Source organism: Diabrotica virgifera, chromosome 6 (assembly GCF_917563875.1).
Source record: "Diabrotica virgifera virgifera chromosome 6, PGI_DIABVI_V3a".
NCBI lineage: Eukaryota > Metazoa > Arthropoda > Insecta > Coleoptera > Chrysomelidae > Diabrotica > Diabrotica virgifera.
This window is the reverse complement of record NC_065448.1, coordinates 60,334,737-60,406,825: the sequence shown is the minus strand read 5'-3', so window position 1 is coordinate 60,406,825 and position 72,089 is coordinate 60,334,737. Positions and strand designations below refer to the sequence as shown.

Sequence of the window (72,089 nt, the reverse complement as noted above, 5' to 3'; positions counted from 1 at the left end):
GCTGAAAAGTGCGTTTCTAATGATTACAAAGGTAGATCGAAATTGCTATATTCGGCTGTTAATTTACACATTAGGATCCCATCTCTCATTAATATATTGTCGAGATACACGAGTTTCTCTACTCTGTTCAGAGTGGAATCTCCGACTTTTATACCGTCATCTTGTATATAATTTTCTTGACTAACTATCTTATAAACAAATAACTACAATAAACAATATGGATAGCAAAAGTTTCCATCTCTGAGAACTGGAATTTTTACTATTGCGAGTGGCTAATTTATCCATAGTTAATAGTAATAATATCATATGGCATTTTTTTCTGAGAGCATTTCGGACAGGTTTCGGCGCCACTGTATTTAACCCTGTTTGAAGCAGCTAGTATCGATGCCCAGGGGTACCGACGGCTTAAGGTACTAGTATACTTTAGAAGACCAAAATTAAGCATTTTTTCGAGATTGTTTTTCTCAGAACCTTTATTAAAAATGAACATAAAACTTTTTACATATTAATACCTAACTCTTAGATAATACAAAAAATATATCCTTTTTCATTTATGCACGTACACTAATATTGTAGAGAGCGCCAAATTCGAGGCCTCAAAAAAAAGTAGTTCCGATGGCGGACAGTTAATCTTAGGATTGGGATGTCTGAAACAAAAAATTTGTAGGACATTGGAAAAAGGAAGGTTTCTTACGTGACAATTTACCACCGTTAGTGAAAACTATTCAGCAAAAAAAAAGATTTTACGGAAACTTGAAAAATTTTTGTGTAAAAATCGTCCGTTTTTCTTCAGTTTTTCATGGTCAAAGATTTTTTATTTTTTGATTAATTTGTAGTAGATTGACTTGAGATTAACAGTCCGCCATCATTTTTCGAGGTCTCGACTTTTGCGCCCTCTACAATATTAGTGTACGTGCATAAATGAAAAAAGATATATTTTTTGTACTCTCTAAGAGTTGGATATTAACATGTAAAAACATTTATATTCATTATTAATAAGGGTTCTGAGAAAAAAATGATTATTCTTGGTCTTATAAAGTGTACTAGTACCTTAACGTACCCGCCGACGCACGGTGAACGTCTCGTATCATTTTTAGAAATGCAATTGTCGTTGTTGGTGCCGATATTCGAACTACACTCAAAATAACTCCAAAAAGTAATGGTAAGGGAGCTCAAGCGGGGATATTTGCAGTTACTCGAGCGCGTCAGGTTATCACATGGGGAGAAACCTTGTACCCTGTAAATGTAGCTCTACCATTATATTGGCTCTTAATACAGGGGAGTTCGTTAAGGGGGGTCCGAAGAAAAAAATCTATCCTTAGAAAAACTCGAAATCGTCAGATTAAAATCAGGTACAGTCGGAAAAATGAAAGAATACCCATGAACAAACATATAAAACACACTGTATATTCCTGTCACCGTGTCACAAACAAAATTGCCCAGCGCAAGTACATGTAATAATAATTATTACATGTACTTGCGCTGGCGAATTTTTTGTATGACACGGTGACAGGAAAATACAGCGAGTTTTATATGTTTGTTCATGGGTACTCTTTCATTAAAAAAAAAAAAAATCAAAGTTCAAAAATCATATAAGCAGGGCCTAAGGAAATGGGCGAGTCACAAAGTTTCACAAAAAAGCGAATTTTTCCCGAAATGAACGTCAAATCAAAAAGCTAAAAAATAAGTGTTCAATATTTTTCAAATGTCTGTCGAATTATACCAAACACGACCCCCTTGGAGGGGGGTAAACTTAAAATTTTAAATATGAACCCCGCGATATTTATGAACAAAAGAGATAATATTATGAGATACAATAGATACCAGGCTAATTCTTGAAGATTTAAGCTGAAGACTTCATCGCGTAGAATCAGAGAAAGTAACCATATTCATAGGTAGCAAAAATTTTTGTAGACAATCAAGCGAAGTCAAAAATATATAGTACTCATTCACTCGACCTGTACCACAAGGTGATATAGGGTTCCAGTATTCTGTAAGGAGTAGGTACCATAAATAAATCTATGGTGTATAATAAATTAAATTGTCAAACGTATGACGTATCATCACCAGTAGCTCGACAACCATTTTTGGGTCCTGGCTTGTTCGAGGATTTTCTGCCATTCTGTTCTGTTCCTTGCTTTGTTCTTCCAGTGGGTAACCTCAAGTGTTTTCAGTTCTTGTTCCACTTGTTCCATGTTCGGGTCCAGAGTTTGGGCCTTCCCTTTGAACTTCTCCCTACTGGTGTTTGCCTCATTATATGTTTTGGTGTTTCGGTCTCCAACATCCGTTCAAGATGGCCCGTCCAGCGCAGATGTCCGTATGGATGTTATGACGTCGGGTTCGTTGTATGCTGCGTATAGTTCAAAATTATATATCTTCTGCGCCATACGTTATTTTCTTTCACCCCCTTATATATGTGTCTAACGTAAGTGTTTTTCGTTCAAACGCACCTAATAAGGTCTCCTCGCTTTTCGACAGTGTCCATGTATCTGATCCATATATAAGGACTGGTTTTATCAGGGTTTTGTATATTTTGCATTTGGTTTTTCTCGTGAAGTTGTTAGATTTTAGATATTTAATTAGTCCATTATATATTTTATTAGCAATATGTATTCTTCTCTTAACTTCTTCGCTGACATTGTTATCTGCGGTAACTAGTGAACCTCGATATGTAAAAATGTTTACGCTTTCGATGTTATAGTCTCCTATTTTCAGATTCTGTAGGTTTCTTTGGCCTGTCGATTTGCTGGCCTTCATGCATTTCTTTTTTATTTCATTAATATTTATGCCACTGTTTTGTGCCGCTCTTTCTATCGCATTAAATGCTTCTATCATCTCTCTTTTGATTCTAGCTATGATATCAACATCATCTGCAAATGCCAATATTTGTACTTAAACTTTTTGTTATTATTGTTCCTCTGGTGTTTACTTTTGACTCTCTAATTATTTTTTCTAATGTGATATTAAATATAATACAGGATAGGGCATCTCCCTGTCGTTGTCCCTTTCAAACATGGATTGTATCTGTTACTGCGTTTTGAATTCGAATTTTGCTTTGTACTTTAAGTGTTTCTTTTACTATATCAATGAGTTGAGTTGGAATATTAAACTCTTTCAGGGCGTGGATCAGAAATTCTCGATGGATACTATCATAGGCACTCTCAAAATCAATGAAGAGATGATGTGTGTCTATATTAAATTCACTAGTCTTTTCCAAGATTTGCATCAAGACGAAGATCTGATCTACTGTGGACTTCTGCCTGCAGAAACCAAATTGATATCCCCCAACTATTTGTTCCACATATGGTCTCAATCGCTCATACAAAATATTTGACAGTATTTTATATGCCACAGTCAGTAGCGTTATTGCCCGGTAGTTTTTACATTCAAGCTGATCTCCCTTTTTATGTGGTGTAATAATTACTCCGGTATTCCAGTCTTGTGGCAGTTGTTTATTATTCCATATATGTTCACTATTAGTTGGCAGGACGTATGGCAGAAATATAACAGACATCATTCAGAAAAGAGAAAAAAATACTAACATTACATACGCCTACTGTTGCTCTTCTGTAATTTTATAGTCAACGGTAGAAATAAACAAAATCTTTAAATCCTTCTGTCCCTTTCATCTCTGTATTTTGGCATTAAATTACCTTCCTTATAAGGTAACATTTAAAACGTACTCTTATTTTTTTTTGTTATGTAAATAATATTATGTAAATAACAATAATACATAATATGTATTATGGTTAATTTCAAAATCGATTTTTAAGTATACTATTTTTAAAATAACTAGGAACTCGTAACAACATTTTATTTTATACAGATATAGCAATCACCTGTATATAAGTACGTCCCTGTTTTTTGTTTGTGTCCGGGACAAAAGGCATCTATTTATGAGCATGTGTTCTATAGAGCTTTAAAAGGTCTTAAAATTGATCGCAGTAGGCCTTAGAGTAATTCAGTTCCTGCTCTTGTTCCACTCTCACGGAAACAAGTGAAGGCGCTAAGAAAGATCCAGGGCCTACTACGTTGATTTACAGCTGCACTGTATCATCCCTACGACAGCCTAGAAATATATTTCTCCTGTTTCCTTTAAGTTAGTTGAATATGAGGAATTAAAACCGGAGATATTTATGTCCTGAGAATGCACAGAAAACTTGCAAATAAACAGTTAAAAGAATTATTGTCTGGTCAGTGGTTATTTTTTTTAATCAATTTATTGGCATTAAGTATAAGTACAGAGTGAGTTTTATGTATGGAAACCCTCAATTATCTCGGAAACGGCTTTCACGATTTTTATATGTTTTGGCGTCTAAGGGTTTTCTAATTCGGCCGATCTTACAGTGGTAATTAGATGGTTGTCAGATCTTCAGTGTTTCCTGAAATCTAATGAACTTTCTTATTTCAAATAGGATGCCCTGTATATTTTTACGTTTTGAGGTCCATAAGAAATACTAATTATTTTTCATGTTACATTCCCTATACCTAGATGCCATATTTTCGGAGTTATTGCTACTTTTATTTAAAAAGAAAAGTTTAAACATATTCTAAAAATCAATCTTTTCGGGCCGGGTAGACATTATTTATTTAGATTCCTTGGATCATTGCGAACAAAAAAGGTCTTTTGTAATTTTTCTCTAAAGGTTTCGAGTTATAAACAATTTAAAACTGAAAAAAAACGACAAATCACGATTTTCAATGTTCAAAAACACAAGTAAAAAATATACTTTTTAAAACCACGAAATACCTAAATTCAAGCACAAACCTTCTTCCATCAGCTCCACGTAAGAATTTTTGGCACATTTTATTCTAAATCATTGTTTTTTAATTGTTAATGAAGCGCATATGAGAGGACGGGCGATCGGGCTGCGTTAACAACTAAAAAACAATATTTTAGAATGAAATAAGCCCACACAACTTCGGCGGTATCTAATTGCCCCACGAACTACCTGGGCCCATTAATCCCAAGTACCTGCTGCCCCATCGCCGAGAAAGTTGAGGATTAAGTCTTAATGACCGGAAATTCCAAATTTGAATATAGTTGAAAGTAAGAATATAAATATTTTCAGTTATTCACTTCAGTTGCAACTATTACGGTATAGTGTCCGGTTTTGTCCGTTAGTCTTTAACTTTTAAATGGCGAATCCAACGACTATGTTTAGTCAAAGGGGAGAACTTTTATTAATAATTAATGAATATAAATATTCAAAGGCCTATGTCTCCAAAGATGGAAAATTAGATGGCGATGCATCAAAAAAGGATGTCAACAAAAAGTGTACACAAAGGAAGGTGATGAAAATTACGTTATTCTTGAAAAAAGCATCGGTGGAGCATAATCATGCTCGAGATATCCACGTTGACCGCCAAATTTTTAGTAATTCTACAAAGACACAGCTGTAAAAAATATATGTGAAAGACCTTTAAATATTGTCAACAAGGAATTGAGGAAGGAAAATTTCTAAGGCAATTTACCGCTGACGACAAAAGACATTTATTGCGTTTGAAGAAATATCTATGCTGCAAGACGAAAATCCACACCATCATCGCCCAAGTCACAGGAAGAATTTCTACAAGTGTTAGTGAACTTAAATTTAAAAACAAATACAGGTGAAAACTTTTTATTATCTACGAAAAATAATTTCGCAATTTTTAGTTGTTTCACAAATCTTTACGTTTTGTGTAATGTAGATTCTTTGTATGTAGATGGAACTTTTCAATACTGTTCTAAATATTTTTGTCAGATGTTTACTATACATGGCTACAAAAATGATTTTTATGTTCCTCTAGGATTTTGTTTGTTTGTAGGACTTTTTTCTGATGAACTTTTTATATTATGCCAGAAGATGACAGAGTTTTGCAATTTTGTAATTACCTAGTTGATAATTATTTAACGGAAGATTCAACATTTCCACCTTACATGTGGGCTTCAAATTCATGATCTCTTATATTTATTACAAACACATGTGAATCATTTCACTCGAAATTTAACGAATATTTTTATAAATCACATCTTGACAAATTTAAAACAGACATTTTGTTAAATTTTTAAGCAGAAGTATATGTGAAAATTAGAACTGCACATAGACTCGAAAAAAAAACTTGATAAAACGGCAAAAAGAAAAGTTGATTTTATTGAAAATGGGCTAATATTTCAAAGAAATAAGGAAAAAAATATCCTGTTGTTGACACAACCACCTCCGGGCTGAAACCAAATTTTTTGAGTAGTATGGACATATACAGGGTGTAACGAAAATACAGGTCATAAATTTAATCACATATTCTGGGACCAAAAATAGTTCGATTGAACCTAACTTACCTTAGTACAAATTTCCACATAAAAAAGTTACAGCCCTTTGAAATTACAAAATGAAAATCGATTTTTTCGAATATATCGAAAACTATTAGAGATTTTTTATTGAAAATGAACATGTGGCATTTTTATGGCATTAGGATCTTAAGAAAAATTTATAGTGAAATTTAGACACCCCATAAAAATTTTATGGGGGTTTTGTTCCTTTAAACCCCCCCAAACTTTTGTGTACGTTACAGTTTAATTATTATTGTAGTACCATTAGTTAAACACACTATTTTAAAAACTTTTTTGCCTCTTAGTACTTTTTCGAAAACTCAGTTTTTATCGAGATATTTTGAATAATTTTCAAATCCACCACATATTTGTATATGGTTAAGTACGATGATGGAGACTTGGTAATAATAGGAAAATTTATTTATGATTTACATGTTTAGGTATATTTTGAACCATATTAAAAAAGAAGCCACATCTCGATAAAAGGTGCCTTGTAGAAAAAATACAAACAAGCAAAAAAGTTTTAAAAACACTGTGTTTAACTAATGGTATCGCAGTAATAGTTTAATTTGAACGGACACAACCATTTGGGGGGTTTAAAGGAACAACACCCCCATAAAATCTTTATGTAAACATATTAAAAAAGTAGCCGCAACTCGATAAAAACTGCCTTATCGAAAAAATACCAAGGGCCAAAAAATTTTTAAAAATATTGAATTTAACTAATGGTTTCACAATAATAATTTAATTGGAACGTACACAAAAGTTTGGGGTGTTTAAGGGAACAAAACCCCCTTAAAATTTTTATGGGGTGCACAAATTTCACTATAATTTTTCTCTAAGATATTCCTGCCATAAGAATACCACATGTCTATTTTCAATAAAAAATCTCTAAGAGTTTTTGATATATTCGAAAAAATCGATTTTTATTTTGTAACTTCAAAGGGCTGTAACTTTTTTTATATGCATATTTGTACTAAGGTAAGTTAGGTTCGTTCGAACTATTTTTGGTCCCAGAATATGTGGTTTAATTTATGACCTGTATTTTTGTTACACCCTGATAATAATAACCTACTTATATGTTTCCTGCAGGCGATTTTGATGATATACGTAGTTATAAACAAATGAAGATCAAAAAACGGTAAATTTTCACTTTTTTCGTCTTTACCAAAAAGTTAAGCACTCTAAACAAATTTGAGAGTAAAAAACTTATAAATCGTATAAAAAACTTCAATATGGCGTTCGCTGAATATCTCTATCCTTATTGGTTGCTTAGAAAATTGCAAAATAAATCATAAATTTTGCAAAATCGATAAAATAGTTTAAAAATTATTTAGTTTGTTTATCCCATATTCATTTTTTCGCAACAGTATAAATCAGAAAATGATGAAGTTACAGTAATACTTTGTATAGTTTATAAAAGAAAAAAATTTACACTAGTAATTTAATTAAAAATAAATAACAAAAAATAATTCTAAATATTGCAAAATTATTTTGGAAGAACATGTGAATTAAAAATAGGGGGTTAACTTTGTCCCTAAATGTCCTAGGACAATTGTTTTCTTTCTAAATGTGTATAAAAATACACTCTTTTTAAATATGAAAATAGTTATTTCCACCTACCTCTACCGAAAGCATACTTTTCCGGACCTGATTGTAGGGAGCAAAGTTGTACTTTTCCTCCCTAGGGAGGAAAAGTAAAAGTGACGTCATGGTATTTCATTCATGAAATATAACTTGTTGACGCCCTGTAAAATATCTATTTTATATTACGTAAATATCTATACATTTTAACGTTTATTTAAAAACACTCTGTATTTTGCAGAATGGTAAAAAACAGTAAATTGTTATTCTGATTTAACATTGTTTACATTAATAATTTGACTTGTATTTGACAGTTGACAGTTATATTGTAGCTACTTGTTAGTTTTAGTTCTAATAAATTTTGTTGGTTAGTTACATAAATAAATTAAGTAAAAATGAAAAAATGACTTGTTATTTGAGGAAGGTGGAAAAACCATATGTATAATATGGGAGTAAAGTGCCTTTTCCTCCCTTGAATGATTACTGCCCTCCGCTACGCGTCGGGCAGTCAACTTCATTCTCGGGAGGAAAAGTAGCACTTTCCTCCCTTGTTATACAAATAGCTATTTCCACCTACCTCTACCGAAAGTATACTTTTCTGGACCTGATTGTAGGGAGCAAAGTTGTACTTTTCCTCCCTAGGGAGGAAAAGTAAAAGTGACGTCATGATATTTCATTTATGAAATATAACTTATTGACGCCCTGTACAATATCTATTTTCTGTTACGTAAGTATCTATACATTTTAACGTTTATTTAAAAACACTCTCTATTTTGCAGAATGGTAAAAAACAGTAAATTGTTATTCTGATTTAACAATGTTTACATTAACAATTTGAATTATATTTGACAGTTGACAGTTATATTGTACCTACTTGTTAGCTTTAGTTCTAATAAATTTTGTTGGTTAGTTACATAAATAAGTTAAGTAAAAATGAAAAATTACGTGTTATTTGAGGAAGGTGGAAAACCATATGTATAACATGGGAGTAAAGTGCCTTTTCCTCCCTTGAATGATTACTGCCCTCCGCTACGCGTCTGGCAGTAAACTTCATTCTCGGGAGAAAAAGTAGCACTTTCCTCCCTTATTATACAAATAGCTATTTTCCTAACAAGTGCAGAAAGTCATTCTTTTCCACACGCGACTGCAGTTTGCCGAACGACGCGAAGCGGGAGTTCGGCAAGCAATCGAGTGCGGAAAGACTTTCTGCAAGAGTTAGGAACAATATTTTTTCTAAGAGTCTTCAAAAATTACCAAATCTTAATCAATTAATTTAATTAATATGAAAATACATACACAAATTAATTCTTTGTTGTCAAAACCAAACTGTCAATATAATTAGTTAGCATGACGACGATCTTGGTTTCAATGACGATGATTCAAAATGACTGTTATTGTCTACCGATTTGACTTTCGAATATTATGTCAAAATAATTTTATTTCATTAAATTGTCGCGTTAATTTCATTAAAGCAGGAACACAATAAGATATATTTGAAATAAATTAGTAAATAATATCTAAATATTAGTTTATTGCATGTATTATAATTACTTTAAGGCCATATTAACATATCTAAATTAACACGCGTGCGGAAAAGTAAAAACCGCGTGCGGAAAATAACACGCGAGCGGAAAAGTAACACGCGTGCGGAGAAGTGAAACTTTCTAAACTAAAATGCGTGCGCGAAAGTAGACATTTTTGCACGCTCGTGGAAAAAATAATTTTTCTACGGGTAACGGTTAAAAAATTATTCTAATTGTTTATAAGTAAGCAAAAAATCGACATGTTTTTGCAAAATAATTTTACACTGTTTAAAATTACTTTTTGTCATTTTTTTTAATTAAGTTAACAGTATAAATGTTCTTCTTTTATAAACTGTGGGAAGTATTACTCTAACCTCATAATTTTTTACTAATAGTGTTGCAAATAATTGAGTTTGGGATAAACAAATTAAATAACTTTTAAACTGTTTTACCAACTGCTTTGAAATTTAGGGTATAATTTAAGCACCAGAAGTCTCAGTAATCCGTACAATAAAAAGGTTCTAAGTTAATTTTTACATAAGTTATGAATATTTACATAAACTCAAAATTTATGATTTATTTCGCAATTTTCTAAGCAACCAATAAGGATAGACATATTCACCGAACGCCATATTCAAGTTTTTTTATACGAGTTATGAGTTTATTACTCCCAAATTTGTTTAAAATGCTTAACTTTTTGGTAATAGACCAAAAAGGGAAAATTTACCATTTTTTGATCTTCATTTGTTTATAACTATGTATATCATCAAAATCGGCTGCAGGAAATATATAGGTTATTTTATTATTATAGATGTCCATACTACTCAAAAAATTTGGTTTCGGCCTGAAAGGGGATGTGTCACGAGAAAAATCTTATTTCTGTGGACTATAAATGAATAGTACGTTAATCAAAACATTACTAAATTAGACTTCATTAAGTCAGTTTGCAATTATTATGCAGCTAACTTTTAAAATCTAAAATATAGTGTTAACTCTTACTTATTTTAATCACTAATCAGACATTAGAATTAAGCATTGTTATTGTTTAACTGCAGTTTTTGTTAATGTAGATTTATAAATAAATTTTATTCGATTATATTATATTGTTATAGTTTCATTATTTAATCATTTAAAATTTTCGCTCATGCTTTAGGAATTGGATTCCTTTTTGAATACAATAAAGTAAAATAAAAATTATATATGTTCACAAAAATATTATCTAAGTACCTACGTAGCGTGGGGCAGTTCGTAGTCGCTTTTAATCATATGTACTATAAAGCTGAACCCATTAAAATGTAGGTAGCGTGGGGGAGTTCTAGTCGCCCCACAACTTATCGGTAGCTGATAAAATAAGGTTTGATCTTGAATTTAGGGACTTCGTAGTTTCAAAACTAGTATCTTTTATTTGTGTTTTTGAACCTTGAAAATCGTAATATTTAGATTTTTTTCAGCTTTAAAATGTTTATTACTCGGAAACGATTAGCTTTAGAGAAAAAATACAAGAGACCTTTTTTTGTTGCTAATGATCCAAAGAACCTAAAATAATGTCTACCCGGGCCGAAAAAATTGATTTTTATCATTTGTCAAAATTTTTATTTTTTGTCAAATGTAGCAATAACTCCGAAATTGTGACATTTGGGTATAGGGAATATAACATGAAAAATAATCAGTATTCCTTAAGGACTTAAACGCGCAAAAATATACAGGGTATTCCATTTGAAATAAGAAGGTTTACTAGATTTCCAGAAAAACGGAAGATCTGACAACAATGTAATTGCCACTATAATATCGGCCGCATTATAAAGCCTTTACCCACCAAAATTTATAAAATTCGTGCAAGTTGTTTCCGAGATAATTAAGTGTTTCCATACATAAAACTCGCCCTGTATATAGCCAGCTTAGTGCAGTCACTGAAGGTGGATATGAGCTATTACCTCTGATTTCCTTGAACCTCCATCGATTTGCATGAAAATTGTTGAGTGGTTAGAGGATAGCCACCCCTTCTCGAGGGTGAAAATTGTCTTATTCAAAATAATCCCATAATTCCATAGAGGGACGCATTCTAAGCAAAATTTGTTATGTAAAGTTATTAAAATAAATCAAAACTTTTTGAGTTATTAAAGATCAAAGATTTTAATTTTTCATGAGAAAAATGCATGTTTTTAACCGATTTTTCATAATTAACTCAAAAACTGTAAGTTTTTAGAAATGCGATTAGAATGGAATTTAATACGCATAAAAAAAGCGAAAAAAAATAAAAAAAAAATATTAAAGAAGATAAGTGGGGAAAAGAAGGTCTAGGGTGCAGCTGCACCCCGCACCGGCTCACGAGGGTTAAGACTTCACTTTATCTGCAGCAACGCGAAAAATGATGTTCTGAGGTTCTGAGGTTCTTTAACCAGGATGTTATTCTTCTTCTTCCTGGACCTCGCTTTCCAAATATTTTTTCTTGCAGGATGGCTTTTAGGAGCGACTAAAATTTAATGGCAATTTTCGACACCAGCCACAAAGGCCGGTTTTTATCTTACAGGAATATTCGACACCAAATAAATATAGTTGCGGCATAAGTAAAATACCATATTTAATAATTATTTAATGTACCTATTTGTTTATTTTATAAACATAATATACCTTTTACAGTCAATAAAGGTACATGTATACAATAATTTATTAGCTATTACAAGAATGATACGATATAGCTTTGATAAAATCTAACCTATGTATGTATTTGTTGGAATCGTAGTTTATCTATCATTTTGTCCAAAATTGACAATTTAACCTTAACGGTAGTATTTACTATTTATTTTGACATAATAAGTGTCCACTGAAAAATTTTCAATAAGCTAAATCAAAAGGATGCGTTAAGTAAAAAGAAAAATTAAACGTCGAATGTAAGGGTTCACATGCATTTGTGGTCCTCGTAATAGACCTGGATTAATATTAGAATATATCTGTGGTGGAAATAGGCTATCGATTAAGTAATTTTCCGGTAAATAATCTGCACATATCGTGGGTATACTGCAAAAACTGACCAAGTCAATTTTGATCGATTTTTAGTTTATGTGACCAAGTTACTCCAAAGAACTAACCGAATACCTGAAAAATGATCAAGGCAAAATTATAAGGTTTGATGCCATAACACACATAACATATAAATGTCTATGTCTGGGTATGCGTATCACCAGACTGGAAGAAATGAACATGTTGACTTGGTCACTTTTGCATGAAATATGATTCATATTTTATTCATGTCAACATTGAACTGCGACAATTGGATATTATGACTTGGTCACTTTTCTGTTTTAGTTTTATCTATACGTTGTATGTTTATTTGTTAAACGATCACGTGTTGGAAAATAGATATTAAGTTCATCTTTCATTTTATCGTATAAAACAGCAATTTAAATATTGTGCAGCATAATTTTTTAGAATCTGGGCATTCTTACATGGAAGTAGATTACATGCACAGTGACATAGAAAATGCTAAAAATCATGTTCTAGTATACACTATGCATGATTAGTTACCCAGTTTTAAACTGGCCGAAACAAAAAAAGTGATCCATATAAAGTAGAGGAATTTAAGGTATAATGATTTTCTTAATATAAATACTCTAGCTGCTAATGTATTATACCCTTAAAAATAGAACCATTGACGAAAACTGAAATCGTGTTAATTGGCTAAAAATTATATGTATGTGATATGAAGAAGACAAACCGCAATATATTTTATTTAAGTACAACTATAGTCATCCAGACCTTCTTATGTTCAATGTAATTGGACGTACTAAACGAGTTATAAATTTTATAAAAGAAATTTAACTACTATTTTACTCCAAAGATATTCCTATTTCTTAACTTAAAAAGCAGGATCTTCTAAAATTGTATAGACAGGAACAACTCCCTCTGAATTCCATGCTTGGGTATCAGTCAATACCATCAGAGAGTGGAAAGATGTTGCTCCAGAGCCATCAGTATTGTCCGATTCGGATTCAGATTAGCTCTACTTCTCCTATTCGGATTCAGATTAATTCTAGTAGAGAAACGTTTACATTTTTGATATCATTTTCCAATTTAAAAAATAACGTAAATGTTTTTATTTGAAACTTCAGCCTTACACTGTAAATAAATAAAATTAGAAGTATTTTCTTTGTGATTTATTATTGATAAATAATCATCTTTTTGTGACCATGATTTAAATTTGAGAAAATTTCTACATCAAAAAGTGACCAAGTCAATTTTTTTTTCGGAAAATAAAAAGGTTAATGCGATTTATAGAGCTGCTTAGAATCACTAACTTCAACCATTTAATACCTGGAAAGAAAAAATACATATCCTTTTAAAATGATTTAAAAAAAAAATTCAAATAAAATTACGGAATATTCAACATCAATTATCTCGAAAGCACGATATTTGACTTGGTCAGTTTTTGCAGTATGCCCACGATATATCAAGTGTTTAGGTTTACCTATATGACATGAAATCATAAACAAAGCATTCTTCAACTTCTTTAAGTTAAATCAAACGTATGTCTTAACTATTTTACAATTTCTGAATTTGTATTCTTATACATATTCTTGTACCAAATAAAATGATTTAATTTTTTAAACATCATTTTTTTACAAATGACAACGGCGTCCGCGAATTTTTACATTGGGTCACATTTTAGTACAGCACAATGAATGGCTTTTTCAAAGTCCACAAATATTTCCGTTGACTCTAATGATAATTGTTGTTGCAAACGTTTTAGACTTTGGTAAACACAAAATAAATTTTTGTATGTCATCGACAATTTGTCCAAGGAGCATAATGTCCATTTTCCAAGCCATGTATAGTAAATAATTGGAGAAAAAATTTGGTACTTTATGAAAATGTACTATCCCTATACAAACGAGACGTCAAACAGGAAATAAAATACAACTTATAATATTCGTGTAAAAGATGCAAGTGATAATAAATATTGGGAAAACCCAAGTAATTACCTAGCTACCTGCTTTACCGCGCGGTGTCGAAATTTCCTGTAATACAATTTGACCCTTCGATTACCCCAGGTACAAACACAAGTTGATGTCGAAACATTACAAAATACATTGTGACTATCAGGGCCTATTTTACCACTAGGCCCATGAGGCCCCTGCCTCGGGCCCACATTTTAATGGGGCCCCAAAAGATCACCAAAAGAATATTTTTATTAAAAAGAACAAATTAAATTTTCAAAATTATTTAATTTTACGAACAGGAAATGATATTACCCCATTCCACAAATATACGACCCTCTTGGATTATCGCGACAACGAATATTTTACTGTGCAAAATATGAAGAACGCAAGTAAATTGCAAATTATATTGTTGTTTGTTGGAGTAATTATTAGAGCAAAATACTTTCGTACTTCTTATGTTGCACACTAAAATATTCGTTGTCGCGATAATCCAAAACAGTCGTATATTCGTGGAATACACCATAACAAATTTGGTTAGAGCTATATTCATAAACCATTCTTATCATAAAACTGCAATAAGAGTAGGTGTATTGCCTTGTCAGCATTTTAAAAATAAGCAAAATTTAAACACCCCTCCGAAGGATTAACAAGAGGTGCGATTTACAAGAGGTATAGTCACGTATGTGTCATAATTATTAAAAATGCACTTTTAAATTTAATATGTATATTATAGTTTGATGTCTGATGCCGTTTTTTGCAAAGATAAAATTATATTGATTGCTTGTATTAGTTTTTAGTCATGTTCTTTTAAGTTAGCTCAACTAATCTATTCATTAATCAGTACCTAGTCGTTTTATTAAATTTCTTTGAACACTAATTTTTCTTAACTAAGTAATCGTTTCGTTATTATCATGAGTTACAAACATATAAGTGGCAGTGAAAAACGAAAAAAAAAACAAAAATCGAGAAAACAGGAACGGCTGACACAAAAAGATACAATATTATCATATTTTACAACCCACAACAATGTGCAAAATGGAAGTTCATCCTCCCATCCTGTTCTTCTTCTTCTACGGCACTACAGCTCAAATTGAGCCTTGGCCTCCTTTATTTTTCGCCTTTAGCCTTGTTGATCTGTCGCTGCTTCCCTCCATACATGAACTCCTAAAAATGCTTGTGCATCGCTGCTTACTGTGTCTTCCCAGCGCTTTATTTGCTTTTCAACCGGTCTCTTTTCCTGCATCCAAGCGTTCAGTGCTCTTTTTGGTAGCCTAATCTCTCCCGTTCTTATCACATGTCCGGCCCATTGCAATCTTTGTATCCTGATGAAGTTTGACAGGGGTGTTTCCTTATAAAGTTGATAAAGCCGGTTTTTGTATCGAATTCACAGGTCATAGTTTTCTCCTCAGTACCGTAAATAAGGGTTACTTTGGCCCTGGGGTCCTACTTTGGCCCAAATTAAAAATAAAATAAAACGTTTTCAAAGTATCTCGAGAGAGTAGATTTTAAGCCGATTTCGGTAGTTTCCAATGAAGTGCAGACCTGCGCAACTCGTAACGACCTTCAAAAGTTTCACCTATCGCCTCCTAGAACCAGCATGAGTGCTTTTGATGTTGTATGTGCAACAAGTGATTTTTTAATGTCCCAAACTTTTAGCTGCAAAAACCGTTTTACGCCTGTTACAATATTGGTAAGTACTTTTTTAACATCAGAATTTAATACTTAATGCAGTGGAATGGTTATAATTTGCATTATTCTAAGCTTTTTTATTTTAAAATTCAATAATAAAACCAGTTCAGATAACCTCAAAAATATGACCTTCTTTGACCCAACTTATATTTGGGCCAAAGTAGGTCTGACGTTTGTTTTATTTATTTTTTTTATTATTATTACCTACCTACTGCTTTAAATCAACATTCTCGGTGTTCTTCTATTGAATAAATTTATTTTTAGATTAAAGAAGATGCCCTATAACTACAAACGCCAACCAGGAAGCCGGAGTTATGCCGACTACAGTCAAGATCATCTCCAAACCTGTTTAGAAGCAATCAGATCTGGTGAAATGACACAAAGGCAAGCCGCAGATATTTTTAAAATACCACGAAGCACTATTAAAAACAAACTAAAAAATCTATTTTCGAGCTCACCGGGTCATGCCAAAGTTTTTACCCAGGAAGAAGAGTTAGCATTTGCTAGTCACATCGACAAAATGTGTGAATTCGGATTTCCAATTGATGAACTGGATTTGAGATATATTGTAAAAAGTTATGTCACAAGACAAGGAAAGACAATACAGTGTTTTTGCAATAATTTGCCTGGCCGTGACTGGACCAAATCTTTCTTAAAAAGACATCCTCAGCTGAAAGTCAGGTTTGCATCAAATATAAAAAGAAATCGTGCTCAAATTGATAGAAAAATAATCTCAGACTACTTCGATCACTTAAAAGAAGTAGTTGAGAATGTACCGCCTCAGAACATTTATAACTACGACGAAACATGCATGTCTGACGATCCAGGCCGAAAGAAAGTAATCTGTCGTAGGGGTTCAAAGTACCCAGAGCGTATCATGAATTCGACTAAGTCCAACATTAGCGTTATGTTTTGTGGTAATGCCAATGGTACCTCTGTGCCACCTTATATTATTTATAAAGCTGAACATTTGTGGACCACATGGTTGGAAGGTGGCCCCGAAGGAGCGCATTACAACAGAACAAAACAAGGTTGGATCGACGGAGCAACATTTGAAGATTGGTTTGCTACACATCTTCTTCCAATCTTAAAAAAACAAGAAGGTAAAAAAGTAGTTATCGGTGATAATCTTAGCTCACATGTAAGCTTAAACGTGGTCAGACTTTGCGAAGAGAACAATATCCAATTCGTATGCTTGCCTCCAAACTCCTCACACCTAACACAACCACTTGATGTAGCGTATTTTAGGCCTCTCAAAAGTAAGTGGCGACAGATTCTTACCGAATGGAAACAGTCTGATAGTGGCAAAACTGTTGCCACATTACCAAAAGATATTTTTCCAAGATTGTTGAAAAAATCTTTGGATGACTTAGAGCTTCATCAAAAGGAAAACTTAAAGTCTGGTTTTAAAAAGGCCGGAATACATCCCTTAGACAAAGAAGAAGTATTGAAGCGATTGCCTTCCAACATTGTGACACTTAATTTGGAATTGGTAGGACAAACATTTATCCACCATTTGGAACAGAAAAGGCAAGAAGTTGTTAAACCCCGATTAATAAAACGAAGGAAAATAGACGTTCCTGCTGGTAAAAGCATAACAGCTAACGATATTATTCAGTATCAAGAACACCAAATGAATCAAAGAGGTCAAAAGAAGAAAGAAAAGAAGATGGAAAACAAGAAGAAAAAAGAAGAAAAAGAAAGGAAAAAACTTGAAAAAAGGCGACAGACTGTTTTAGAAAAGAAACAAGAAGTTAAGAGACAAAAGAGAAAAATGAATAAAAACGACATGGAACTTTCGACTTCGGAAGAAGATAGTGACAATTACAGCGTCGTTTCATCCGGTCATAGTGACATAGTTCTTTCAACGGACGAAGAAGAGGAAATTAACACAATCAGTGGTCTCCAGGAAAATCACCCAAATGTCGATCCAGTTGCATCTACTTCTTGCAGTGACATAAAATCCCAGGAACAAAACGAAGAAGAAGAATTAAAGTCAAATCTGCAAACAGGAAACTTCGTTGTTGTTGAATGGAATAAGCTACAGTTCCCTGGGATAGCTGTTAATGTGTCAGAAGAAGGTGCTGTTGTTGAATGCATGGAACGTACCAACAAGTGTTGGAAGTGGCCAAAAGAAAAGGACTCTTTGTTTTACAAATGGAGCGCTATTAAGAAAAAAATCCAACCTCCAAAACTGTTAAAAAGAGGACTATTTTCCATCAGTAATTTGTAAAAAATATGAATTGTTTGCTAAAGCTTCATTTTTGTACCTTTTCTAAAAAAACATAATTCGAAATATATTTTTCTGTCATATAAATATACTGAATAAATAAACCCATGTCTTTCTTTGACCCTAACTATTTATATAATGCTTTAAAGTAGGTAATATCATATTGGGCCAAAGTAACCCTAACATAAGGATAACATTGGCCCAGGTAAAAAATTTTAAAAAGTCATATATTTTTTAAAAAACACTAAAATGCTTTATGCATGTTATTTAAGATAGTTTAATTATGTAAAACAGGTGAACACAGCTTAGTAGTAGAAAAATGCTAAGATTTATTGAAAGTTGATTTAAAAGGTTGTAATAAATGGGCCAAAGTAGCCCGAGTTTACGGTACTTTACTTTCGAATGTGTCGGGTTTGTTTTTGGATGTTTCTTTCAAGACCTATGCTTCACTGCCATAGCATGCTATTGGTCGAATTAAGGTTTTATAGATTCTTATCCTTGTATTTCGGTGTACACTTTAAACCGAAATATATGGGAGAGGGCAAAATAAGCTCTGTCTCCCTGTGTTATTCTTTTCCGTATTTCTCTATCTTCTAATCCATCGGCATATATTTCTACTCCCAGGTATGTAAATTTTCCAACCGTTTCAATGACATCCTCATGTATAATGTTTTGTGGGACTATATTTCTTCTCGTCTGTATCATTATTTTTGTTTTTTTCCGTGTTAATTTCCAGACCTAGCCTTTTCATTTGCGATTTTAACTCTGCGTATGTTTCTTATGCTCCTGTTGATGTTGTACTCATAATATTAATATCATCGGCATAAAGGGCCAGTTGAACGGTTCTGTTGGTCAGTAGGTTTCCTCGTCCAGTCTGCATTTGCCTAACCGCATACTCCAGTCCAGTGCCAAGTTAAACAATGTTGGGGCCAGCTCATCTCCTTGCTTCAATCCGTGCGAGATTTTGAAAAAGTCTGTCAGGTGGTTTTGTGTTCATACACATGCCTGAGTTTCATTCATTGTGTCTTTAATGAGCCTAATTAGCTTATGTGGTATTGCGAATTCAGTCAAAGTAGGTATAGTCTCTTCCTTTCTACTAAGTCGTATGCCTGTTTGAAGTCTACAAACACGTTGTGAACATCAATGCCCATGATTTGCTAAAGACCTGCATCATGAGAACGCAGTGTTCCCATGATTTGCTAAAGACCTGCTTGACTGTAAATATTTGGTCCATTGTCGATCTTCCCCGTCTGCAGCCCGTCTGAAATTCTCCAATAATATTTTCTGCTAGTGGTTGGAGCCGCTGGTTTATAATATACTTACGTGAGCACTTTATATGCTGTACATAGTATAGAGAAACTACACGGTAGTTTTTGCACGTCAAAAAATTTTTAATTATTGAAATATAAATTTTATTTATTGCAATATATATTAAATATTAAATAATTAATACATTTAAAAAAGTTATTATTAAGTATTACTATTTATATAAATTTCTGTTACGGGCCCGAAAATTAAGTAGTGTCTCGGGCCTGATTTAAAGTAAAATAGGGTCTGGTGACTATCGTACTTTGACTGTAGAGTCACAATTTCTTCGCATCTCTCCAAGCAGGGTTAAGATGGTTAACACTTATTCCAGCGCACGGTAAGCTTTGTTCACACTGGACCATGGTTTGTACCATGGCGCTGGACAACCCGAACGTACCAAGAGGGAGATCGCCTGCGCATTACAAAATCGAGCGTTCGCGGAGGTCGAATTTTTCCCTCTGAACACCCTCCGGATTTTTAATTCGGTGTTCGCGCAGTCAGTACAGAAAAAAGATCCTGAATGTGTCCGAGATCTCCTCTCGACCTTCGAGATTTTGTTTCGGATTTTAAGTTCACACAGGCACACAAAATATTTGGGAAGAATTTCTTGACATTCTGACCATTATTCTGTTCTTACTCCGTCCAATTCTTAACCTAAAATATTGTTTTGTTAAACAACTTGTAGATGTAGATTCTGGTTTTTAAAGTTTTTAAATTATGTAAAGTGTTATATCATTTCAATATTCTTCAAACAAAATTTAATATTTTTTATATTAAAGCTTTTTTAGTTGTTTTTGTCAATGTTTTCCATTTAGTATGTTTATAAATAAGTAGGTACATTTTCTTGTATTATTATCTTATTACTTTTCATTGGATATTCGATAATAATTATGTATTACGGTAGTATTACAATAAATGGTACTGTTTTTACTTAATTTCTTCTATCTAGATTAGTTTGTCAGTGCCTACATATTCCTGTGTTTTATTTTTCAGTTTAATTTATGAGTTAAATTAGTCTCTTATTGAATAATGAACCATAAACAACACATCAAACTTATTCTGAAACTATTTCTTGTGTCTTGTTATACTTCATTATTTTTGTGGTGTAATAAACCACAATACAATGCCACAACCTATCAAATTCAATACATATTTATATCAAAATTGGAAATGATTGCTTTACTAAATTATTCTTTCCTGCAGATAATGATCAACCCCCAGGAAGTTAAAGGTAATTTTTATATCTAAATAACTAGCTGCAATTTCCAAGTAACTCTACAATCTTTTACTCTCTACAAAAATTTAAGCCGGATTTCGGCGTGGAAATAAAAAATTATATTGTCGAAATAATAAAGACGCTAATCAAATTTCTAACTTCTAAGAAAGGTATTGAATAGAAAGTTAATCCTTTGCCAGTTGCTGTTATTCTCTTTAGCTTTGTTGAAATACAAATTTGTTGCATTTGCATTTTTTGTTGGCAATTGATTTCGAAATAAGAAAGGGACAAGAAAAGGCTTCCTTCTCTAACCTTAATGTATGCAACCCGCCATTACATTACGAATCCGAAAATTGTTCGTGGAGCGAAAAATCCTGAACATGTCCAGGATAAGTTTACGTTGACGCCTGCTCCTTGGAAACTAATCCCGAACTTACTCTGAATATATTCGGGTTGTACAGCGCGAATATTACTATACTATTTCATAATATTAGATGGTCTTCCTAATAGGCTATTGATTATATTCAAAATAAGATAGCTAAAAGGAACTACAACGTTAACGGGGTTTTATTATTTCATATGGTCAATGGACATCTATACATGAAAAAACCGCGGAGTGCTACCATTTAAAGGGGTGCGTTTTGAGAAATAGGTGAATTAGTCCCTGGGCACAGGTTACATTAGGGTGAGTTCTATGCACTTTTGGTACAAACATACCTACATAAAAATTGTTCCTGGTTAAATTTTCTATCTAAACATCGCTTTTTAAAGTCAATAATACTTTTTTTTTACAAAAATATATTCAAAATAAAAAGCACAAAGAAACCCAAAAGAAAGTAATGTTGTTTTTTGTCCCATAACTTTTGTTCACGAGGATATAGGTATAGACATTGCTTTACAGAGAAAAACCCTACACATTTCTTTTTTAAAATTTTGTGTAGTAGAAGTAATTAAAATTTATAGTTTTCGAAATATGATTTTTCAAAATTTGCCACTCAGAGCAATTTTGGGCAATTTTCCTTGTTATTTCGCAAATATTGTTCTGTAACTTTTTTCTACGTAACTATAGGTATATGCAATGCTAAACGTAATAGGAATAGAAATCAATTACCTTTAAAATGGTCTACTGTATAACGTTGTACGACTTTTTGTAAAGAGATTATGGTTTTTCAATGGTTTATACTTTTAACGATTTTTTATAATATATTATAGAAATAAAATAATATTATTATATAATATATTACATATTATATATATTATATATAATATAATATTATATGTATTATATATTATATAATACCTAATATAAAAAAAATATTATTTTTTACATTTTATACGATTATTTTTAAAATTTCTCATTATAACTTTTTTTCTTCTACATTTAGGTATATATTATATTGCATAATAAAAAAGCTTATTTTGTTTGCTTTAAAATGTTGTATTAGAAAAAATTCTAGGATTATTTTTGAATAAGATATTATTTTTCAAAATGTAATAAGTACTTGCAACGATTTTTGATTTTACGATTATTTTTTAAATTTCTCATTATAACTTTTTTTTTTCTTGTACATGAATATACTATATATTGCTCAATAAAGAGGGCTTACTTTCTGTTCTTTAATATGGTGTATCATCTATATTTAAATAATGGAAACCGAGTGATTCTTTGATTTTTTTACGTGTATTATTTAAAATTATTTCTTTTCCAAAAATTACATAAACATTAGTCTTAGAAAACATCACTTTAGTTAAAATTATTTAAACGTTGACATTTAAAAAAATTTTCAAAATCAAAGTCCATCTCTTCGTTAGCATTAGCTTCAATATCTTCCTCTGGCACACCAGTTATCTTAGAGTTCCCACGATTAGTACCCATGCACATGCACATACACCCTTTGCAGAATATTGAACAACTAATTCCTATCTTCCTACAACCGCAGTTTTTTGTACATCCTTTGGTACATTTACATGCTATTTTTTCAAGCGAAACTTGTGGTGCAGGAGCTTTGACAGTAAATATTGGAATTAATCCATATTTTGAAGTTTGCCCGGCCGAGTAAAGTGGATCCAAAGTATTACCTATAAAAAATAAGATTTAATCATAACACACAATCACATAAAAAAATTATAATGAGAAATTTAAAAAATAATCCTAAAATCAAAAATCGTTGCAAGTACTTATTACATTTTGAAAAAGCATATCTTATTCAAAAATAATCCTAGAATTTTTTACATACACCAGTAATACACCATTTTAAAGTAAACAGAATAAGCTTTCTTTTTTATTATATAGAATATATACCTAAATGTAGAAAAAAAAAGTTATAATGGGAAATTTAAAAAATAATCGTAAAAAATATACAAATTCGTTAAAAGTATAAAATCTTGAAAAAGATAACCTCTTTAAAAGAAGTCGTAGAACATTATACAGTAGAACATTTTAAAGGTAGTTGATTTCTATTCCTCTTACATGTACCATTGCATATGCCTAAAGTTACGTAGAAAAAAGTTACAGAACAATAGTTGCGAAATAACAAGAAAAATTGCCCAAAATTGCTGTGAGTGGCCAACTTTTAAAAATCATATTTCGAAAACTGTAAGACCTAATGACCTCTACCAAACATCATTTTAAAGAGAAAATATGTAAATTTTCTTTCTGTGAAGCAATGTCTATACCTATATCCCCGTGGACAAAAGTTATGGGACAAAAAACAAAATTTCTTTCTTTTGGGTTTCTTTGTGCTTTTTCTTTTGAATATATTTTTGTAAAAAAGTATCTTTTACTTCAAAAAGTTATATTTAGATAGGAAATTTAACCAGGAACAATTTTTATGTAGACGTGTTTGTACCAAAAGCGCATAGAACTCACTCTAATGTAACCTGTGCCCAGGGACTAATTCACCCATTTCTCAAAAACGCACCTCTTTAAATGGTAGCACTCCGCGGTTTTTTCATTTGTAGAGATTCATTGAACATATGAAATAATAAAACCCCGTTAACGTTGTAGTTCCTTTCTATAGTATAATCAATAGCCTATAATTGACGTCTTTATAATTATCTCGTGAACACACTCAGGGCCCCGGTAAGAACTACTGGCGCCTGTGTGCAAAAAATTATTTTGGCGCCCCTTAAGGCATTTTGATAAATTTTTTTTATTTTTTTTTTGAAGGTAGGTAGGTAGGTGCAAATAAAGCAAAATAGGAACAAATAACACCATAGCAAATCTTAATTAAATAAAGTTTAAGGGGCTTTATTGAATCAATTCTGCTGGACCATCTTCTCACACATAGAGGGTTTAGACTTAACCCGAGAACATTTTTGCTAACCTCACAACATCCCACCTTTTTGTGGATGGCGAACCCAGAGTAACGCGATTTTCAAATTTTGTCCATTAAGGTAAGTTTTTACTGCAGCTGCTGGCTCGTTAATTGCTGAAAGATCGTCGCTGAATCTGAGCATTGATTGCGGTATACTGCTTGTGTGATTTGTTGGCGGTGCGTGTTTCGGAGTTTTGTATTTGAGAAATTTTTGTGAAGTGAAGCTTGTTTTTATAAGTATGTATCATTTCATAATTTCCTAATAAATGGTTGTTTATCACAATTTTGAAGTATCCTTCTTCATGTCTTCTTTTAAATATTGCATGTTTTTCTAATCTTGTAGCATTGGACAATTCTTTCTTCATCCTCTATTTCCTCTGCTCGCATGTATTTTAACAATAATTGTTTTCTTTGAATAATAATATTAATATTGTCCGTCTGTCGTCTGTCCGTCCGTCCGTAAACATAACTCCTCATTATACCAGGTAGAATGAAAATTAGGTGTCCAATGAAAGCTTATGATCCAGGATACTACTACAGGTGAGAAAATTTGACCTAAGACTTCCGCTTTTAGAAATGCAACCGCAAGTACTATTTTAAAGTCAATAGTACAAGCGATGTAATATTCGACGCGCTATAGCAAGATGAGAACAAATATATACGTACTTCTGGTTTCATGACTGTCTGCCCGTCTGTTCGTCGTCCGTGAAAATAACTCCTCCGTCATTCCACTAGGTAGAATGACAGATGAGATGTCGAACGAAAGCTTATCATTCAAGGATGGTACTAAAGGTGAGAAACTTGACCTAGGACTTCCGGTTTTAGAAACGCGACCGGGAGTACTGTTTTAAAGTCGTCGGAATAATATAAGCAATATATTATTCGACTCGCCCATACAAAGGTCATAGACGCTTCAGTCAAAACGGCTCCTACAATCCACACAACCACACGCACAATCAGATACACCGCATTCACTGTTCAGCTACAGAGTTGCCAGATGTGATTTTATAAATCTCCCACTTAGAAACTAAAATTCCCTCAAATTGAAGCTCAAATCTCCCAAATTTAAATTTTTGGCACATTTTAATGAAGTAGTAGTCATATGTAAAGAAGAGTAAACCAAAATTATACTACTTATTAACAGAGGCCCTGGAAATAATTCATAGGTCCTATCGTCTTCGATTATATGAGGGTATAATATACAGTTCTATGTACATTCGCAAATTTAATTCCCCTAGACGGTTTCAAATTACCAAAAAATTGTGGGAAAATACCCCAATCTGGCAACCCTGTTCAGCGACGATCTTTCAGCGATTAAACGAGCGAGCCGCGCCAGTAAAAACGTACCTTTAGACGGGACTTACCATAATACTTATAACAAATCCACAGGGTACCAGGCGGTGCCGTGGTCGAAAAATTGTTTAAACAATTTTTTTTAAACAAATTCACAAAAGAAAATTTTTCATTTTGAACAATTTTTTTTAGATAACTATGGTCATTCTGAGTAAAAAATGGTTCCTTGTCATTTTTCTCTAAGGTTGATTGTTGTCGAGTTATACGCGATTTAAGATTTGAAAAATGCGAAAAAATGGCCATATACCTAACTCGACAACAATCAATTTTAGAGAAAAATCACTAGAGAACTTTTTTGCTCAGAATAACCCAAATTATCTAAAAAAAAATTGTTCGAAGTGAAAAAATTATTTTTGTGAATTTGTTTAAAAAAGTTGTTTAAACAATTTTTCGACCAAGGTACCGCCTGGAACCCTGTGGATTTGTTATAAAGACCTCTTTTTGAGTAAGCTTTTGCAAAAAAAAACCATCGAAATAATTTCACTAACGGGGGCAACGATACAGCTTGGGCTATAGCGCTAATTGTTAATAATTAAAAACAACAGCTTTGTAATAAAATAATGACAAAAATTTCTTCAGGATCTTGAAGGGGGGGTTTTAAACTTTGACTTCGTCACTTTTTGACTCTCATATTAATAATTTTTAATCGAGTTATTAAGCCTTAAAAATGGCCATTTTCGCATTTTTAAAGTTTAAATCGCGTATAACTCGACAACAATCTTATTTTCAATTTTACTGAAAAATGACAAGAGGCATTTTTTACTCAGAATGACCCAAGCGATCTAAAAAAATTAGTTCGAATAAAAAAAATTATTTTTGTGAATTTGTTTTAATAATTTTTCGACCAAGGCACCGCCTGGCTCTCTGGATTTGTTATAAAGACCTCATTTTGAGTAATTTGCAAAAAAATCGAATCGAAATAATTTCGCTAACGGGGACGACGATACATGCCGGTCTAATTAGTTATTTGATGGGTACGCGATTATCAAATATTGTCGATTCATCATTTGAGTGTCACACAATCGTTGGCTTATAGATGAGATAGAATTACCGCCCACACACTACTACTTACATGTTTAGAATTTTTCCACGAAATCAGGGCTTAGTTAGGTATTTCTTATCTACAGTTTTGTCTACGGAATTGGTGTTTGTTATTTTTATAGCAGGATTTTTTATTTTATATCTATAGAAAGACTAATAATGTCATCCAAACAAAGTAAAACTGATCTATTTAATTTCTCAACTTTTATTTTAAAATTAATTTTTGCTTTTTGATTTTTTTTGTAAATATTTTGCAGTTTTTGATCCTCAATTTTTGCGCCCCTAAAGGATGGCGCCCGTGTGCATTACACACTTTGCACTTTTGGTAGCGGGGGCCCTGAACACACTTGAAAACTATACATACATCATATTTTTATGAGTATAATTTAAAGGTAAAACCGTAAAATATGCCATAAGGAATTTTATGAATGATACACAATGTGGTCACCGCACGGTGTATTTCTATAATCGTCGAAGTCTGCCATGAACAGTTGAGGTTTATTCTTAGGAAATGCTGCGGTTTTCCCTTATCAAAAAACATCGTCTTGTGTCTCTTTTCTGACGTATATTTTACAATATTATTACTTAGAGAATTTGCATTTAATTCTCAGTTAGTTTTGTATAAGGAGTAAACAATGAAGATTTTTGTAGCAGTTATCTGTTTTTATGGTGTTCTAGGTTTAATCGTAAGTAGTTGTTTATGTATTATTTCTTATATTCAGTAGTCATTTAAAAAAAAGTCCGATACAATAAAACTTTTGTACATGTACTATAAGTTACTTATTATCCTCTTCATTCGCACTGGAACATAGGGCATCTACTGTGACTCTCCATTTTTGCCGATGTTGTGCTCTTTCTTTGACTTCTTTTCAAATTAGGTCGCCGTTTTCTGCTTCTTTAATAGTTGTTGTCTTCCATGTATTTATCGGTCTCCCCTGTTTTCGTTTTCCTGGAAGTTGGAATTTCAATGCTTTTTTTTGTTATGCCTGTGTTCGATTTCCTCAGAGTACAGCCCAACCATTTCCATCTTCTCTTTCTTATTTTTTTATGTATTGATTCTTGTTTCGTTTTTTTTTTCATAAGTTTGAGTTTGTAAAACGGTTGGATCAAAATACTCTTTTTAAGCATTTATTGATGAAGGATTGAATCTTTCCAGTGTTGTGTTTTGTTATTCTCCAAGATTCTGAACTGTATAATAGTACTGCCTTTACATTACTACATATTGATGATTTTTATTTTGATGTCCAGTTTTATCTCATTATATTTCCATATATATATTATTTAACATGTCGTATGCTGTCTGTTCTTTGCCAATTCGTATTCGAATATCCTCCTCTGCTCCTCCTGTAGTGTTCAGTATGCTTCCTAGATAACGAAGTCTTTCCACTGATTTCAGCTCTTGGTTTTCTATTTGTCTGCCTATTTCTCTCGGTGTGTTAATCTTCATTAATTCAGTTTTATTCATATTTATCTTTTCATACCCACTTTTTTACCTTCTTTGCTTAATTTCTCACTTTTTTCTGCATGCTTTGTCTCTTTGCTGAAAATAGGCATACATCATCTACGTATTCAATATCTTCTAATTGTTCAAATGTATTCCAGTGTATCCCAGTTTTACCGTTGCTGCTTTTTCTCATAAGCCAGTCCATGACAATAATAAACAGAGTGGGAGACAGTATATACACTACCTTTACACCGCTGTTAATGTCGACTGGTCGTGTTAAATTCCGGTCGCATAATACTTTTACTGTGATAGAGGATGAAGATGATAAAGATAAAGGCAGTTTTTGTTTTTATTTGATTCAGAGTTGGACCACCTTCTCCCTATAGCTACTTTAGCATCTATGCATCCTCAGTGAAGCTATACAGTCACAACTCTGAAACAAATATCATCAATCCTGCCTATTTAAGGGAAAACATCGCGATGCAATGTTTCCACCTTTTGAGATGCAAAACAGCGATATCTCTCGTAATACGAGGAAAACGAAATGCCCTAGATAAAAAGTTTTCTTTTTTTATACAATTAAAAATAACTCAAATAAGAATAATAAACAATATTTTAAATCCAAGACTTTTCGTTAAGAAACTGCTTTTTGGATGCATCCTGTATCTCCGGCTTTTACAATATATAAGCACAAGATACGACGAATATAGAAGAAAGCAAATAAAGGACACTTTGGCCATGTACTTACCTTCTTTTCGTCTAGGAAAAGGACCGAAAGACAGTTTCAGGTACTCAAATCTGAGTAAAGATGAAAAAGATAAATGCAGTTTTTGTTTTTATTTGATTCAGAGTTGGACCACCTTGACCACTTTTATTGTGGTTTTTTCGTAAAACAACTTAATCATTCTTAATAATTTGTTCGGTATCCCGTAACTTTCCACTATCTCCCACAATTTTTCTCTGTATAGGATATCAGACGCCTTTCTAGAGTCAATGAAATTTAGATATAGTTTACTTTGTCATTCCATTGACTACTATCCGATGACCATTCCGAGCGTGCAGTTCTTGTCTATACATGACCTATTTCTCGGAAGCCAGCTTGATTTCGTCTTAATTTTTGGTCTATTTTATTCTATATTCTGTTAAGAGTGTTACGGGTCATTATTTTACTCGCAACACATTACAGGGTTATAGGTCTCCAGTTCTCGCACTTTGAGGTGTCGCCTTTTTTCGGGATAGTGAGAGTACTATAACTTACTCAACTATTATTTTTGTATAAAAAACTACTAAAATATTTTATTTCATTAGTAGTTCCAAAATGACACAAAATCTAGGCATCGGATAAAAAAGTTTATTTGAAGAAAGTTTATTTTTTTGTTCTTCTTAACGGCGGTACAGGCTCGTTTTTTTAATATTGTATTTAATTACAGAGTAATTTCCACATATTAATAAATTTTTCAAATTGGGCTCTGTACCGCCATTCTCTATTATATTACGAATATGTGTGCCAAATATCTCAAAAAAATATTCAAAATTACAGCCGCAATCTTGGAACGCGTTTTCGCTACCTGTTGATCGCTACTGTTTCACCTTAATACTTCCTCGTTTTTGACTGTTAGTCCATAACATTCTAAGCATTCACCGCATGTAGCAGTGCACATTTCAAATACTTTAAGTTTTAATGTTGTTCTGAAGCTATTTCCTTGTGGCATTTTTATAATTAGCTATTTAGATGCGAAATAAGCCACAATTAAATTGAAAAAAATAATTTTATTAATGTTTCGACGCCCAAATCGGGTGTCGTTTTCAAAATTCAAAATACTGCTAAATTAAACAAAAATGTTGCTGCTTAGTAAAAAATTCTTCTAATAATTTATTTAATCGAACTCATTTATATCGGCAATCTAACGCGATAATTTTACTGTCACCGTTGCATTTGGTTGTCTTTTTAAAGACAGATCACATGCTATGATTTTTTTGTGGCGGATATTCTTCAGTTGAGGTTGATTTCATGTAATCGAATCATCGAATCATGTAATCGAATTATCTTTCAGTAAAGTCGTCCCAGGAATGCAACTCATAAATATCTATTGGCAATATCATTTTAAAGTCTTCTACTTTAAAATGTATAATATAATATATGTCTGAATTGCCGACATAAATGAGTCAGATTAAATAAAAATTAGAAGAAATTTTTACTAAGCAACAACATTTTTGTTTAATTTGGTAGTATTTTGTATTCTGACAACGACACCTATTTGGACTATGCCGTCGAACCGTTAATAAAAACATTTTTTTTTTAATTTAATTGTGGCTTATTTCCCATCTAAATAGTTAACTTTAAAAAACTAAGTTTTCAATCTAATATCATATTATAAAACAACATCCAAAAATGTTATTCTACATGCTACCAGACTGAAAACAATGGGAACCTTCTCTGGCAACACCTCCGAGGCTTCTAAAATTTGCAAGCCATAACGGATGCTGAGACTAAGGAAGATGAGGGAATTTTACAATTTATAATTCACGTCGTATCTGCTCAGCGCGGTAAAGTTCCAACGAAAATGGTTCCCTTCGTACTCCAATCAGAGTAAACATGTAAATCAGAAATGAATAACCATTTTGAATTTCGTTGCAACACGAAACTACAGCCGCATCATTATTCCAGTTCAATCAGAGAGTGCAGCAAGCACCTTTACCGGTTTCGAAACTTATTAACCTCTCCTCAGGAGGTACATATGCTGCTCTCTCTGATCCAACTAGGACAAACCCCGGCGTGCAGTCGCGGATTGCAACGAACGAAATGACAGGGATGCCCTAGCGGCAACTGCTAGCAAAGAACTAAGTATTCAATCTAATAGCACATAAAACAAAATCAAAAAATGTTATTCTACATTCTACATCCTACCAGATTGAAAACAATGAAAAACCAAACAAAAGCCGCTAGCAGCTTTTTTGCTAGCAGTTGTCACTAGGGCATCCCTGCCATTTCGTTCGTTGCAATGCGTGACTGCACGCCAGGGTTTGTCCTAGTTGGGTCAGAGAGAGCAGCATATGTGCCACCTGATGAGAGACTAATAAGTTTCAAAACTAGTAGAGTTGCTTGCGGCACTCTCTGATTGAACTGGAATAATGGTGCGGCTGTAGTTTCGTGTTGCAACGAAATTGAAAATTTCGTTGCAACATTTCGTTGAAAAATTCATTTTTGAGTAAACTTAAAGTATTTTAATGGAGCTGATATCTACCGTCCATTTTTTTTATTGATAATGAACACGTATTTTGGCACTCTTACAGCAGGAATATTCTAAAAAAAGACAGTGAAAATTGTGCACCCCATAAAAATTGTATGGGTTTTTGCGTTCCCTTAAACCTCCCCGAACTTCTGTTTATGTTCCAATCAAATTTTTATTGTTGTACCATTAGTTCAACACAATGTTTTTTAAACTTTTTTACCTCCTAGTACTTTTTTGGTAAGCCAGTTTTTATTGAGATATTTTAAACATTTTTAAAATCCAATACATACTTTTAAATGGTTAAGTAAGATTGTAGAGACCTGGAAATAATATGAAAATTTAATTATTTATTTACGTATATTTTGAAACGTTTTAAAAAAGAAGCCACATCTTGATCAAAACTGGCTTATCGAAAAAATACTATGATGCAAAAAAGTTTTAAAAACATTGTGTTTAGCTAATGGTACCACAATAATAATTTAATTGAAACGTTAGCAAATGTTTGGGGGAGTTTAAGAGAACAAAACCCCCATAAAATGTTTACGGGTGCATAAATTTCACTGTTATTTTTTTTTTTAATTTTCCAGCCATAAAAATGTTATATGTCTATTTTCAATAAAAAATCTCTAATAGTTTTCAATATATAGAAAAAAATCAATTTTTATTTTGTAACTTATTTTTTTATATGCACATTTTTACTAAGATAACTAAGATATCAGCTCCAAATAGAACTATTTTTGATCCCAGAATATGTGATTTAATTTATGACCTGCCTTTTTGTTACCCCCTGTAGGTTAAGTAGAGGTTGAATATCTCAAATCGCAGAAACAACGATTATCTTATGAATAAATGCATGAGCTCGTAAAGGTGACTCACAATTTAAATACATTACAATTGCGGCAATGTTTTCTAGACAATTGTTTACCTGATGTGTAGAATATAAACCATTTATGGGAAATCCTTCATAGATCATAGTATTACGAATAATACTGCTATGCTAATATGCAGTAACAAACATCATTCTCGGTAGCAAAATTAAAGAACAATTTGAAAAACTGTTTTAAAATATTTATTGGATTTTCCTGTAAGTATAATAGATTTTTTCATTTCAATAATTATGACTATAATTTTAAAGAGTATTTAAACAAATGAAGTGGATAAAGTAGAAGATCAAGCTTTTACAAACAGTAAATATACAGGGTGTTTGGTAAAGAATGGGCCATAGCTTAATCTCATATTCCTGAGCTCAAAATAGTTCGATTTAAGCCAACTTACCTTAGTACGTAAGTTGATAATAACTGAAATAGTCAAAGTTATATTTTTATTTTATTTATTCTTGAATATTTCTGACAGGCGAGGCATGAGCTAACAACACGAAATTTGGTAAGCGGGGGTTTTTTGGGACGAGAAATCTAAATTTGTCACCAAAAATGATGTATTACCCAGATGGCGCCACATACGTCTTTCAGCGCTCATTTAATACGTTCAATTTTTTTATCCCCCACTCTACATAATTTTTTGACACAGGACTTTAAATTCATGAGCTATTCAGTCTCATGACATCTTTCCCTTCCAATAAAACAAAGAACTTATAGCAATGAACCCAGAACAAAATTATTACAAAATACTAATACTACTTTTGACTAATAATAATACTAATTGATTACAAAACTAGTACATCTCGAAATCATTATATCGAAATGGGGGTTTCATTACTCTTTTACTTCTGGTAGGCAACTGATTCAGTACTTCACTCTCACAGGCCGTTGATGTTGACGGTCTGTCACTCTGATTATGATCAAAATCATCTTCTAAGTTAATATGATGTTTAGGCATATTACTCAATGGTCTTAAGTGATCATTGAAGGGGTCCCTCTAAAAACGTTTCAACTGACAATTTTTCATTAAGTGATGTTTTAGTATAAAATGGTTATTTACTGTATAACTAACCATTTTACATTAAAACATCACTTTATGAAAAACTGTCAGTTGCAACGTTTTTTGAGGGACCACTTCAATTATTTCTTCTTACCAATGTTCCATTTTCTTTCTCAACAACATATTATCTTGGCTCTTGTAAACATTGTCTGATCACAGCAGGTTTGCATTGCCCATCTTCTGTTATAACCACGTTATCGCCTTCACTTAATTCTTCTCTTGCAGCTGTATTTCTATCATAGTAGTGCTTGTACAAATTTCTTTTGATATCCAATTTATTATTTTTACTTTTTAGGTCTACCTGTCTGGTATAGCTATTTGTATAACAAGCGAGGAAAGTGCTACTTTTCTTCCCGGGAATGAAGTTTACTGCCCGACGCGTAGCGGAGGGCAGTAATCATTCAAGGGAGGAAAAGGCACTTTACTCCCATGATTTACATATGGTTTTTCCACCTTCCTCAAATTAATAACGAGTCATTTTTTCATTTTTACTTAATTTATTTATGTAACTAAGCAACAAAATTTATTAAAACTAAAACTAACAAGTAGGTACAATATAACTGTCAACTGTCAAATATAAGTCAAATTATTAATGTAAACATTGTTAAATCAAAATAACAATGTACTGTTTTTTACTATTCTGCAAAATACAGGGTGTTTTATAAATAAACGTTAAAATGTTTAGATACTTACGTAATCGAAAATAGATATTGTACAGGGCGTCAATAACTTTTATTTCATGAATGAAATACCATGACGTCACTTTTACTTTTCCTCCCTAGGGAGGAAAAGTACAACTTTGCTCCCTACAATCAGGTCCGCAAAGGTATACTTTCGGTAGAGGTAGGTGGAAATAGCTATTTGTATAACAAGGGAGGAAAGTGCTACTTTTCCTCCCGAGAATGAAGTTTACTGCCCGACGCGTAGCGGAGGGCAGTAATCATTCAAGGGAGGAAAAGGCACTTTACTCCCATGTTATACATATGGTTTTTCCACCTTCCTCCAATAACAAGTCATTTTTTCATTTTTACTTAATTTATTTATGTAACTAACCAACAAAATTTATTAGAACTAAAACTAACAAGTACGTACAATATAACTGTCAACTGTCAAATATAAGCCAAATTAATAATGTAAACATTGTTAAATCAAATTAACAATTTACTCTTTTTTACCATTCTGCAAAATACAGAGTGTTTTATAAATAAACGTTAAAATGTATAGAAACTTACGTAATAGAAAATAGATATTGTACAGGGCGTCAATAAGTTACATTTCCTGAATGAAATACCATGACGTCACTTTTACTTTTCCTCCCTAGGGAGGAAAAGTGCAACTTCGCTCCCTACAATCAGGTCCGGAAAAGTATACTTTCGGTTGAGGTAGGTGGAAAAATATTTTTCCTGTAAGACTGGAAGTTTGCTTCTAAGTCTACGACTATTCAAGAGTTGTGTGTTCCTATATTCTAATAAGGCTAACTGGAGATCACTACGCACTTTCTGAGAATATTGTTAGCTATCTGAACAGCTCGTTCCGCCTGCCCATTTCCTCTAAGATATCTAGGGCTAGATGTCACAAATTTGAAATTCCATTCTTTAGAGAATTCCCTACATTCTTAGAGCCAAAAGGCATATTATCAGATACAACTTCCAAAGGAATCCCGTGAGTGGCAAAGATGGTCTTAAATGATTTTATTATTGACTGGGATGTTTTGGATGGCAATAGAGCAATTTCAATCCACTTTGTGAGATAATCCATTACAATTAAATAAGATGCTCCTCCAAATTTACAAATATCAGCCGCTAGCATTTGAAATGGCAGTTCTGGAATTTCTCTTAGTATTAACGGCTCTTTAACATTACTTCTGTGATATCTCTCACAATCAACACAATTTCTAACCAAATTCACTAAGCCCTTATTCATATTTGGCCAGAACAACACTTGCCTAGCTCTTTGCTGTGTCTTTGCTGTGAGTAATAATTGAAGTTCGTGTCAAGTGTCAAGTTTGTTTGAAAGTATAATATTTTAATTTTATAACATCCGATAAATATGACCAGGCATAGGCACACTATTTTTAAGGGTAGGCGCAAAATATCGCGCCAATGTGTTATAAATGCATTCATTTTTTTCAAATCCTGAGAAAACTAACACTTAACTATTTTTGAAGAAATTAAAGCAGAATGAAAGGTTCCATTATGACCGAGGGTCGAAAATTACTGAAAACTTATATATTGTTTATTTTAATAAGTTACAGGGGTGAAGAAAAAGAGAAAATTTAGTGTGATTTTTAATTTCAAATATCTCATTCAAAAGAAACTTTTTGGTTATTCGAAGGGACTTTCGTCTCTCGGAAATAACGTAATCTTTCATTCTGCGTTTAAATTTTTCAAAAACACTTATTACTAGTTTTCTCAGGATTCGAAAAAATGAATGTAGGTATTTAAAACACATTGGCGCAAAGAGATTGTTTATTTTATAAAAGGTGGACACTATTATTCAAGAATAATAGTTCTAGAGATGCCGCAAATTTGCATTAAGATATTTCGTTGTAGCGGAAATCACAATTCACTGATAAGTTTCAATTTTCTGTAATATATAGTTTTAGTAATACAAGGAAAGGGAACAATACAGACAGTGACCGTTTATAAATACTTATGTGGCTAAAACAAGATAAAATTTATCATTACGTGAAATCTTTTGATAACGTGGTAAAAAATAAACCTGTTGATAGTATCATATTATCAACCCAGATAGAATTAAAAATATTTTTTCACTTGATTTTTAAAATATTTATTTTTGCCAAAATGACAAAATAATGTCATTTTAACAGCCCGGTGGCATAATCAATGACTATGACTAACAAAAAATTGCCAAAAATGATATCTTAACAAAATTTATCTCTAATATTATTATAAAAATTAAAGAAAAACATTTAATATCAAAATGGTTTGTACATGATTTGAAAATACAGTTTTTGATGTAGTGCTACAGTATATTGATTTATTCATTGCAGCAAAAAGTACATTTCAGATTCATCCAAATCTAAAACTTCATTAAGGACTCTAGGAAAGAGATGGGCAAGGGGAATATTGTCTTCGTCATCGAAATGTGGATTTTCTTGGATAACGTGAAATAAGCTGGCCTAAAAAAACATTTCTTAACTTCAGCAGAAGATATTTTTTCCAGATAAATGCATTGGATAAATTTATGTTTGTTTTGCAATTCACGAAATCATGTCTATTTTACATCTTGTCAGTTAATTTGAGAAGTCTTTAATTTGAGATTCTGAATTATTCCTTGATCTAAAAGCTGGTAATATGATATGGTTTGGGTGGCAGGAAGGCTACGATAATAATTTCGTCTGGAATTTTAGAATGAGATGTAGTACATAATTATCTAGGAAAAGATGTACTTTTCTATTTTTTTTTTCATTTTGTTGTCAAATTTCTGCAGCTATCCATACCCTTTTGTTAGAAATCCAATTACTAAGTGGGTAGAAGTTTGAAATTGAGCTGAGTCTTATTTTTGAAATACATAGAACGAGAAAAATGAACAAAATGGAATTCTGGGAGTGATGGCATTTTGCATATCATTATCATCATCATCATCATCATTCAGCCCTTTGCGTCCACTGCTGGACATGGGCCTTCTTATTTTTGTCTGTTGTGCTCTATTTTGGGCACTTTGCATCCAAATTCTTGTCCTTTAAATCTTGAATGGGTTGCATGTGAGAGTTCATTTTAAATGAAGTAAAAGTCAGACTTACTCTCAATCTTTATTATAACTTCCGGCGACCGGTTTCGCTCTTTAAAATTTGTAGAGCATCTTCAGGTCAAAGGTAACAAGTTATAAAATGCTACAAATAAAAAACCAGAGTTAGAAGAGTGTCTGGTTGTAAAAGATGCTAAAGATCCATAAGATCAAGCCAATGTTGAATAACATACATAAAAGACATAAAAGTAGCGAAATAGCATACAACTGCATATGCATGCAAAAACGGGGGTGGCAAACCGTCCCCAAACTCACATACACATGCAGACATATGCTATATATAATCATGCAATTATAACGTGTCGTACTTACATTCGGATACAAGGAGCTGCTAACTCAGTATTCATTATCGTGATATTCCTGTTGAAGTTATGTTAACAAAATATGGTGGAATAGACGGAGGATGCAGCAAAGGTAAACAAATTTATGGGATTTAGGAATCCTTGAGGGTGATGAGATAGTTGGTGTAAGTCAACCAACAAATCTGTGCCTGTTGTTATGTTTGTGTAGGTAAAAAAGTAGTGAATGACATATATACAATTTTAATGTGTGTTGATTTTAAAGATTTTATTTCTATGTATTGAAAGATTTTGTTTTATTTTATTTATGTATATTAAAATAGTTCTATTTATTAGTAAATGTAAGGTTGACAACGTTTGGATCATAAAGTGGGGCGAGTATTTAATGTGTATGTTAGAACTGGATGTGCAGTTATTATTATTATTATTATTATTACATAACAAGTAAGGGCAGAGGAGCAAGCTCCTATTATGCCCAAAAACAAAGAAAAATAACAATGTAAAATAACTACTGAGAGTTACATAAAATAAGAGATATTAGTAAAATATCCATAGAAAATTTAACATCGTGCAATTTTTATGTATGAAATATTGTCGTATCCAGTCTGTTTTTAAACGTATTCACTGTAGTTGCTGATATGGTGTCTCGATCTAAATTATTCCAAATATTAAATATCCTGTTAGGCAAGAAGTTTACTCTGGACCGTGCTATTGCCTGCTCCTTCTTTAATTTGTATTGGTGGCCTCTTAATCTATCATCTCGGTTTATGGTAAACATGGTATTTAGGTTTCCAAAGTTGTATTTCAGAATTCGGAAGCACAAAATTAGATCACCTCGAAGACTTCGACGCTCGAAAGTCGTTAGATGAGCCATGGTGAGTCTATCTTCATAACAAGGTCTTACGCGGCCGAATGCGAGTCTTGTAGCTTTACGCTGCACATTTTCGATTAATACCTTGTCACGAGCGAGATCTGGATTCCAAACCGGTCCTGCAAACTCAAGAGTAGGTCTGACGTATATTGAATAAAGTCTGCACATGGAATTTAAAGAAATACGTGTAAAACACTTACGTATCAGAAATAGTTTCGAGTTTGCACGTTTACACACCGACACAATATGCTCCGACCAATTTAAGTCACTGTTAATTATCACTCCGAGGTCGTTGTGGGAGGTTAACGAGCTTAAGGGATGTCCATTTATAAAGTACGGTAGTGACGGGTTGTTCTTGCCAATGTGTAGTACAACGCATTTCTCAATGTTTAGAGGAAGTAACCATTCCAAGGACCACTTCAATATTGTATCGAGATCATGTTGAAGAACATGTTGGTTAACAATAGGATTAACGTACAACTTGGTATCATCAGCGTAAATGGAAACCTTACTAGATATAATGAGTGGAAGATCGCTTGTATAGACACAGAAGAGAAGTGGTCCAAGTACCGATCCTTGTGGAACTCCGCTCTTGACAGGTTTATCTGATGAATATGCTTCCCCAACACGAACTCGGAAATACCTATCAGATAGGAAATTCTGAATCCAAAGGTTTAACTTTCCGCGGATACCAAAGTGATCCAATTTAGCTAGTAGTCGACGCTTGGGAACACGGTCGAAAGCTTTGGAGAAGTCTAAGTAGACTACGTCAACAGGATGCCGATCGTTTAAAGATGACGACCAATCGTTAACACAATGGAGTAAATTCGTGATTGCTGAACGACCTTTAATAAAACCATGTTGTTGGTGAGGAATCACATTTTCGTGAAGGAGAAACTCAGACATAACTTCAGAAATAATGGCTTCCATGATCTTGCTGACAATAGGTACTAGGCTGATTGGGCGATAATTATTGCAATCATGTTTATTGCCTTTCTTAAAAATAGGAATAACCGAAGCCAATTTCCACGATGAAGGGAGATAACCCTGATTAAAGGAAGTATTCATCATAAGGGATAGAGGGATTGCTACAGAATCTGCGCATTATTTTAGGAAAAAGGAGGTTAGTCCGTCCAAACCAGGCGATGAATTGTTGCGTAGTTTCCGTAAATGTTGTTTAATTACCTCCGGTGTGAAAGAGATGTCATTAAGAGTTGCATGCAAACGTGGACACATTATTTGAGGAACGGCATCATTAGGTTCATCTGTAAAAACCTGAGTGAAAAACAGCGATAAAGCATCAGAGGATTCTTTATTCGAAGAACATAAAGACCCGTCGGTTTTTTGAAACAATGGTATGGAGACTTTAGACGATAAAGATGTGCGAATGTACCGAAAAATTTTCTTACTAGGTTTACTTTCCTTAGGTTTAGCAGATTGTTTTACTCTATTGGAAAATCTACGGTGAACAAGAAAATCATCAAGGGAACCTGTGCGTTTATAAGATTGCCAAAGCTTCCGTTTATGTCGAATTAAGCGTGTAGCGGCAATGTTGATCCAAGGTTTTAATTGATTTCTAAACAGCTGACGTTCAGTTGTATGAACTGAAATAGTTCTAGTTGTAGTGTCAAGAAAAGTGTCCCACATTGACGAGGGATCGATTAAGTTATGAAAAAGGTTATTCCAATTAAGTTGATGTAAAGCGGAATTAACTTTAAAGAAATCTGTAACTGTTATAGTCTTTGTATACATTTTGTTAAGACTTTTCGATAAGTTAAACTGAATGTGGAAAGTTATCACTGCATGATCGGATTTTCCAATTGGAGAAGATATGTCTATCGTTGAAATTAATTGTTCTTCGTTTGTAATTACCAGGTCGACCGTTGATGGTTGATTATTAAGTCTAAATCTAGTAGGTTTGGTGATAAGTTGCGACAGGTTGGAATTTATAATAAAATTTTTAAATAAATTATGAGAGCTAACACCGTCAGTTAACGAAATAGCTGGCCATGAGATATCGGGAAAGTTAAAGTCACCTACGATAACAAGATTGTCAAGAAGTGATATTTCCTCAAGTAATTCAATAAAAAGATTATCAGTTCCTGGTTGGGTATCAGGGGGACGATACAAGCAAATTAGATTCATGGTAAATGAATTTCTGGTGATAGTCAGGTGAAGAATATCTAATCCGGCAGTCTGAATATCTTTAGCACAAATAGAAAAGTTATTAGTAATTAACTCCGAAAGATAAATACAGACCCCACCGCCTACGCGATTTTGTCGGTCTTTACGATAAATAGTGTAACTAGGTATGGCAATTAAAGAGTCAGGAATATTATTATTCAACCAACTCTCAGCTATACAGATAATATGAGGTGTTATTAATTGAATATTACATACAAATTCAGCAAATTTAGCATTAAGTGAAGCAATGTTTGTATAAAGAAGTAGCCAATCGTTGAACATAGAGGAGTTTGGGTCAATGGCGAAATGTAGTAATTTTAGGAATGCCTTGGATGTACTTAATTGTCAAGTCCCGTTCACCATTGTTTTTTCTAGTTTCCAGTTCGCTTCGAAGGTCTTTCAGACGTTGTTGTTGAATTGGAGTTTTGTCGTCAATTATGGAGAAGGATTCAGTGTCTTTATCTTCTAGAAGCTTGGATTTGTTGCGTAGAATTTGTTTAGCAAAATAGTCGGAAGACATAACCACTTTTAACATACGAGGGAAACGTTGATTTGGTTTGCCAACCCTGTAAAAACTCAGCGGAGTTTCTTGACACCCAACAGAACTCAATACCGATGTAATAACATTATTGTCATGATCTTTTTTAGCCTGAGATGTAGAACCCACTTCGGGGACGCCTCTAATTAACACATTTTTGGCTCTTGTAATACGATCAACAGCTTCGTTAGCTATATTATCCGCAAATTCTACTGATTTAAGAGAGTCAATCTGCTTCAATTTTTCATTTAATTCGGCCAGTTTATTATCAAATGCATCCATTTTACTGTTATTATCTAATTTGAGATCAGATAAAAGATCCTTAATTTGAGAAATGTTAGCAACGTTTGTGTTACAAGAGTTGCACAGAATAGAAATACCACGAACTTTCTGTCTGGTTACCCGATCGTCAAGTGAAACCTCTGTGCAGCCCATGTGAATTTGTCGTTTACATCCATCGCACTGAAATTTTCGATCGTTGGCAGGTATCGGTTTTAAACAATTCCCACAAGTAGGTGACGTAGGCATTGTAAAGTTTTTACTGTGAATATGCTGATAAGGTTTACGAATATGATAAAATGTACTCACAAAAACTGTTCCAAAAGGCACTTTAGATTGCAAATTTTACACTGACTAATTAGCACTTTTTGTAGAGTTTATTGCACTTAATAGGATAGTTTATGTCTAATGAATTAATAATTAGTATGTTATACAAAATCAAACGATTTGTTCGGAGCTACGAAGTACGTGGCGATTGACTTGCCAGTAGCCAAATTAAGCTATATGCTACAAATAAGTTGTGCACAACTTATTTGTAGCATTTTGTAACTTGTTACCTTTGACCTGAAGATGCTCTACAAATTTTAGAGAGCGAAACCGGTCGTCGGAAGTTATAATAAAGATTGAGAGTAAGTCTGACTTTTACTTCATTCTTGTCCTTTACTTGAGATCGTTAGTCCAACGAGTAGGGGTCTTTCCTTACTTCTTTTGTCTAATCTCGGTTTCCACTCAAGTAATCTGTTTGTCCACCTTTCATCACTTATTCGGGCGACGTGTCTGGCACAGTTCCCTTTTGGTGTGACAATTCGGGAAATTACATCGATAACTCCTGTTCTTCGTCTTAAGTCTTCATTTCTAACTCGGTCATAAAGCGATATACTCAGCATTGATCTTTCCATTTTCCCCTGAGCTATTTGCAGCGTTTAAGAAGTTGTAGCTGTCAATGTCAATGTTTCGGCACCATAGGTCATCACAGGTTGCACACCTTGGTCAAATATTTTACGTTTTAAAGAAATTAGTATATCGCGTTTAAATATGTATTTGAGTTTTCCATAGGTTGCCCATGATAGGTTTGTTCTACTCTGTAGTTCGCATGTTTAGTTGTCTCTTGCGATCTTTATTTCGCGTCGAAAGTATGCGTATTTTTCCACCAGCTCTAATTCATTGTCCCAAATATTGGTATTTCCGCTAGGTGCTAGGTTTGTCATGAATTTTGTATTGGATATGTTTATTTTAAGACCCACACCGGCACACACTAACTAAAGTTCGGCACACACTAACTGAAGAAATCGGTTTGGGAAATTTTAAAACTGACCCGTGTTGAGCTGCCCCCCCCCCCCACTTGCAAAAATTAAAAAACAAATAGCCCTGATTTATGAGCTTTCATATTCCGCAAATTAAAAATTTTGAGCTCGTTTCACTGAGCAGGAATTTTCAGCCCCCCCTTACTACTTAAAAATAGGAATATTGAATTTATTTTTGCGGCAGAATTACGAGCTATTTATGAGGTCCTGAAATGATATAGTTTCGATTTTTGAACTCATCCCCTTCACCCCCAAACAACCCTTTAATTGATTTAACTTAAGAGAAAAACGCTGAGAAACTTAAAATATATCGTATTGCGGATATAAATCATATAGCTTATATAATCTAAGAATAAACTATTAAATCACGTGCATTTCCATTATTGGTCTACAACCTCTTCGCAAGAAAACTACCCCATCTTCCCGGTTTAAGAGAGAGTTGTACTTAATATGCATTAAATTAATTATTTGGCGACTACATATCATTTAATAATTTATAAGCTCCCAAATACACGCATTTAGATCAGTAAATTGCAATTAATTTTGTATAGTGCACTCACTGAAGGTAAAAATCAACGATTACCTTTAATTTTGGTGAACCTTCATCGATTTTCACGAGAATTGGTCAGTGGTTAGAGGATACCTCAAGAAACAAAGGTGACATGGTACTACCTTGCACCTTTCCCCGAGGGTGGATAGAGCCCTTTCTTGGGGGTGAAAATTATTTTATAAAAAATAAGTGCACAAATCAATAAAAGGACAAATTATAAGCAAATCTTTTTATTTAAAGTTATTAAAATAAGTCAATACTGTTTAAGTTATTAAAGATCAAAGATTTTAATTATTCGTGAAAAAAAAAATTATGTTTTGAAGCGGTTCTTCGTAAATCACTGAAAAACTGTAAGTTTGTACCAAAAAGTTTATAGTAGTTTAATTCGTATAATATAAAGAATAAACTCTTAAATCACGCGCATTTCGATTATTGAGCTACAACCCCTTCGCAAGAAAACCATCCCATATTCCCGGCTTAAGAGAGAGTTGTACTTAAAATAATTTAAATTAATTATTTGGCGACTACATATCGTTTAATAATTTATGAGCTCGCAAAACATAGGTATCTCAATTATTGAATTGCAATGTTCTTTCAATAGTGCAGTCACTGAAGGTAAAAATCAACTATAACCTTCGATTTCGGTAAATCTCCATTCATTTTCACGAAAATTGGTAAGCGGGTAGATGATACCTTAAGAAACAAAATTAACAATAATCAATTGCGGTTTTAGCCTGGGGTATATATCACCCCTTCTTGAGGGTGAAAATTACTTTATTAAAAATAACCCCACAAATCGAGAAAGGGACAAATTCTAAGCAAAATTTGTTATATAACGTTATTAAAATAAATCAAGACTTTTTGAGTTATTAAAGATCAAATATTTAAATTTTTGTGAAAGAAAATGCATGCTTTAAAGCGATTTTTCATAAATAACTCAAAAACTGTAAGTTTTTACAAAAAAGTTTTCATCATTAAAATTGAAGCTAATAAAAAATATATTAAATTGCTTACTTGAAATACCCTTTAATGTCAATTTATAGTAAGTTAAAGGTAACTAAATGTATATTTTTTTCTGCGGCTATTCAAATTTAAGTATTCAAGCTTAATAACGGGAAAGAGATGCATTTTATAACATTTATTAATACTTGCCAAAGTACTTAGAAATACCTATCAAATGAGCTTCAGAAAAATATGATAGCATCAAAATTTATACTCCAAAAATTTTTCCAAAAAAATTAATTTTTTTTGAATAATTCTGTTACTGTTTATGATATCAGGCACATTCAACCATTTGAAAGGTGATTTCAAGAGCTATAAAACTGTATTACATTTAATCTTTCAAATACTTTATTTCTTTAGGATAATAGGTTAAAGGGCTCCAGTTACATTGTTCTCAAAATAAAATTTAGGCTTAAACGTTTCTATCTTCGTTATTTTGATTCATACAGAAACCAAAAGAAAAGTAAAATCTTTGCTAATTAAAAAAAACTCAAATTTCGTTATCTATAATTTTTTACGTTTATCGAGTATTGTTAGTTGGAGTTATTATTTTAAATATGATTTAAGAAAATCAAAATTTTTCAAATTTTCGTAAATTATTTGCTTTTGATAATAACTCCAACAATACCCGATACACGTAAAAAATGATAGATAACGAAATTTGAGTTTTTTTGAGAACAATGTAACTGGAGCCCTTTAACCTATTATCCTAAAAAATTAAGTATTTGAAAGATTTAATTTAATACAGTTTTATAGCTCTTGAAATTACCTTTCAAATAGTTGGATATGCTTGATATCATAAAAATTAACAGAGTTATTCAAAAAAAAAATAATACCATTTTTTTGGAAATTTTTTTGGAGTGCTTTCATCTTTTTCTGGAGCTCATTTGATAGGTATTTCTAAGTAATTTAACAAGTATTTAGTAATTGTAATAAAATGCATGTCTTTCCCGTTATTTAAGCTTGAATCCTTAGATTTGAATAGTCGCGGAAAAAAATATATATTTAATTACCTATAACTTATTTTAAATTAATATTAAAGGATTTTTCATTAGTATAACATTAGCTTCAATTTTAGTGATGAAAACTTATTTATAAAAACTTACAGTTATTGAGTTATTTATGAAAAATCGCTTTAAAGCATGCATTTTCTTTCACAAAAATTAAAATATTTTATCTTTAATATCTCAAAAAGTATTGATTTATTTTATAACATTATATAACAAATTTTGCTTAGAATTTGTCCCTCTCTCGATTTGTGGGGTTATTTTTAATAAAGTAATTTTCACCCTCGAGAAGGGGTGACATATACCCCAGGCTAAAACCGTAAGTTGTTATTGTTAATTTTGTTTCTTCAGGTATCCTCTATCCGCTCACCAATTTTCGTGAAAATGAATGGAGATTTACCGAAATCGAAGGTCATAGTTGATTTTTACCTTCAGTGACTGCATTATAGAAAGAAAATTGCAATTCAATAATTGAGATGTGTATATTTTGCGACCTCATAAATTATTAAACGATACGTAGTCGCCAAATAATTAATTTAAATTATTTTAAGTACAACTCTCTCTTAAGCCGGGAATATGGGATGGTTTTCTTGGGAAGGGGTTGTAGCTCAATAATCAAAATGCGCGTGATTTAAGAGTATATTTTTAGAATATAAGCTATACGAGTTAAACTACTATTAACTTTTAAAAACTACTATTGACTTTGTAAAAACTTACAGTTTTTCAGTGATTTACGAAAAACCGCTTCAAAACATGCATTTTTTTCACGAATAATTAAAATCTTTGATCTTTAATAACTTAAAAAGTATTGACTTATTTTAATAACTTTATATAACAAATCTTGCTTATAACTTGTCCTTTTATTGATTTGTGTAGTTATTTTTTATAAAATAATTTTCACTCCCAGAAGGGGCAGTATCCACCCTCAGGGTAAAGGCGCAAGGTGGTATCATATCACCATTGATTCTTGGGGTATCCTCTAACCACTGACCAATTTTCGTGAAAATCGATGAAGGTTCACCGAAATTGAAGATAATCGTTGATTTTTACCTTCAGTGACTGCACTATACAAAATAAATTGTAATTAACTGATCTAAATGCGCGGAATTTGGGAGCTCATAAGTTGCTAAGTGATATGCAGTCGCCAAATAATTAATTTAATGCATTTTAAGTACACCTCTCTCTTAAGCCGGGAAAATGGGGTGGTTTTCTTGCGAAGGGGTTGTAGCTCAATAATCGAAATGCACGTGATTTAATAGTTTATTCTTAGAATATACCTATAAGCTATAGGAATTATATCCGCAATACAATATATTCTAAGTTTTCTCAGCATTTTTCTGTTAAGTTAAATCAATTAAAGGGTTTTTTGGGGGTGAAGGGGATGAGCTCAAAAATCGAAACTATATCATTTCAAGAGCTCAATATTCCTATTTTTAAGTAGTGGGACTAACTAAAATACACAGGAACACTAAAATATTAAATTCCTGCTCAGTGAAACGAGCTCAAAATTTTTAATTTGCGGAATGTGAAAGCTCATAAATAGCTCATAAATCAGGGCTATTTATTTTTTAGTTTTTGCAAGTGGAAGGGGCATCTCAACACGGGTTTAAAACTGTTTGTTAGTAGAATTCGCCGCTTTTGGGAGGTGCCCACTTTTAACAGGTGGCCTTTGATACAGGTTTTACTATATTAATATAGTGTGTAAATCAATGTGTTTTTTACATCATGTTTTTATCTTATACTTTTATTATATTTCAGCTAGCCGACGAAGGATGCGAAGAGCGAATTGGTAGTATTTGTTATAAAGATAGTACCTATCCAACACACGAGATTCACACAGTTTATGAGAGTCTGGGTACAAAGTTGATTTCGGCATTTGGTCGTCCTCTACCTCAAACTCGAGTAATTGAAGAACCAGAACCTTTCCAGTCTTGCAGACTGTGTGAAACGGAACAAAATATAAAGATCGTACCTCTCAGTATAATAGGTGACAATAACGAACGAATGTATGTTATGTCTACAAAAAATTATCCAAGGCCAGTACTTGAAATAAGCACGTGCAGGTAACTAATTAATATTATGTTTTTTAAATAGTTCCCGAAATTCAAATTAAATTAAAGTTTACATTTTAAATTGGTGCATTTGCTTTTACGAGTTGGTATATTATGTCTTAGGTACAGTACCTACTGCTAAAGAATCAGTAGGGTTCATTCATTCATTCACTAAGCATTACAATCCCTAGTAGGCCAATCAAGTTAGGTTTTTACTTGACATTACGGAAAAGACGAGGTGTGACGGTTGAAATGTATAAATAGTACGGGATATTACAAAGAGACTACCATCTCGGGATTCATCAATTTTTTAGTGGAACAGTTTTTAAATAAACAATCAAAACGTCAAACTTAGTTTTTTGCTCATAACTTAAAAACTTGTTTATTTAGAGATTTGACGTCCACAGGTAACTTTTTCAGACAAAAAAAGATACATCGAATGAGATACGCTAAATGAAAATCGGTTAATCAACAAAGAAGTTATTGCAAAACGGACGACACAATCGCTGTTTTTAAATATTGTTAATAACAATTTTATTGTTTATTAAAATATGTTTAAATATACCTAAACCTGAGGGCATTATGGTGTGTAAATGGTTTGCAAAAAATGGTTCAGATCTAATAAATAATTTTTGCGAAATTGAATTTGTTTATAAAATTTTTTGAAAAACGAGCTAATTTCTGAGGCTGGTCCAGGTAACTTGGCTAAATGTATCTCAATAATACGGGGCTCATTTCCTTCGTTAAGATGTATACTAACAGCCTATTAAAAAAAAAGTAAAAAAAATTACACGTATGTAGATACACAAAATGATTTGTTAATAAATAGCAGTTTTTAAGCTTATAAACAGTTACAATAATTTCGTAGAAATTAGATCAAATTAAATGGCAATAAAAAATACGGAAAGCTGCTTAAAATACAAAACTTCAAAAAAAATTTTTAGGTCCCACGACCCTTGGGGTCTGAGATGGTCCCCTTTTTTGAAAAAATCACTGTTACGTTAATTAACAACACTAAGAGCTGAAATTAACCAATCTTTTATAAAAAAAGTCAATGTTTTCAACAAAGTTTTTAGCAAGAAAAAATTTTAAAAATTGTTTAAAAAGGGGTGTTATAAACAAAGAGCATTTTGCGTTCCGACTAAAGTAAAAAATAGCGGGCGTAGTCGACTGACTGACTCGTGGGCACGGCTGGCTAGCGCCAACAACCCCTAAAACTACGTTATACTGACCACAAAAATCAACTTTAAGTTGAATGACAAATTTTGGCCATTTCTTATGTTTTCGAGGTCACTGAATCCGAATATGGAGTATATTTTTTTCTAGAATTAGTGAAACATGTTCAAAAATCAAATTTTGTGCAAAAATGCGAAAAATAAATTTTGATGATTTTTCAATTTTACCTCGCTGTATTTTTGGTCGCTCTATTTCCTTTTAAAAATTTTACTGTGTCATCTTTGAAGCATTTAGATAACAATGAGATTTGTCCAAAATGATTAAACTCATTAAAAGAGAAGTTGTTAATTTTTAAACATTTTGTCGTCAGATTTCGTTAGTTTCATGTTTACTTAAAAAAGTTAAGTGACAAACTTTTTAGTTTATAATTTTTACTAAGACAGCAATAAAACATGATTCATTAAGAAGTTTTTAAAAAAAAAATTAATTCAAAATATGCATTAGGAAAAATGTTATATGACTTTATAGACGAGCGGCACACTCCAAAAAAAGCTTATTCCTCGAGATACTTACCACGGTGTGGTGAATGGCTAATTTTAGTCATACTTTATATTTTTGATGGTACTGAAAACGAAAATTAGGGTTGTTTTGAAATTTGCGTGGGGGAACATTGTCAAAATTGCAATTTAACCCTAAAAATAAAAAAAAATAAAATCACTTTTTTTGCGTTTCACTCGCTACAACTCAGTTCCATTTTAATATTTTTTTCTGAAATTTTTATAGTATATATTTCTCAACTTTCTGAAGTACAAAGAACAAAATGTTTTATAAAAAAAAAAAAAATGGTGTCACTTTTAATTTTAAGAAAAACGTGATTTTATTCTTTTTTTTTATTTTTAGGGTAAAATTGCGATTTTGAAAATGTTTCCCCATCTAAAATTCAAAATAATTCCATTTTCGTTTTCAGCACCATCAAAAATATAAAGTAAGACCAAAATTAGCCATTTACCAACCGTGGTTAGTATCTCGAGAAATGAGCGTTTTTTTTGGGGGAGTGCCACTTGTCTATAAGGTCGCGTAACTTTTTTCCTGTTGCATATTTTGTCTTAAAATTTTCCAGAAAACTTCTTCATGGCCTATGTTTTAATGCTGCGTTGATTAAAATTATAAACTAAACAGTTTGTCACCCAAATTTTATAATTAAACATGAAACTAACGAAATCTCACAAAAATTGTTTAAACAATTTTCCGACCGCGGTACCTCTTGGTGCCCCTGGATTTGTTATAAGGAACTTTTCTTTTTAGTAAGTTTGTCCAAAAATACGAATCGCAATAATTAACCTAACGGGGTCGACGATACAGCCTGGACTACACACGGATTCAAAATAGAGCGCCCGGAAAAAATGGCCTATACTTAATGGCCTATACTATAAGTTTACTAATTTATTTTATCTATGGTACCACATTAAAATAATAACATTTATCTTATTTTCACTGCAAAATTATCCAAAAAATGCAACTAAAGGGATGTATAAAACTTTTTTGAAGTGGCCTTTTTATTGTTATTTTTTAAATTCATTTATTTAAAATATAATTCTACTAAATAAATGTGCAACAGGATCATATTCATAAAATTAAAGTTTTTACCAAAATATATACCGGTATAATATTAAGCTTCAAATCCGGTATACTGTCAATGTTAAAAATGAGCTGTAACGGTGTAGCGAATGGTAGTGTGCGAATTTCTGCTCATTCGGTTACGCCCACTATTTTTTTACTTTAGTCGGACCGCAAAATACTCTTCGTTTATAACACTCCTGTTTAAACAATTTTTAACATTTTTTCTTGCTAAAAACTTTGTTAAAAACATTGACTTTTCTTATAAAAGATTCGTTAATTTCAGCTCTTAGTGTTTTTAATTAACGTAACAGTGATTTTTTCAAAAAAGGGGACCATCTCAAACCCCAAGGGTCGTAGGACCTAAAAATTTTTTTTAGAAGTTGTGTATTTTAATCAGCTTTCCGTATTTTTATGGCCATTTAATTTGATTTAATTTCTACGAAATTATTGTAATTGTTTATAAGCTTAAAAACTGCTATTTATTAACAAATAATTTTGTGTACCTACATGTAATTTTTTTTTAATTTTTCTTTCATAGGCTGTTAGTATACGTCTTAGCGATGGAAATGAGCCCCGGATTATTGAGATACATTTAGCTAAATTAACTGGACCAGCCTCAGAAATTGACTCGTTTTTCAATAAATTTTATAAACAAATTAAATTTTGCAAAAACCGTTTAACAGATCTGGACCATTTTTTTGCACCGCATTCAGACACCATAATGCCCTTTAGTTTAGGTATATTTAAACATATTTTAATAAACAAAAAAATTGTTATTAACAATATTCAAAAACAGCGATTTTGTCGTTTGTTTTGCAATAATTTTTTTGTTTATTAACCGATTTTTATGTAACGTATCTCATTCGATGTATCTTTTTTTTCTGAAAAAGGTACCTGTGGAAGTCAAATCTCTAAATAAACAAGTTTTTAAGTTATGAGCACAAAACTAAGTTTGACGTTTTGATTGTTTATTTAAAAATTGTTCCACTAAAAAATTGATGAATCCCAAGATGGTAGCCCTTTTGTGATATCTCATACTACACATTTCAACTGTCAAACCTCGTCTTTTCCCTTATGTCGGAAAACGGCTTATTTTTTACTAACTTGATTGATCTATAGGGATTGATCCCTCACCTTGGGTGAGGCGAATTACTCCTCTGTCATTTTATAGCTTGCTGTGTGTCTTTGCTGTTGTCGTGACTCTTTCCCATTTCTTCCTGTCCTTGCACTCTTATGTCTTCTTCTACATCTTCTTTTGGGTCTTCCCCTACACCGAGGCCATAGTGGTGTCCAGTTAGTTATCTTTCTCAACATATCTGATTGTGGGCGTCTCTGTGTATGTCATATCCATTCTAAGCGAAGCGATTTTATGTATCTCTCTTATTTTTTGTATTATATATTTTCTCTCTTTAACACTTCTTCAATTGCGGCATTTGTTTTTATTCGTATTTCTCCCTCTCTTGCTCTTGATACATTGTGGCCCAGTATTGTTCTCATTATTTTTCTTTCAACTTTCAGAAGACTATCCCCTTCTTTCTTGTTAATCGTTGATGCTTCCATCCGATATGTAACAACAAGTCTTACTAAGGTCTTATATAGGTTCATCTTGGTTTTCTTACTAAGGTCTTGCTTCTCAGCAGATTTCTATTCATTCCATCTGTTTTTTTTTACATTTCAGAATTCTTGCCTCTGTTCTCTCTTTTCCGGATTTCCCTATTGTTGCTCTCAAGTAGCTAAAGGTAAATCCAGTTTGAAATTTATGATTCTGTGTTATTAGATATTTGTGATTTGTTGTGTCGTCCTTCCCTATCGTCATGTATTTTGTTTTGTGCTGGTTTATCTGTGGCCCTATTCTCTTCACTTCCCTATCTAATTTTTCAACTGTTTTTACAAGTTAAAAAATCCACAAGGAAAGAAAATTTTTCCTGTAGTTGGCTGTATACCATCAATCACAAAAATTGGAATAAATCCTTTGTAAAAGGTATACAATTTTATTAAAATCCCTAAAGGGCTACATCAGAACAAAACGTTTTCGATTTTATTACAAAATCATCATCAGTGTAAGACACTCTGGATGCTAGCTGAGCCACCAAGGAAATATCGGGGTAATAACCCTTACGGCAACTCAACTTGAGTTGCCGTAAAGTCATCGAAATGTAATCAACTCAATTTTTTGTATCCCACATGTTGGGAAGTTAAATACCTTACCATAGGGCATTATTCCTGTTGACATTTGCCCATCACAAGGCATTTTATGTAAATATGCATCTATAAAGCATGCATTTTATATTTGAAGGGTTATTACCCCGATATTTCTTTGGTGGCTCAGCTAGCATCCAGGCTGTCTTATACTGATGATGATTTTGTAATAAAATCGAAAACGTTTTGTTCTGATGTAGCCCTTTAGGGATTTTAATAAAATTTTATACTTGTTACAAAGGATTTATTCCAATTTTTGTTTTTATAAGTGTCATCTTGGACTTCACTATGGTGACTAGATCATCTACATATCCTACTAGTTGAAGTTGATCTGTAATAATGTTTTTGTTTGCAGAGTTTGTCCTCCTTACTATTACTTCCAACATCAGGTCAAATATTATCGGTGAGATAGTCGCCTTGTTTCACGCCTGTGTTTATATTGATTTCGTTAGAAGTTATTCCGTTGAAACTGACCTTTGTTGTGATGTTCTTCAGGCTCACGATTAAGCATATGCCTTAATTTTTCAGGGACTCTAAGATTTTCTTACCGCTCCATCATTTTCGTTGGATTAATTCTGTCAAAAGCGCTTTTAAAATCTATTAATATTAGAAGTATTTCTCTGATGTATTCTCTCGATTTTTAAATTATTTGCTACACTGTATGTATGGAATTAATTGTCGATCTTCCCGGTCTGAACTCGTTTTGGTATAATTATTGCACTCCTTTCGATCTCCTTTTTTATATATATAAGTAATATTATACCTCTGTTCCAATCGTCTAATATTCTGTTTTGTGTCCATTTTTGTTGTATTAGCTGGTTTATTTCTTTATTTAATTCTCTTCCTCCCTATTTTAATAGTTCCCCTGCTATTTCATCTTCTCCTGCTGCTTTTCCGTTTCGGAGGTTTTTAATTTCTTTTTGTACTTCTTCTTCTGTGGGAATTTCTACTTAGTCTTTATCTTGTATTATTGGTCTTACTTCTTCATCGCGGTGTGCTTCCTCCGTAGTGAATTACATTTTTTCATAATATTCTTCCCATATTATGCTGATCTGTTTGTCTTCAAACACGGTTTTGAGTCTTTCGTTTTTTAGTCCACTTCTTATTATGCTGGGTGTATTTTTTGTTGCTCTGACTTTTTTGTAAAATTGTTCTATTTTATGATTTTTTCTATCTTTTTCAATATCCTCCAGCTTTTCATTTAACCAGTCATTTTTTTTCTTATTTGTTGCGTTGGCTTTGCTTCTCGCTATTTTGTATTCTTCCCTATTTTGTTCTGACTGGTTGTTAATCCATGTCATTCTAACTTAGTTTTTTAGAGTTCTGTCTGTTTCGAAGTCTTAATCGTACCAGTTTTTATTTTTTGTTGTTAATTTTTCTTTCCTATTAGTTCGTTTGTTCTTTAATTTATTTTGCTTTTTAATTCTTGGCATCTTTCGTTTATATTTATGGGTTGACTAGTGAGGTTGGTTATATTTTCATTCATCTGTTGTTTAAATGTTTCTCTTGTTATAGCAAATTTTCTGTACTCTCTCTATGGGTGTATTGTTTACGGTAATTTGGGCGTTTATGTTGGTGTTTTTACTAATGATCATTATTTTTGTTTTCTTACAACTTAGTTTTAGGCCTTATTCGTTACATGCTTCTACAACATTATCCATGATCCTTTGGAGCCCCCTCGCACTATCTGCCAGCAATACTGTATCGTCTGCATATCCAATATTATTTATAAGTTGTCCATTTACTGCAATACCATCTTCTAATTCGTCCAAGGCCTCTCTTAAGATGTTTTAAGAGTATATGTTAAATAATGCTGGTGACAGTATGCACCCCTGTCTAACTTCTTTTTCGACTGTGAAGATTTCGGACAGTTCATTTTCGAATCGAACTGTTGCTTTTTGTTGGAGATATAAGTTTGAGACGAGTCTTATATCCTTACCAGCGGGTCCTGATGTTTTAGCATATCGATTAGTTTTTCATGTGGGACTTTATCAAATGCCTTCTCGAAATCTATGAAACATGCATACACATCGCAGTTGACATCCCTGGCTCTCTGTATTAAAACTTGCAAGATAAAAAGTGCTTCCCTCGTTCCGAGTCCTGCTCTGAATCCAAATTTAATTTCACTCAGCTCTTCTTCTAATTTGGTGTATATGTGCGAGTAAATGATAGTAAGGAGTACTTTAAGTACATGGCAAACATGGTAAACATTAATAAAATTAATTTTTCAAGTTAAATTGTGGCTTATTTCCAAATTAGAATTCTTAGAATTATTTTCTTTGTATTTGAATATTTAAATTTACTTAAAAAAATATAAGTCGCCTCGAATATATTTTTTGCAATAACAATTTTTTCCTTTGTAGCCATTTTTGGGGTAAGTGAGCGCTACCCCCTAGACAGGCCTGCATTTTTGTGTTAGGCTCTTATGGAAGAGTTCTCTGAAAAATTTTCAGATTGCCTCAAATACCTGCTCAAAAATGTCTACCAGCTCTCGAACTATACATTGTGTTAAAATTAATACTGACACAAAATGTTATAGGCGTGGATCCCGAGTACCAAAAAAGTTGATTAATAGCAAGCTAAAAATTTGTTAATAGCTTAACGGTGTCTAGTCGGACACAATTTGATGTATGGAAACACTGGAACAGGAGAAGTTTTAATTGTCAAACAGGTTAAAAATTTGAAACGGCAGACTACGAAAACGTCCCATGTATTTTGTCGGACAGAACTTCCAATTGATTTGTTACCCTTTCATTAAACTCTCATGCAAAAATCAGACTGGTATTTTTCACCAACTAGGCATTTTAATAAGTCCGACACGCAGAACATGTCAAATGACGTGAATTATGTTGGTGATAATGAATAGCAGTCTGATTTTTTAATGAGAGTATAATGAAAGGGTAACAAATCAATTGGAAGTTCTGTCCGACTAAATACATGGGACTTTTCGTAGTCTGAGGTTCCAAATTTTTAACCTGTTTCACAATTAAAACTTCCCGTACATCAAAGTTTGTCCGACTAGACACTGTTAAACTATTAACAAATTTTCAGCTTGAAATTAATCAACTTTTTTTGGTATGCGGGATCCAAGCCTATTACAGTTTGAAAATTAACCGAATCTCATATTGACCTTTTTTTTAGCAAAGAGGCCAAATGTCGTCTCGAGGAACTTCAGAATGATTTTGAAACGATTTGCGAGCAGAAGATAACGCACATTAACTTGCTGGTATACAATTCAACATCAAAAGAATTTCAAGGACAAAGAGTACCTTATCCTAGCTCCTGCGAGTGTGAAGTGCGGGGACAGGGGCTCTGAAGAGGAACCACATAGATAACTAAGTTTTTTGAGAGTTAGTTGTATAAGTTTGTGTAATATATGTTTACCTTTTTTAAACTATTCTTTTCAATAACAACTTAAATTTTTATTAATTTATTTAGGGCGTGGCGCCGTCTATACTACTGTTATGTGGATCGAAAAGTTTGAGACTATGTCAACGAGTACAAAGCCAGAATAAAACGGGCAGGATCGGAGATAAGACTAGCACCCTAACAAGCAAAAAAAGAAAAACGTATATTGCTCATTCGGAAGATAAGGGGCACAACTCAAAAAATGCATAAATCGAGTTATCTTGTTTCTCTCTCTTCAATCCTGACCCCACGGAGGGAGTACCTATAGTCGTCGAAGTGATGTCGTGTATTGTCCGTCTCCAAAGATCTCTGTCTCTGGTCATTTCCTTAACTCATGCATAGGTCTTCTGCATATTCCTGTAATTTGATCGGTCCATGTTGTTGGGGATCTTCGTCGTGATCTTCGGCCTTACACCTTTCCTTGTACAATGAGTCTTTCCATGTTTTCTGTGTTTGCTCTCATAACATGTCCAAAGTATTTTAATTGTTGGAGATGGACTTTACTGGAGAGTCGTTGGCTAACTTTTGGCTTTCTTAAAATTGAATTATTTGTCCTATGGTCAGTAAAAGAAATTCGTAGCATTCGTCTCCAACAGAACATTTCAGCGGCCTCTATCTTTCTTCTTTCCGATTTTCTTAGAGTCCATGGTTCACATCCGTGCGGCAGTATTGGGAACATTAAGCAGATGATCAACCTCATTTTCAGCGTTCTTGAAATTTGACGGTCCTTCCAAATTTTGCTCATTTTTGCTGTAGAAATTTTGCTAGATCACATCTACGTTTTATTTCTTCCTTTAGTGCTCCTGTGTGTGTGATCAATGATCCCAAATATAAGTATGAGCTCACAAATTCAAACCGGTCAATGGTGGTTATGACATATGTTGATGATTGTTATGTAGTCTAACCACTATCATGATCTTTTTCTTTGATATTTTTGTTTTATTGTAGACCAAATAATTGACTTTCGTTTTCAACCAGTCGTTTAAGATCAATCAGCTCTGCTTGACTATCATATCAGCAAGAAGGGCTGTGTCATTTGCCAAACGTAGGTTGTTTATTTTATGACCATTTATTGAGATGCCCTTTTTCCCATCCTTCAAGTGCTATTCTCATATGTTTCCCCATATACATATATATTGACTAATTGAGGAGATAGTATACATCCCTGTCTAACATCCCGTTCTGGATGGAATTCGTTTGAAAGTGTGTCTAGCACTTTAACTAATCCAGTAGTGTGTTCGTATAGTTCAGTTATAAGCGAAATAAGGTGCTGCGGTACACGCCTACTTCTTTTAGTATTCGCCATAAGTATATAAGTATATCCATTTGACCCTGTCGAACGCCTTAGGATAATCTATAAACCATATGTTCAGTAGAATATTGAATTCCTTAGATCTTTCGATTATCTGTCTTATATTCAACAGGTGTTCTCGAGTACCTCTACCTTTGGTAAATCAAGTTTGCTTTAAAACTGTTCAGAAAATCGAAAATTGGTACGTTTAGTTATCTTCCAGAAATGAATTAATTTTTTCAATTCTAGCAGCTGTCATAATAGCCGTCCGTTTTGGGCACGTCAACTTTTGTCTTAAATTTTTGGGCGTTGTCGACACTGGCTTATTAAATTACGAAGTATTCTGTACTAAAAGTTACTCTTGCTTTAAGTCGGTAAAATGCAACTTTTTTTGACAATTTTTTTCACATCCAAGAAATGAAATATTTTCAAATCGATTTTTTTAGAAAATGGTGTTTCCTACCGACTTAAAGCAGGAGTAAATTGTTATAGTAGAATACCTTACAATTTAATAATCCAGTGAAAAATGTTTAAAAATTAAAGGAAAAAGAGCTCTACGATAAATAGCCGTTGCTCTACCCGAAACGGACGCCTATGACCGATACTAGAAATGTCCAATTGATAGAATCGATTTACCTCTGGAAGTATAAAAAACGTACCAGTTTTCGTTTTTTTAAATAGAACTTATTTTACTATAGTAAATCACTCATCAAAAAAGTTATTTTTAAAAAAAGCAATTTTCTCAAAATTAAAATTTAAAAATTTTACTATTAAACCATTCTTTTTTCAAAAATAAGCACCAACCGAAAAAACTTACAGATCATATAAATGATTCATAAGTAAAGCAAGTTTTGAAGCGGTAATGATTAATTTCATTTGAGAAGATAATTAGGGGGGTAATATTTTTATTTTTTTACCAAAAAGAAGGGACCAACCATATTTCGAGCCTAACTTGCTTACTTTTAATTCTAGAAATTTTTTTAAAGTGTATAAAAATAAATATTTTCATACACTTTAAAAAAGTTGTATGTAATGAGTTTTCTCCAAAAAGAGCTCCAATTTGTGGTTATTTCACGTTGAATTATTCGATTTGGAATTTGGTGAGTATGAACCTATATTTCATTAGCTACAACTCTACTTCTGTTGGGTCTAGAGACGTCATACATACACCACTTTTTTACTTTTTTATAAGCTATATCTTTGTGGAGAAAACAATTTTTATAAAAGACTTATTTTTGAGTTATTTGCGAAAAACCGTCTAATTAAAAACGTGATTCTTTTGTTGAAATAAACATACTCACTAGCAAATAACTCTAAAAGTATTGACTACCAAAAAAATATAGTGAAAAAACGCTATAGAATAAAAGTTGCTTCTAATTAGTCAGTTTATCCACTTCCGGACTTACTTTAAACATAATATATTTTTCACCCTCGAGAAGGGGTAAAACCCATCTCCAGGGCAAGAGCACAATAAGTTTTTTTCTTTTGCATGTTAGCTAATGCTAATGTGACTAACTGAACTTATATTTTATACATCTACAACAAATCAGCTGACATCTTCTTCTTTGTTTGTCGTGCTTGTTCTCAAGCATTGGCTGTCTTGTATTAACAAGCTGATGAAATGTTTCTCGGTCGGCAGCTATATGAAACAATTCCTAGACCATTCGACCTGTCCATTGTCTAATGTTATTAAGCCAGGACAATTGTTTTCTTACAACCCAGCGTTTTCCTTCGATTTTGCCCTGAATGATCAAACAGAGTAAGCGATATTTAGGTCTCAGGTATGCTGTCCATGGGATTCTAAGCATGCTAAGCATGCGACGGTAACACCACAACTCGAACGCATGCATTTTGTTGAGGTTCATCGTTGTCCAAGTTTCACATCTATAGGACAAAACGGACCAGACGTAGAACTTCAGTACTCTTAGACGTAAGGTCAATGAAAGATTTCTACTTCACAGTACAGAACCCCAGCTAATAAAGCTTTTTCGTGCAAATTGTCTTCTGTTCGAAATTTCCTCATCACTTTCAACGCTGCGGTCAATCCTGCTACACAGCTATAAAGTGTTCCACGCTTTCCAGGATTTTGTTATCTAATTTTAGTACTGAGTCTTCGATATTAATTTTTTCGATCACCATCCATTTTGTTTTCTTTGCGTTCATTGTTAAGCCCTTTGCAATACATTCGTTATTTACAGCGTTCAACAGGGTTTGACGGTCTTCCACACTCTCCGCCATTATGGCGGTGTCATCTGCGTATCTGATGTTATTAATGATTTAACCACCGATCGTAATACCTTCGTGACGATTATTTAACGCTTCATCATAAACTAGTTTAGTGTAGGCATTGAACAATGTTGGTGACATAACATATCCCTGTCTGACACCACGCTAAATAGAAATTTTAGCTAAAACTTCTTGGTCCAACTTAATACAAACGGTCTGAGTGTAGTAAAGATTTTTGAATAATCTAATGCCGTACGGGTCCAGACCAACAAAGTCCAAGCATTAAATTAATAATGTAAGTGGTACTCTATCAAAGGCTTTTTCGAAATCTATAAAGCATACGTAAATATTTTTCCTAAACTCAATGCCCTTTTGTAAGAGTATGCGCATGCAAAAACGGGCTTCCCGAGTACCCTCTAGACCAGGGGTCACCAATTAGCGGACCGCGGTCCGCATCCGGACCGTGAGCTAGTTTTGTGCGGACCGTCAATAAATTCAAAATATAGCTAGTGTTTGGCAATTTTGAAAATGTTTGGCCATGAAATTGTGTACTATGTTTGGCTCAACTTATGTGTGCGAAGCCGTTTTATCAAGAATGAACTTTATTAAAAATCGGTAAAGATCTCACTTAAGATGAATATTTCAACTCCCTAATGAGACTCAGTTGCACTAAACTCACTCCAAACTTCAGACAGGTTGTACATAAAAAAATGTCATTTTTCTCTCTGATAATTTAATTTTGTAAAGAGTTTCCCCTCTTATTGTTATACTTACTAATCATTAATTTTGAAATTAAGTAAGCTGTAATATAAAATTGTCATATGAATTTTTTATATTCATTTCCTCTCTACTATATGTTAAGTAGGAGTACTTTTCAGATGTGCATTTAATTCAAATAATTTTCAGATTTAATAAGTTTGCAACAAACACCATGCATTGAAACTAATGTAGAAAAGATAACATGTTAATTAGCATTTTGTACTATGATTATTTATTTTAAATTCCTCAGTTTCCTTTCTACAAAATTGAAGATGTCTAAAAACTTCATTAGCATTCAAAATATAAATTCCTAATTTTTTAAAATATTCTCAGTAACAATTTACAATACTGCTGTTTTCAAAATATACTGATAATGACATCAAAACAATACACAATGAATTTATATTTTATTTATTGTGCCAGGAAAACTTACAGAAAAGTATACAGCAACCAAAAAACAATTAGATATTATTAGTTTTCCTTTCCATATTAGTCCATGTGTATCCATGTCCGTGTATTGTCCATCAATGTTTCTGACTCGATTTCTTTGCGGATTCCTGTTCAAAAATGTCCCCTTTAAACAAATCAGAAGGGTCCGGGTGAAACAATTTTTTTAGCAAATTCAAAATTACTTTTTTGCCTCGAAAAATGTATTTTTAGGTTTCTTGTGTAATTATAAATGTAGCGTTTGAAAAAATTCCAACATTAATTTAATATCCAATTCCCAAAAAGTACATCTATTTTTCCAATTTGTTAATGTTATATCCCACATAAAATATTTTAAAGCCGTCCCTGTTTGAAGATTTCCAAAAGTTAGGAGATATTACGTAAGCTGAGATTTTTACCCCTACTCCCCTTCAAAAAATGATTGAACTCGCCCAAAATGCTAACCCCCCTTTGAAAAAATGGTTTAGTCCAACTGAAAGTAACTGAGTTTTTGGTCAAGTAAGCATCCCTAAAGATCAAAATCGCTCGGTACTTACGTCGTACTTTTCCTGTTTGTGGCTTCAGAGCGAAGAGCAATTTAGTCCAGCTTTAATATCCGAGGTGGTAGCATCTTCTCCTCGCTATGAAGCTATGAAGATCTGAATATATAGTGAGTGCTCTAAGAAGATTTTTTTCCACATAGTAATGGATTTGTATGGAAAATCGAGTAGATACTCCTATGAGTCAAATACGCAGTTCTACAAACCGGCATTGTTGCCCCTTGTTTTCTGTCTTATGTATGAAATTTAAGTCTTGATTCATCGATTTCGTTCCTGTCCCATGATGTTTTGTTTCCAGTGTCCCAGAGCCCTTTGAATTATGGAATCCACACCTGTTGATTGCCCCTGAAGATGTTTGTTTTGTTGTGACGCGTGACGAAGAGAATTTGCATTCAAATAATTAAGGTATGAGACATTTTTAAATTTTGTAAGGATTCCAAAAGGACATAAAGTTTGTTGGTAAAGAATTTTAACAAATAATAATAATTTGCAGTTTGCTTTCATAATGGAAATAAATGACAGTGACTTTGACATTTGACAGCTGCGTCAAATCTTGTGTTGACCTACACTGCTAACCAAAGTTGTTGTATTTAATTTTGATAGAAAAATAATGTAAAGTTGAAGTTTTTTTGTATTAAAATAATGCAAAGTTGAAGTTTTTTGTTGTATTGAAATAATGTAAAGTTGAAGATTTTTTTATCCTGTAGTAATGTCAATCATTCCCTGTTTTTTTGTTTAAAGAATTTAAAAAAAGATGTTTGGAAATATAGATTTTTTTGTTTAAAGGAGAAATAAAGTTTCTAAAGGTCTAAAATAATTAAAATAAACATAGTAAAATGTACCTTCTTTTATTTGTTTTCTGTGACCCCTATTTTGGAAAAATTTTAACTAAATTCTAATATAAATGATGTAAGTTGTAGAGTAGAAGAAAGAAATGGCATAGATGCCAACAGAATGAGATAAAGTAGCCCAGTTTAACCCCATAGAGGAATCGATGATGATTGTCCCCCAATTTGGTACCCGTAAGTAAGAAAAATGTCCTGTAAGTACGCATATATGAACCAGAGGATTTATTTCGAACGGCGTCCTTTTTGTTAAATAGTAGAAAAATCCTCTAGTCTGAGTAAGTACCCTTTTGTATTTGGTTATGGTAGTTTAGTCATGTTAACACCCTCCTACCCCCCTTAACGAATCTACGACCCAGCCACCGCACAACAAATGAGCTATCGTTCGCATGAAGGTTTGCGTGTCTGTTCCTTCTACTAGCCCCATTCCGACCCCCCCAGTATCTTAGTAGATAGTCTATCCCTGTCCCCATAAGAGCAGACATGTAAAACGCATCAACTGGCGCCCAACGTGGGGCCGATTCATTTTTCTGCCTCCTTCAGTATCCAGTTGTTGTCTTGTCCAGTTGAATGCTTCAACTGGCACCCAACGTGTCGAGCCCGTATTTTTTTTGCCTCCCTTAGACCCCATTTGCATGCTCCCACTACCATGTCCATTTGGCCTCCTTTCGGTCTCATTTGTACTACAACTGTTGGGGTAGAGCCCGTACCCTTGGGCGACCCGATCTCAGTGTGTGGTACAGGTGTTTCCGATAACATGGAAGCTCGACTCTTGCCTGTTTTTTGTATGCCCACTGTTACAAGTTTAGCTTGTATACCAGTTCCACTAGTAGTTAGCCTATCTACCAGTCCCCAATGTCTTTAGCCACCCCCCACTTAATGTTACACTTCTAACGTTTACCCTGAAGTTTGACCCCGAGTAAATATCGCCCCAGTCTTCCCATGTAGTTTAGCCCAGATTCCTCTTGTCTTGCCCCCAGAAACTGTTTCATGTCTTTTAGTGCCCCCGAAACTGTTTCAGTCTGTTAGTCCCCATGAAAGAGCCCATTCTTGTGTAGTTTTTGTTGCAGAATGTTAATAGTTTTTCCAATGAGGTGTAAGTATGTACACATTTTGTTGTGATGTTGATTTGGTCATGCTGTTGATTGTATGAGCATGTACCATTTCATAGAACATAGTGTATTTAACTTGTAACCCCATATGTATACTGGTATTGTATGTATCGTAGAACAGAATTGTATGTTATTGTAGCCTACTAACTGTATTGTATTGATATTGTACCCATGATGAAAGCATTGATTTGATTTTTTTGAAAATATTGATGAAATATATAGACAAACAGTTGAATAAAAAGTAACGTAAATTTTTTTTGAAAATTTTGGTAAAAAGTAACGTTAAATATTTTGAATATTGAATCCACTTATGAAGTATAACAGTATGTTGTATTTTTTGCATGTATTCCTATAGATCAACAGTTTTTTACAGAATAATCGTTTTTTGTGATTTATTGATTTGGTCGTTTGAGTAGATGTGTAATGTTGTTGGTATGGTCCGTGTATGAGCTTAGTCCCGTATTGTCTGTGAGAGTAGTCCCTTGTTTTTCCAGCGAAGCCTATCTCTGTTGGTGTATGTCATGCCGCAGGTTAGTTGGAGAAGTCATCCCCTTGAGAAGTCACCCCTTGTAGAAGTAGTCCCATGAAGAAATGAAGGGGGAAACCGTGGAGAGGCCCCCCACTTATTCAAGAAGAAGTAGAGCCCCTTGTTTTTTCAAGCAGCCAGGAGAAAAGCTGTCGCTGTTTGAAGACGGCGTTCTCTGTCGACACTGTTTGAAAATAACTGTTTTGATGAAGTGTAGAGGTTAGCCCGTGAAGAAGCCTCCCCCCTTGTTTTTTTTTGACTAATCTATCTTTGTAGGTGTCAAAAGGATGCCAGAGGTTAGTTGAAGAGCGCCCGTGAAGTAGTAGTTGAAGTCTCCCCCCCCCCGTGAAGTGAAGTAGTAGAAGTCCCCCCGTGAATGAAGTATGTCTTTTTGTATCTGACATGTCACAAGTGTAATACTCGTGATGAAGGAGGTGTTGTTCAGCTATCTGTGAACACTTTCTTTAGTAGTCGGAGCAAGAAATATCTTATCCCGTGTGAGCTCATATAGGAACCAAATTTCAATATTGTTTGTGTTTGTAAGCCCCTTGTATGTCTAGAAGTCTCTGATAATGTAGCCCCCTGTTGCCTGTTTGTTTGTTTTTCTATCCCTGTTTTGTCTGGAAATTTTAGAGGCCGTTGTCCCGTGTTGTCTGTTAGCCCGTGTTGTCTGTTAGCCCGTGTCCGTGCTGGAGTTAGATTTTTTTTGGCGAATAGTTAGTTGACCTCTCTTCTCTTTGTTGATTGAAAGTAGGCCAAGAGCAGAAGCTGTGACAAAGCTGGTGAGGTTAGGATCTGGCCGCGTTGAGTACAGGTGAAGCATGCTTTCGATCGATAAATGGAGGCGGTTGTTCGTCAGAACTGTCATACTTTCTACATGTCCCTTTGGTCTTCCCCTCGCGTGTTGCTTTGATCCCCTGTTTTGAAAAAGTAGCCCCCCCGTTTTGAAAAATAAAGTCCACCCCCAGCCTTGAGAAATGAAATGCCCCCAGTTTTGAAAAGTAAGTCTATCACCAGTTTTGAAAAGTAAAGCCCAACCCCTGTTTTGAAAAAATGAAGTCTTCCCCCAGTTTGTGATTTGAAAATGAAAGAGCTGTCTAGTGAACGTTCATGAAAGGTTCTTATGTCCTAGATTGGACTGTTGATTGAAAACGTAATGATATAGTGTTCTCTATATCATGTGTTGCATTCAATTTCCCTTAGTCTTGTTTAAAAATTCGATATCCCGTTTGAACCCAGTATACTAGTCTTTTTGGTTTTTTATTTTTGTCACACGTACCCCCCTTGTTAATATTGTTTTGATTTTAGTCCTTGTTGTTGTCATATACCCCTTTGCCTAGCCCTGTCTTGTTTGAATGAGTAGTTGAAGTAAGTTGTTGGTGAGATTTTGTCTCACTGAGGTATTTAGACTAGATTGCCTAAATCCTCATTTTACAGAACCGTTGCCGAATTGTCCCGTGAAACTCGCTAGGTGTTAGCTGAGTTTGGGCAGATGTATATCTGTCATCTTTTTTTAAGTTTTTGAGAACCGCTTGCGGTTAGGCAACGAGGTGATAAGGCTGTGTCTGCCCTGGTATGTCGCTTGTGTTACTGCTGTGGATGTCAGCGAGGTCCACACAGGGCACAAGTTTAGTTTCTTTCCCAAGACACAGAAACTCTTGTCACCTACAGTTCTTAGTAGAGTCAATAAACATTTTAGTCTACTCGACTTTAAAGAGTCTGGCGATTGATGGCACGCTAGCCCAATCCCTAACGACTTTTTTTTGTTTAATCCCCACTAGCCATTATCTAAATATTTTGATATTGTTGTCCTGTCACACCTAAGATGTCCATGTTGGATTTTTTTCTGTTTGTTATCGAAAACTGGATAATCTTATCCAGGTTTCTCTTTTGCGCGGAGGCTTTGTAGCGTTTGAAAAAACTCCAACATTAATTTAATATCCAATTCCCAAAAAGTACATCTATTTTTCCAATTTGTTAATGTTATATCCCACATAAAATATGTTAAACCGTCCCTGTTTGAAGATTTCCAAAAGTTAGGAGATATTACGTAAGCTGAGATTTTTACCCCTACTCCCCTTCAAAAAATTATTGAACTCGTCCAAAATGCTAACCCCCCTTTGAAAAAATGGTTTAGTCCAACTGAAAGTAACTGAGTTTTTGTCAAGTAAGCATCCCTAAAGATCAAAATCGCTCGGTACTTACGTCGTACTTTTCCTGTTTGTGGCTTCAGAGCGAAGCGCAATTTAGTCCAGCTTTAAGATCCGAGGTGGTAGCATCTTCTCCTCGGCTGGTCTCGCTTGAAGTAGGGCGTAGTCCCTCGTAGCACCGCCAGTAAAATGTAGAATGGTCGTGTTGTAAAGCTATGAAGATCTGAATATATAGTGAGTGCTCTAAGAAGATTTTTTTCCACATAGTAATGGATTTGTATGTAAAATCGAGTGGATACTCCTATGAGTCAAATACGCAGTTCTACAAACCGGCATTGTTGCCCCTTGTTTTCTGTCTTATGTATGAAGTTTAAGTCTTGATTCATCGATTTCGTTCCTGTCCCATGATGTTTTGTTTCCAGTGTCCCAGAGCCCTTTGAATTATGGAATCCACACCTGTTGATTGCCCCTGAAGGTGTTTGTTTTGTTGTGACTCGTGAAGAAGAGAATTTGCATTAAAATAATTAAGGTATGAGACATTTTTTAATTTTGTAAGGATTCCAAAAGGATATAAAGTTTGTTGGTAAAGAATTTTAAAATATAATAATAATTTGCAGTTTGCTTTCATAATGGTAATAAATGACAGTGACTTTGACATTTGACAGCTGCGTCAAATCTTGTGTTGACCTACACTGCTAACCAAAGTTGTTGTATTTGTAGTTACACTCTGACTCTAGACTATTTCGGAGACCAAATTGTTCGTCACCAGTTATCCCATCACAAATATTGTATATGCGAGAATGCAATCTCTTCATAAAAATTTTGAGCGTGTGACTCATTGAGCTGATAAGTCGATAGTCGCTACACTGTTTGGCATTCCTTTTCTTGGGAATAGTTACAAATATTGATTCTAACCAGTTGTCTGGTAATTTTCCGATGCTGTATATCTTGTTAAATAAGGAGGTAATAATCGCAATACTCTCATTACCTAATAGTTGTAACAATTCTGTGGGTGTTTCGTCAATACCTGAAGCCTTCGTTCGCTTCGCTTGGTCTTCTGAACTTCTGAGATTTGGATTGGTGGACCTTTATCTCTGCTAGATGGCATTTCTTCATAGTTTTTTTGGTCATATTTAAATAATTATGTTATTTAGTTTTCCCATTCGGTAAAGCGCTCTTTAATATCACATATAATTCTACCAGCAGAGTTTTGCAATATACTTTGCCTGTAAATTGTGCTTTTTCCTGATATTTTTTTTTTAGTTTTTTATGTAAGTGGAAGCTGACATATTTAGAACTTTATATTAACAACTGGCCTAACCGCCTAAAGCTATTTTCACAAAAAATTAGGATGGTTTAATAAAATATTACTGTTTCAGCTACGAATAATATTCTGTCAACAATATATTTCTAAATATTTGCATACATATGGAAATAGCCCGTCCGGTGTATATTTGCGAAGCTGAAAGATCAAAGAAATAAAAAATGAATTCGTTGACAGGGACACTAATTTGAATTTAGAGCTATGTTAGATAGAAAAACGTATAGATGCTAAAAAAATACCATTCGCAGTACATCAAGGTAAATTATCGCACTAGAAATATGGACAGAAGTATTTTATTATACAGGGTGTTTCATTGGGAACCGGAAAAACTTAAATGGTGAATAGGGGTCACTGATGCAATTCTAGATATATTAAACTTATTGCCTTACCGATTTGTATAACCGATTTACAGGATGTTTTATCGATTTTGCCCCATTTCTTTCTGGATCAATAACTTAAAAATCATCTTGTATATTTTTTTAATATTTGGTACAAAAATGTCGCATTAAAACCTAAACCAGCCAGCTACTAATTGTGAGAAAAATTAAGGACCTGGTTAACAAAAAATATAAATTAATTTTGAAATTAAAACAACAACCTCTATATTGAAATTTTCAAAATCCGTTTACATATTCGAAATGATCATAAAAACTAAGTTTAATACACATTTTAAAAATAATCAATACTAATTAACTACATTGGAACGACGCATTGTGAACTAAATTTTATGCTGCCCCAGTGTCATAGAAATAAGGTTACTTATGGTGGCCTATATAATTTTTAAATTGGATCTCATTAAGGTAAGTATTCACCATTATACCGACATGAAATATGAACGAATATCAAAATTTGACATTCTACAATGAACAAATATAAAAAACAAAAAATTAGAAATTGCGATGAATAAAAAAAATACGATAAATACGAAAAGGCACCAAAAATACATGAAGAATACGAGACTTACGAAAACTCACACAAAATACGAAGAAAACACGAAAAACACAAAAAATACACATGAAAAATACGAAAAATTTATTAACTTTCACAAAAATTAAAAAAAAAACAAAAACATCGACCAAATGAAGATACATCACAGAACTAGTTTTGGATTGGATGACCAATCATCATCAGTACTTATCTAAAATGAATATAAGATAATGCAAACTTTTTAAAATCATGACTACGGTTTTAAAAAAAGTTGTAGGTTATACTAACGTGATCTAACATGCTAACCGCCAAAATAAAATGTTATAAAAATATATGGGTAAAAACCCTTTAAAAGTAATCCGTCATGGAAGCATAGATGAAATATGTGAACTTAAACATAGATGTTCAAAATATTTGATCTAGGAATTAGTACCATTCTAGGTACCATTTGAGCTCTAAATCGACTTGTTCACATGTTGACTGTATGGTCGCAAGTGACGAGGATATCGGGACTCTTAAACGATGACATGACAAAAGTGACAGTTCCACAGAAAGTTGAAAAATACGACAAAGACAAAAAATACGAAACTTACACGAAGACTAGGTAAGAAATATACGAAAATTACACATTTATATTTGAAAAAAACTAAATTTGAAAAAACAAAGTATTAAGCAACGGTCAAGTAAATTTATTCAAGCGAAAAGTTAAACAGATCCTAAATTTAATTAGTGAAAAATTGATTAAAATCGCAAAGAGAAAAAAAAAACATAAAAAAGTGGAACCTTTGTCTCCGTGTACTTTAATGTACGAAAGATTGATTCAACTAATTTTCCAAAATTAATCAATTCGATCACTATCGCAAAACAATTTTAACATAATTTAATTAAATTGCTATCTGCGACTAATGAAAACATTTAATCCATTCAGTGGTGATTAACATGTTTTTGAGTTTTCATCTACGGTCAGTTTTACTAGAAAGTGAGTGATACAGGCCATATCCCCTTGCCCGAAAAAAAAATAGGTCTCAATAAAAAGCCACTACTACTCTGTGCGGCATCTCTGATCTACTAAATACTAAAAATACGAAAAATAAAAAATGCACGAGAAATACGAGAAAGAGGTAAGTACATGAAAAGTACGAAAACAAACGAAAAATAAAAAAAAATACGAAAAATACAGATAATACAAAAAAAATACGAAAAATAATAAAAGTAGTAAACATGCGAAAAATGCACGAAAAACACACAAAAATACTAGAAGATATAAAAAATTACATGAAGAACACAAAAATACGACAAATAAAAAAAATAAAAGAGGAATACAAAAAATACAGAGAAATACACGAAAAATACGAAAATTCAAAGAATTTGTACAGAAATTAAAAATAAAAACAAAACAAATCGACAAAATGACGATTTCTTGATTTTTCTCGGTAACTTTAAAGTTATGTTGAAAATATTATATACCTAAATTTTTATGTTTTTTACAACATTTGCATTTAAAATTTTTTTTTATGATGTCAAATGTTGCCGGAAACAAAAAAGCTGTTTTCATCCCGTTTTAATCCTTCAAAGTAACCCCCTGAATTTTCAGCAGTTTCATTTATTTTTTTTTTGTTTATTATACATCCGCCCACAACTTGTTATTACAAATTTTTAAACAACTTCTTTTTCTATTCCAATTAAAATATATTTAATTTTATTATTTTCTCAGTCTCCTCATTACTACTTGCCTTATTTACACTCACATATAATAATACATATTTCTTCAGAAAAACTAAATATATATCATCTTTTGTCTACTTTGTTGGATCCTTCTATTAATAAATTACACCAAATATTAGGTTTAAAACATCAGCTTAACTAATATCTTAGAAAAGTACAACTCTGTACATATTTATAATTTTCCAATCCTAGATGTTTCAACATAATGGCCTTTTTCATTGTCTAAGATTATTAGCTCAGTATATAATATACAGAGTGTCCCAAAAGTAGTGGAACGGTCGAATATTTCACGAACTAAACATCGGATCGAAAAACTGAAAAATAAGTGTTCAATCATTTTCAAAAATCTATCCAATGACACCAAACACCAACCCCCACTACACCCCCTTGAGGTGGGGTGGAGGGTAACTTTAAAATCTCAAATGGAAACCCCTAGTTTTTCTTGCAGATTTGAATTCGTTATGTAAAAGTAAGCAACTTTTAATCAAGACATTTTTTCGAACTGTGGATAGATGGCGCTATAATTGAGGAAAACGATTTATCCTGATACCATAGGTAAATTATAGAAACGGTCTAATATCTCCAGAAATACACTTCCAAATGAGAAACCAAAAAAGAGGTTTTTAATATTTTTCAAAAACCTATCGATAAACACCAAAAATGACCCTCCAACCCACCCCCTGGAGATGGGGTTGGGGGTAACTTTAAAATCTTAAATAGTAACCCCCACTTTTTATTACAGATTCGGATTTGTCGTGAAAAATTAAGCAACATTTATTCGAAACATTTTTTAGAATTGTTGATAGATGGCGCTTTAATTGGAAAAATACGATTTATTAGCGCCATCTATCATCAATTTTAAAAAATGTTTCGAATAAATGTTGCTTAATTTTTCATGACGAATTCGAATCAGCAATAACAAGTGGGGGTTACTATTTAAGATTTTAAATGTACCCCCACCCCGTCTCCAGGGGGTGGGTTGGAGGGTCATTTTTGGTGTTTATCGATAGGTTTTTGAAAAATATTAAAAACCTCTTTTTTGGTTTCTCGTTTGGAAGTGTATTTCTCGAAATATTAGACCGTTTCTATAATTTACCTATGGTATCAGGATAAATCGTTTTTCCCAATTATAGCGCCATCTATCCACAGTTCGAAAAAATGTCTTGAATAAAAGTTGCTTACTTTTACGTAACGAATCCAAATCTGCAAGAAAATCTAGGGGTTTCTATTTGAGATTTTAAAGTTACCCCCACCCCACCTCCAGGGGGTGTAGTGGGGGTTAGTGTGTGGTGTCATTGGATAGATTTTTGAAAATGATTGAACACGTATTTTTCAGTTTTTCGATCCGATGTTTAGTTCGCGAAATATTCGACCGTTCCACTACTTTTGGGACACCCTATATAAACAACACCTACAAAACAAACAAAACATTTTGTTTGATCTTATAATTTTTACATTTATCTATCATATTTGTTTAGGGTAGATTAATTTTAATCCCAACAAATGTTTTTCACTACTGTTATTATTTTAAATACTAACATAAAATTCAAATTCTTTGGCTGAAGTAACTATATTATTATTACAGTCTGTCGAGGTACATTGACAGCCTAGTGCTGGCATCATTCAGAGAGCCAGTCAAGTTCAGTTGTCACCTAAACTCTGCCATGTAAGGTCCTACCTACAAATTTACAACCAATATGGTTGATATAATGTGATGCCAGGGGTTAATCTGGAAATACTTTTAACATCCTTTAAAATCGGATAATATATTGTAATCTCAACTGTTTGAAAACAACTCAAGGGTATTTACCCGTATATTTTGGTGGCTTAAAGCATGTAAACCTGTAAGTATAACTGTCTATTCACTTTTTTTACCTTTGTCAAAATTTAACCTAATGTTTGCTTTACTTATAGAAGTATACTTATTTTAGGTGATATCATTGATGATGGAATATTGGTTCCGAAAGCGTTTGTTTGTAATATACCCCTTTTTAGTGATTTTAAATATACCTTTTAGAAGATAAGGCTTTTATATTTTTTATATTGAATTTGCTTCGTCTAAAACACTTTGGTACACTCGATTAATTTTATTATGACTTTTATTATACAAATATACGAAAATTACACAAAATACACAAAAAATAGATAAAAAATACGAAAAAGTAAACGAAAAATACGAAAAATTGAATAAGCATTACAGAGACGAAACATAAAAAACCTTAGACAAAATAAAATGTCCACATATTATAATTAAGTGATCCCGAGTTAAACAATTTATAATTTTATAAGAAACTTGTTATATTTATGCTTTCTGTATTAGACATAACGTGGATCTTCATTTTTAATGGTTTAAAGCTAGGAACCATTTTGTCAAGTCTTTCCAAAATTTTTGTCAACTGGGTACGTCATAATTACACAATATTTTTTCAATACTGTAAAGGTAGATTTTAATCAATCCTACGTTTTTATAGTAGGGGAGCTCAAGCGGGGATTTTTTCAGTTACTCGAGCGTGTCAGACTATTGCATGGGGACAAACCTTGTATTCTGAAAATGTACCTCTACCATAATATATTGGCTCTTAATAAAGGGGAAATCGTTAAGGGGGGGGGGCGAAAAAAATATATCCTTAGAAAAACTCAAAATCGTCAGATTAAGATAAGGTAAGTTAAGTACATGCAAAGCAGTGAATATTTAAAACATCTGACGACTTGAGCGGGACGTAAGGAAATAAGTGAGTCCCAAAGTTTCACAAGAAAATAGCGAGTATTTCTCGAAATGAATGACGGCTCGAAAAACTAAAAAATACGTGCTCAATATTTTTCAAAAAGCTATCGA

General features: G+C 33.0%; 1 protein-coding gene across 1 annotated transcript; it reads left to right on the top strand.

Moving 5' to 3' along the window:
- Window positions 1-26,976: 26,976 nt before the first annotated feature.
- On the top strand, window positions 26,977-55,368 carry LOC114333709 (protein spaetzle 5). Its single transcript, XM_028283656.2, has 3 exons — window positions 26,977-27,194; window positions 46,687-46,991; window positions 55,116-55,368. Exons 1-3 carry the CDS (start codon window positions 27,144-27,146, stop codon window positions 55,288-55,290), a joined length of 531 nt encoding a protein of 176 aa, XP_028139457.1. The 5' UTR covers window positions 26,977-27,143; the 3' UTR covers window positions 55,291-55,368.
- The last annotated feature ends 16,721 nt before the right edge of the window (window positions 55,369-72,089 follow it).

Excerpts from the sequence above, each read along its gene's own strand:
- LOC114333709 (XM_028283656.2), top strand. The coding sequence starts at position 27,144 with ATGAAGATTTTTGTAGCAGTTATCTGTTTTTATGGTGTTCTAGGTTTA. Across the intron at positions 27,195-46,686 it reads ATGGTGTTCTAGGTTTAATC|CTAGCCGACGAAGGATGCGA; the intron begins GTAAGTAGTTGT and ends ATTATATTTCAG. Across the intron at positions 46,992-55,115 it reads CTTGAAATAAGCACGTGCAG|CAAAGAGGCCAAATGTCGTC; the intron begins GTAACTAATTAA and ends CCTTTTTTTTAG.